The sequence below is a fragment of the Pleurodeles waltl genome, chromosome 3_1 (assembly GCF_031143425.1).
Source record: "Pleurodeles waltl isolate 20211129_DDA chromosome 3_1, aPleWal1.hap1.20221129, whole genome shotgun sequence".
NCBI classification, from domain to species: Eukaryota; Metazoa; Chordata; class Amphibia; order Caudata; family Salamandridae; genus Pleurodeles; species Pleurodeles waltl.
The window spans coordinates 1,175,884,031-1,175,956,119 of record NC_090440.1 but is presented as its reverse complement, the minus strand read 5'-3'; positions in this window follow the sequence as shown (position 1 = coordinate 1,175,956,119).

Genomic DNA, 72,089 nt, shown 5'->3' with positions numbered 1-72,089 from the left:
TTGGGTGGGGGGTGTGGAGAATTCTGGGCCCTCCGCGGCGGTGTGTTGACGGTCGGGTCCTGCAGGGGTATAGAGGTATGGTTATAGTTTCAATGTGTGGCATATGGGTGTATCTGTGGGTTCCCGTGTCCCCAAGTGCTGGCATTCGTGTGTGGGGTCTTTGGTGAGGGTGGCTTGTGGGGGGGATGTGTATATGCATTGGGCATGCTTTGGTGATGGGTGTCCATGCTTAGTGGACGCATGCAGGCCTAGGTTTTTGGATGTGTGGGTTGTGATGGTGAGACATTGGCAGGGAATAGGTGTGCTGGGGGTGGGGGTGAGGATGGTGGTGGGGGTGAGGATGGTGGTGGGGGTGAGGGTGGGGGTGAGGATGGTGGTGGGGGTGAGGGTGGGGTTCGAGGATGGGGGTGAGGGTTGGGGTATGATTTGGCATGCAGGTGGGGGGGAAGCAGTAGTGAAGCTTCAACTTACCAGTATCCATTCCTCCGCCGACTCCTGCGAGGCCGTCAGGATGCAGGATGTTCAAGACTTCCTCCTCCCATGTTGTAAATTGTGGGGGTTGAGGTGGGGGTCCTCCGCCAGTCTTCTGCACGGCGATGTTGTGCCTGGATACCATGGAACGCACCTTCCCCCGTAGGTCGTTCCATCGCTTCCTGATGTCTTCCCGATTTCTGGGGTGCTGTCCCACAGCGTTGACCCTGTCGACAATCCTCTGCCATAGCTCCGTCCTCCGGGCAATGCTGGTGTATTGGACCTGTGTGCCGAACAGCTGGGGCTCTACCCGAACGATTTCCTCCACCATGACCCTGAGTTCTTCGTCTGTGAAGCGGGGGTGTCTTTGGGGTGCCATGGGGTGGTGTGTATGATGTGTGGGGTGGAGTATGCGTAGTTAAGTGTGTTGAGTGTGGTGGTGTGTGTTGTTTTGTGTGTGGATAGTGTGTGGGTGATGGTGTTGAGTGGCTGTGACTGCTAGTTTGTGGATGGTGGTGTCTCGCTCTGGCCTTCTTTCAGAATTTTTGGTCGTAGGGGTTTGTGGGTGATGTGGGTGTGTGTTTTATATTGTATTGTGTGTGTGGGAGTGGTGTGTGTATGTGTATCAGGTGTGTGGTATTCAAATCGGCCAATGTGGCTGAGTTTTGTTCGTTTGTGTGTATTCTGACCGCGGCGGTGTGTCCCGCCAATGGAATACCGCGTTTGAAAGACCGCCGCGTGGATTCGTGGGTCGTAATGGCATGGGTGTATTTCTGTTGGCGTGACGGTGGAGGTTTTGTCACCTCCACTTTTCCGCCGACCGCTGGTCTAGCGGTCTGTTGTGGCTGTCGGATTTTCGGAGGTTTGCCTTCTGCGGGTCAGAATGACCGTGGCGGGTTTCCGCGACCGCGGCGGGATTATGGAGGATTTCTGACCGGCGGTAGGCGCCTTTTACCGCCGAGGTCAGAATGACCACCTATGTTTCTTTGGGAAATGGATATGCAGATCAAGTCGCAAGGTTTTGTGCATTGAACTGTATATTGCTCAGAGACGAATGGAACTTGATAAATGAGCCAGAACTTGAACCAAGTGAAGCTTTTGCTCTAAAGGTTGTAGATACGATCGATGAATTGAAATCCCTACAGAACGATGTTAGTGAAGACGAGAAACTTTCATGGAGCAAATTACAATGCGTAAAGAAACCAGATTATTTGTGGGTTTCAAGTGAAGGGAGATTGGTTCTACCAAATAGTCTTTTGACGCAGTTGGCCAGAATGTGTCATGGACAAACCCATCTTGGAAGGGATGCCATGGTTAGACTATTCAAAATCGATTGGTTTAATCCCAAATTCCGTCAAGTTGCTGAAGCAGTTTGCCATCGTTGCGTCATTTGCCAACAAATGAACGCAGGGAAGGGAACAGTAGTAAATTTGAGCCACATTGGAAGAGCAGGTGGTCCATTCAGCAGGATGCAAATGGATTTTATTGAGATGCCTGTGCATGGAGGCTTGAAGTACATGTTGGTGATTGTGTGTATTTTTAGTCACTGGATTGAAGCATACCCTACATGCAGAAATGACAGTCTCACAGTTGCAAAACTACTCTTGAGAGAACTAATACCACATTTCGGATTCCCGATCTCCTTAGAATCAGATAGAGGAAGTCACTTCAATGACGAATTAATAAAATTACTGGGTGCAGCGCTGAACATTGAGCAAAAATTGCATTGTAGCTACCGCCCTGAAGCATCAGGACTAGTTGCGCAAATGAATTGCACATTGAAATCGAGGATGGCGAAAATATGTGCATCAACAAATTTGAAATGGCCTGACGCATTGCCCTTGGTGTTAATGTCAATGAGAAACACCCCTGATAGAAAGACTGGACTGTCCCCGCATGAGATCCTCATGGGCAGAGCCATGAGGCTTCCAGCGGTTCCTGCAAATGCTCTTTTGAATATTGCAGATGATATGGTGTTGGACTACTGCAAAGGTCTAGCTGATGTGGTGCGCTCTTTTTCTCACCAGGTGGAGGCAACCACCTTGCCACCGATCCAAGGTCCAGGACACGCCCTGAAAGCAGGTGACTGGGTCGTGATAAAGAAGCACGTGAGGAAGTCGTGTCTGGAACCCCGTTGGAAAGGACCCTTCCAAGTGATTCTGACTACTACCACCGCTGTGAAGTGTGCGGGAGTTCCCAACTGGATTGACGCCAGCCACACGAAAAGGGTGACGTGTCCCACAGAAGAGGAAGTTGAAGCGCTGAAATCACCGGAGACTGACAAGAGAGTACCAGGCACCGAGACAGAACAAAGAGAACCTGGAGGCGAACAACCAGAAATAGAGGAAGGGGAGATATTTTCTGAGGAAGAAACAACTGATTTATTTGAAGAGGATCAAGGAGAAGCCTCAGGAAGTGATGAAGATCCCAAAGGTGACAAAGAGCCTGCGACAGGTGAAGGAGCAGGAGAGCCTGATCAGAGGAGGGCTTTCCCAGAAGAAGACGATACAGGAAAAGAAAAGGAAAACCTGATTGACCTCCTAGGGGAAGAAGATAAGACAGGACAGAGTGAAACGGTTCAAACTCTTCCAGAACCGGTTGCAGGTCCATCAGGTGAAAACAGTGCGAAACGAAGACAAAGCATATCGCCAGTGAAATTAAGAACTAGGGAAATATTAAACCAAAGTGAAGGGCCAAAGTTGAAAGAAAAAAGAAAAGAAGTGTCTGTCGCAATAGCAACACCAAGTGAAGAAAAAGACCCGGCCAAGGAATAAAGTACCAGCGAGAGAGAATCTAAAGGAGATACAAAATTGAAAAGAAAAAGAATACCGAACAGAAGATATTCTGGTCCGGAGTGGGCATACATAGCCACTAACGATTGGTCACATGAATTCCTATCTCTCAGTCTTGAGAACGAAGAAGCAGAACGTCACTTTGGCACTTGATAAGTGAAATTCCATGAACATTACCGAATAAGACATTGATAACCTGATTGACTTTTGAACCGGATAAGACTAACTTGATTGACTTTGAAACCGATTTTCGAGACAAAGCTGCTAACCGATAAGAGACTAAGGGCCTGATTCTAACTTTGGAGGACGGTGTTAAACTGTCCCAAAAGTGGCGGATATACCACCTACCGTATTACGAGTTCCATAGGATATAATGGACTCGTAATACGGTAGGTGGTATATCCGCCACTTTTGGGACGGTTTAACACCGTCCTCCAAAGTTAGAATCAGGCCCTAAGCTGCTAAAGAAAAACGTGTGAACATTGAACTCGTTCAGCTTTATATATACATATATCTGCAAATCTGATTTGATAAAGTGTCTTCAACTTTCTGATTCTATATAGATCATTACAGGCTACACTACACAGGGACATAAGATCAAGTATTGTAAATACATGTGTATAGGTCTAATAACTGCATGTGTACTAACAGTTATGGCAATAATTCTTGGAATGCATGGAGGGAATGAAAGAGATGCGAATGATGCTTCTACTTCTAAACCTATTACTGAACTAACTCCTTTGAAGAAACTCGAACAAGACGAAAGACATTTGCATGATAAAAAGGAACTTTCGTCCAATGTTTTCTATCGCTTGTTGAGTGAGTATGTTGAGACAGTGGATGCGAAAGATTGTTATATATGCACACAAATACCTACCTCAGTAATGGAAGGGGTGACATATCAAAGCATGCCTCTTATGTATGGAATTACATGTAGTTTAATGATGACCAGATTTTATGGTCAAGAGTATATTTGCTATTTTTATTCCAATCAAGATGTTGTATTCGCATATATCCCTATAATAGAGTACCTGAGTAAAGTAGCAAGAGATTATTATATAAAATTAATGAGGGGTTTCTTTGAGCCATTGTCACCTTTTCACACAGCTTACGCTCACAGAGAAAACCTTACATGCTTGCTTTCACCGTTGGAGAAAAGCTTTTTAGATCACACTGACGACAGGAGGAAAGCGGGGAAGGAGAAATTAGAAAGGGAATTACACAAAAGGACATCTGTAGATAATTATGCTTTTGCCGCGATAAAGACACAAGGGAAAATAGCTTTAGATGCATTACACGTAGGGAGGTTCTGTGTACATATACATAAATCATATTATGACACAGTCTTTGTGGGAACGAGTGAATGTAAACATACGTTTTTGTTTCAACCCAAATGGACTTTCATGCTGAATGGACAAGACCCAGTTATTCCAGGGGTATATTATATTTGTGGACTATTATTGTCTTCCTAAAGGATGGTATGGGAGATGTTATTTGGGAATAGTGTTCCCAAAGGTTTATCAATTGGACGACTTAAAGAAATTCCCAAAGCTGTCTGAATCACATCATGTTCAGAAAAGGGAGACAGCTTCTGGTGTGGTAGGAGATATATTTGGAGCAATGATTCCTTCAGTGGGAGTCATATTGAATTCGATTAAAATACGAAAGTTGTCTACTATTGTGGATAACATACTGACAAAATTCTCAGGAGCTATAATCCTGATGGACGCTGAACTTGCTGCAGAAAGAGCTGCGACTCTTCAAAATCGGCTTGCCTTAGACATTCTTTTAGCAAAGGATGGCGGCGTTTGCAAAATGCTTGGTACACGTCACTTTTGTACCTATATTCCGGAAAACAGCGGGCAAATTAGAAAAATGCTTACAAAGTTAACTAATGAAAGTACAGATTTGAAAGAATTGAAAGAACCAGGAGTATGGGAGAAGGTTGGAAAAGGATTTGCTTCTGTGGGAAATTGGCTCAGCAACATTTGGAATGGATTATTACTGAAAATAGTAAAAGGAATATTAATAATATTAATTTGTTTATTAGGTATTTGGGGAATATGGAAAGCTATTAAATATTGAAAACAAGAAACAGAAGAAGAATAGAAAATAGAAAACAAATTAGTAGAAATATACACAGAAAAATCAAAGGGAACCAAAAGAAAGAGGGAATTGACTGAAGTGCCAAATTACTAAAACAGAATTTTAATGGAATAAAATTTGTGGGAAGATTTGATGTGATGACATAATTTGTCATCAGAGGAGGGATTGATGACGCAGAAAAAGAAGGACCAACATATATTCATATATCATGTAACCAAAATCGTATAATGTAGTGTGATTTTAGTAAAGAAAATAATGTACGTGGGAAATTGTGCCCTAGGAGTAGTTCACCCTTATTATAAATGGGCTTAATTAATCATGAAGAATTGACAAATGTAGTAATCCATCATAATTGCAAATGTGTGCTATGATTTTCTTGTTGAAACTGTTTTATGCTTAGCTTAAATTTAGTAGAGGCTTTGGCCTAGTCGCCTGGCCTCAAATTTAACTGCGTGGTTTTCACTTTGATTAACAAAAATACATTATTCTGTGTTTTTCCAGTAGAGATGACTAATACACTTATCTCCAAGGTTTCGTGCTAGGCCGGTTTCATCCCCTTTGATACAAGGTCAGCTCCTGCAGGTGCGGACAATAAAGGCTTTAAGATAAAATTAATTGGCAAACTTTGTTGCAACTTGTGTTCCAAGGCTCCAAGGACAATGTATGCATAAATGAGTACTTAAAGACACTATTCATTGGTCAAATTGAAGCCACCCTATGAACCCTCCAATGCAAGACCCTGCCGAATTTGGAATGTTTCTTACTTAAACCCACTGGACAAAGAGAAGTCAGCCATTTTCCTTGATGCCATCTTTGAAGCCAAATGCCAGATGCCATCTTGGACGACATCTTGATGCCCTTTTCTCTATCCCAGAGAAAGAGACTTTGAGAATTCTCACCCTAGAGACTTTAACTTTAATTTGTCCCGTCTTGCCCATGCTGTAACTTTGCCCCATTTTTCCTTGCTACCGCAAGGAAACTTGCCATTAACTCTGCCCCTTTGAAATCTGCCCCATGCTGATCGAACCGGTACCTGAAGGACGAAGACTTTCCTTGTATGCTGATTGTATTTGGTAATTATGAAAGGATAATTGTATTATGCATTGTGTTTTCCTTCTTAGGTACCAACTGCTATTTTGATAGGGTCCGAGCTAGAAGTTTTCCAAATTTGTGTTGATTAAATTCGTTTTGCATGAAGCCCCACATGCCAATGCTAATTAGAGGTTAGTAAAGGTATTCACTTGACGCACCATGTTGAATTGAAATCTTGTTATGCTGACCGATGTATGCAATTAGTCAAATTCAATTACTCATATTAGTGATTTGCATTGCTATAACCGAGTGTATTATAATTCAGATTTTGCATAGATTGCGTTTCTTTCGCCGCTATGGAGAGCTAGTAATGTTCGTATACATATATCATTTGGTTTTGAGACTTATATACATTGTGCTAGCTTTGTTAATATAGGGAAATAAATTCACTAACTTTTAATAAACTGGTGTGGTTATTCATGACTGAAAGGTCATGTTGAGTCAAAATACCAACTGTTATTGATTCCTAATGTGTTATTTTGATCTATTAATGGAGTATAGGCTAACAATTACAATAGTCATTGATTATTGATTTAAGTGATCCGACTATTCTAGGATGAGGAGAGCCCAACTCGGCTAAAAGGTTTTCCGACCTCCAACGTGTCCAGGTACAGGGAAATTTATAAGGACTGGACGGTTTATCAGTCACAACAAGAGTCAATGAGTTCATTTGTTCCCAAAGGATTAACTACTATAGGATTCATGAATGATACTGTAGAATAGGCAAATTGACTAAACTTGTTTTGTTTAGAAAGATCACACTATGTTTGATCTAAGTTTCAAGATTCAATTGCCCAGAAATTACTGCACACCTTATTGTCAGACTGCGCATCAAGACTCAAGTAGCTAGAATGATCGCGTGCTCTGCCGATCTGAACTGCAAGGGTTAATTGCCAAGAATGAATCGCGCACACTGTTGCCGATTCAACCATCAAGATTCAAATACCTTGAAATGATCGCACACTCTGCCGATCCGAACTACAAGAGTTAACTGCCATAATGAATCGAGCACACTGTTGCTGATTCAACCCTCAAGATTCAAATGCCTCGAAATGATCGCGCACTCTGCCGATCTGAACTGCAAGGGGTAATTGCCAAGAATGAATTGCGCACACTGTTTATGATTCAACCATCAAGATTCAAATGCCTCGAAATGATCGCGCTCTCTGCCGATCTGAACTGCAAGGGTTATTTGCCAAGAATGAATCGTGCACACTGTTGCCGATTCGATCATCAAGATTCAAATGCCTCGAAATGATTGCGCACTCTGCCGATCCGAACTGCAAGGGTTAAGTGCCAAGAATGAATTGCGCACACTGTTGCTGATTCGACCATCAAGATTCAAATGCCTCGAAATGAACGCTCACTCTGCCGATCTGAACTGCAAGGGTTAAGTGCCAAGAAGAAATCGCGCACACTGTTAATCACAAAGCCAAAAACTCAAATGTTTCTAGAAACAGGGCCGGGGGGCCTACCCCGACCTCCGCCTTACCGCCCTGCTTGAAGATCAGCAAGATAATGAGGACAGGGCCAGGAAATGTCCAAGTAGGCCTCCGGAACAGGAGCCCAGGAAAATACTGCTTCTCTTCACCGGGACCTCTGAATAGTGAACCTGTGGAGCCGGGTTGGATTCCTTAAATAGACCCAAGCCCCGCCCACGTGCCACACCTAGCCAGGCTGCAGGAAAGGCTTGAAAATGAACAATACATTACCAACAGCATTAATGACATTTCAAGATAAATACCTGCAATGCAAAAAGTTAATATGCAATATCAACACATAATGCATGAATTATTACATTGCATACAGGTTGTCATTTTGCATTATGTTGCCCGTAGAGCGCGCGCTGTCCTGGTGTTGACGGTGTTTCAGTGTGCCAATTGAAATTGGTAAAAGTGGTCACTAGCCTATAGTGACAAATTCAAAGACAGAGAGAGCATAAGCACTGAGGTTCTGGTTAGTAGAGCCTCAGTGACACAGTTAGTCACTACACAGGTACAGACATTCAGGCCACAAACTATGAGCACTGGGGTCCTGGCTAACAGGATCCCAGTGAGACAGGCAAAAACAACTTACATACATGTGAAAATGGGGGTAACATGGCAGGCAAGACGGTACTTTCCCACACTAATTAAATTGAGCAATTAAAGTAACAAAGGCATAATGAGTGGTAGTTTTGCCAAAAGTGGGTCATTTGAGAGGTGTAAATTACAGCACAGTTTGAAGGTCACATTGTGCATTAAGCTGTGAAACCGACGTGATCACACAAGTCCCTTGCCTATGCAGGTTTGGACTCAGTATTCTTCCTGCACCTCTTCTATGTGACGGTCAGCATTCTTGTCCATTACTAGATGAAGATCCTGTTCACAAGGCTTGTAAGGGGCAATAAATTGGTAATGTTATGTTGTGGGCTAGCTTTTTCAGACTCTTGTGGACTGAGGGTAAAGTGGGCAAGTAGTCATAATTAACTTGAGTGCTTCATCCGAATAAACACACTCAACCACAGGAATACATCCACATGTAACAAGCACTTTCAGAAAAAGGAAAAAAACTTATTGGTTTAGTCCATGGACGTTCATTCAGCAGAGCCACTAGAGTCTGCATCCTTATGTACTGGTCAACATGTGTTATAGCAAATGGCATTGAGCAAACGACCCACGTGGTGCCCGTTCCAAGGGTAGTGGGTACGTTTTTAGACTAAATGAATGGTGGAAGTACTTGGTAAAATGATTGCTAAGCTCCTGAAGGTCGAAGGCTCAAGCTGTGAGGACTCGGCAGAAGAGTAGTACTATGCAATACATTCTGAATAAGGCATTTACCCATAAGGAGCGGAGCATGGTGTAGACGAAAAGGCACGGTGTAGTAGTGGCTGAATTATCAAACCGTGGATAGCAGTGCTAAACCTCACTGTTCAAGAGGAGATGTCTGCACGAAGGAGAGTCGGTATTCCCCCTTGAAAGTATCGCACCAGCACAGAGAAGTGTCGCAGTTTTACGTTTCAAATGTAAGAAGTACAGGTACTCACCGGACAATACCTTCTCATATCAATGTAGTTAATATTTTATACAGCAAATACAAAAAAGAAAAAATGGAATGTTGGTAACATAATTCTTTCGTTGGCTACCAAACACTTTTAACTTTGGGAGTCTCATATCATAATTCATATTGTCAGTTGGCCTAAGGAGCAAAGAGAAAGCCTGTGTCACAAGCTCTAAGGGGCGTGGTCGACCCAGGGATGACTGCACGCTCATGCCTACTTTGCTTCCGCGTCAAAGGGATGGGACATCCACCCTCAGCGCTGTGTGCTCTCTGTCTCATACAGAGCACACGCTCTCTCTTGGACTGGATGCCGGCCGGAACAGGGCCTACAGAAGGTCAGTGCTTAGTATTCATTTTTTACCCCATTTATCATTACACTCTTGTGTTGTTGTTTTTTTTAATCAAATCTGTCGAAAGTGCTCAGTTGCGTTTCATAAACTGTTTGATTTTAGGAGACGACAATGCCTTGTTGAATCTCAATACAGAGAATGCCCCAATTTAGTTTTAATCACTGAATTTCAAGAGGAAATTGTTACTATTGAGTACCTACACTTCTTTGAAAGGGAAAGTACCTGCACTTCTCAGTACTGCTGCTATACCGTTCAAGGGAAAGTACAGGCACTTCTCAGGAGCAAACAGGTACTCTAAATAACGAGTACCTGCACTTCCATATTTCAGTTTAATGCACTGATACAGTTCTTACTTACCCCTCCGTCTCAACCCCAGAAGAGGTTTGTGTTTACAGCTCTTTTAAAGAACAAACTGTTTTTTACTGTTTAATCTCATAAATAACGATGTGAAAATGTATTCAGGGAGATGATTTTCTCCTTTCATGAAAATAAAAGTTTGTGATGGAACTAAACCTTTTAGCCAAACCATTATCTCTTTAAATAATTGCAGCACATTTTATGTACTCCGATAAAAGGCAGTTTTTAAATGGATTTCCCCAGGTACTATAATGTTGATACTCTGAATCTTTTCTAAGCTAAAATTTGTATGTTAGTATCATACCGGTGATTTATTTAAGAAAATGAAGTCTGAATTTTTTTTTCACGTTTCCATGTTGTCTGTATTTCCTCTGGCACTTTTGTGCAAAGCTTTGAAGACAGATAGCAGAGGCCGGAGCGTGAAAGGTTGAGAAACGGCCTCATTGTACTGGAAACCAGCACGCCTAAACCATCCCGGAACACTACAAGGAAACGCTGCTGTGCCTCGAGTGTTCTCAGTACGTTTTGCTTTCACAGAAGCGTTCTGTGCCCTGAGGCCCTCTAAATACACGTACCTGCTTGAATGCGGTGATCTGTCTTCGGCTTGCTTCACTTTAGTTTTTCATCCTGCTCAACAGAAGTCTTTGAAGATGTCCTTCCTGCTCGGCCGCGAAGAGTGGCCCTGTTTTTGCGCTGTTTCTACTTTGTAAACGCAGCACAGACTTCCTCTCTCCCACATGATGCAGGCAGCGATGTGACGTTTCAAAAACGTGCGCGCTTGACAAAGGGGCCTGCGCAGTGGGGGAAGGAAGGGTGCACGCGCACCTTGCAGAAAACATTGGTGCTCGGTATCACACATAGATAATTGATGAGAGCACAGATATTTCAGTAACAAAAATGCTCGTCCTCTACTTCAAGTTCCGATCTGTAACATCAACAGACCACAAAAGAGTATTTGGGGGAATTGTAACTCTAAGTGCATGCAATGCGGAGGCTATCTCTATAGCTGTAAAAAACTTCTACACTGCCAATAAACTGGATCCTATGAAAATGGTCATGTTCACATCAGATGGTGCATCAGTGATGCTGGGAAAGAACAATAGTGTTGCTACCCGCCTCAAACAATCCGTTCCCCATCTAGTTGAGCAGCACTGTGTTGCGCACAGAGAAGATTTGGGAGTTGATGATGTCTCGAAAAAAGTGCAGATGACCAGGGAAATGGAAACATTACTGAAGACTGCCTACACTGTGTTCTCCCGCTCACCTTTAAGGAAGTCCAAGCTGGATTAAATTGCTTTGGTCACTGAATGTGAAGCAGTCTCCTTTCGGCCACTCAATGAGGTGCGGTGGCTTACAAGGCATTTTGATATTGGTCCACTCTTGCGTAATTATGAGGTTGCTCTTAAATACTTTGATCATGAAAGAGTTGACGGGAATGACCCAATTGCTAAATATTGCTACAAAAAACTATCTGACTCAAACTACCATATTTCCTTTACAGCACTAAATGACATTCTGGGTGAACTTGCATCTTTGTGCAAGTTGTTTCAGAAAAGCTCTTTTGCCACCGTTGAAGCTGTACAGTAAGCAAGAGCAAAAATTACCCAAATAAAGAAACAGTACTTGGGCGACACTGTCTTTTGGAGCAACAAAGTAAGAGATCTGATGGCTTTGTGCAGAGAGGACTGAGAGTATGATAGTGAGCCGATGTTATCTTTCATTAAAGTACTTTGTGAGCACATGGAAAGAAGCTTCCCAGAAGATGAATTGAAGGAATGGACAAAGTTTGATTTACATACAGTAACAACACAATCATAGTTTCATTTTGGGACTGAGAATGTACAAAGACTTGTTCAAAAGTATAAGAAGGTCTTGGTCCTTGGTGATTGAGGCACCCCTGATGATGTTGTTCAGCAGTACAGAGATTATAAATATGTGGTGGCACTGCATATAAAAAACAGATTGTTTAGGACCTTTCAAGATATGGTGAATTTCACTCTGCGGAATGCTGCACAGTATAGTGTTGTATCTCAGCTTGTTGATATCTGTGCAACTTTCCAGGCTTCAAGTGCAGACTGCAAATGAGGATTCAGCCTCATAACTCCAAATTAAGAAACAGACTAGAGGAGAGTCACCTAGATATGCTCCGACAAACCTGTAATAGAAGCAAAGGTGTGGGTCATGAACATGATTTATGGAGAGACCCTTAATCCCACCTGGAACGTCTACAGAATTACCTGGTCTTCCTTGGTACTCACGCCTGGCTGTTCAAATCCAAATGGTGACCGGCTGTAATTGGAAAGAAGATATTTAGCATAGGTTATAGGAGTTACAAAAACATTATGCATGACAGTTCCAGAGCAATTGAGCAGTTACGTGGGCTTTCAGTTTAGATGAACTCTGGTCCCATGTTATCATCAGTTTGGAAACCTACATCACGCGTTAGACCTTCGATGATGCAGCCTTTACAGACCTCAAGTTATATGCTCAGCCACTCGCTATGACTAATTGGATTTATAAGGGTGAGACATTTATAGGCCTACTGGCTTGTTCTAGCAAGCTCACAAAAAAAAGTGTTCTGTTCATTCAGACGGTGAATGAGCAATGAAGGTGACTTTAAGTCTTGTTGTTGTCTTGTCACATTTGCTGTGGTTCAATGACAGAAGTCCAGTGCCAGCTTATGTCTTCTTACATTTTGCTGCTTATTTTATCCTGGAGATTAATGGTTACTTTTCTGCTCTGACTGCAACATTAGAGGATTTAATCAAGTGTGCTGTGGAATTAAGTTTGTGAATTCTGAACAAATTGTCCCCCATGAAACCAGTGTAAAAAAGGTTACATTCACATTACTCTACTTCTGCAGTCCATCCTCCACAGAACAATTACATGAAGCGGTGGTACTAATTGTAGGCGGCTGGCCTGGCTTATAGTGGGTACCTGATGGTACTTACACCTTGTGCCAGGTCCAGTTATCCCTTATTAGTAGATTAGTAGCCTTCTAGAAGCTTAGGCTGATAGAGGTAGCTATAGCAGAACAGCTTAGGCTGAATTAGGAGACATGCAAAGCTCCTACTATACCACTTATATCATATAGGTACTATATCATAAGAAAGACAATACTCAGAGTTACTAAAAATAAAGGATAATTTATTTTAGTGACAATGTGCCAAAATATCTCAGAAGTTATACTCCCTTAGGAGGTAAGTAAAATACACAACATATACACACTAACCAAAATCAGGTAGGTAAAAACAGTCAGAAAGTAGTGCAAACACTGTAGAATACAATAGGATGCAATAGGCCTAAGGGCAACAGAAACCATATACTAAGAAAGTGGAATGCGAACCACGAATGGACCCCTAGGCCAGTGTAGAGTGTAAAGGATCACTGGGAGTGTAAGAAAACACTAAGGGTGTCCAAGATACCACACCCCAAGACCCTGGAAAGTAGGAGTAAAGTACTACTATTTCCCCAGAAACACTAAAGTCAGGATAGAGGATTTTGCAAAGACCACAACAGACTGCAACGCACTGAAGACGGATTCCTAGACCTGAAGACCCGCAAAGGAAGGGGACCAAGTCCAAGAGTCGCGAAAGTGTCCGGGGGGGGGGGGGGGCAGGAGCCCACTAAACCCCGGATGAAGGTGCAAAATGACTGCCTCCGGATGGAAGAAGCTAAAGATTCTGCAACAATGTAAGGTGCTAGGAACTTCTCCTTTGTGCCGAAGATGTCCCACGGAATGCTGGAGGATGCAGAGTTGTTTCTTTGGCAAAAGACTGCAAACAAGCCTTCCTAGCTGCAAGTCGCGGGTGGAGAAAGAGGGTGCTGCCCGGGCCCAGAAAGGACCAGGATGTCGCCACTTGGGAGAGGAGACAGAGGGGGCCCTCAGCAATGTAGAGAGCCCACGTACAAGAAGGTAGCACCCACAGAAGTCCTTGAAAACAGGTTCAAGAAGTCTAAACACGGCGTTCGTCTCGACACTGCAAAAGAGTGTCCCATGAAGCTGGAAATCAATTCAGGGAGTTGAGCAATGCAGGACAGAGTGCTGGGGGGACCTCGGCTTGACTGTGCACGAAGGATTTTGTAGAAATGTGCACAGAAGCCCTAGCAGCTGCAGTTCACGCGGTGCACAGGATTACTGTCTGGAGAGGGGAGGCAAGGACTTACCTCCTCTAAATTTGGACAGTTGTACCACTGGACAGTGTGGGTCACTTGGGTCCACCACCTGTGTTCCAGGGGCCACGCTCATCAGGATGAGAGGGGTCCCAGAGTACTGGTGACGCTGACGTTTGGTGCCTGCTGAAGCAGGAGGAAGATTCCATCAACCCACAGGAGATTTCTTTGTGGCTTCCAGTGCTGGATGAAGGCATGCACCACCAGGAAACAGTCGAGAAAGCCGGCAGGAGTACGTGCTACAATGTCGCTGGTAGTCTTTTTGCTACTTTGTTGCAGTTTTGCAGGCGTCCTGGAGCAGTCAGTGGTCGAGCCTTGGCAGAAGTCAAAAATAGAGGTGCAGAGGAATTCTGGTGAATTCTTGCAAATCGTTATCTAAGGAAAAGCCCACTGGAGAGACCCTAAATAGCCCTCAGAGGAGGATTGGCCACCTAATCAGGTAAGCACCTATCAGGAGGGGTCTCTGACATCACCTGCTAGCACTGGCTACTCAGAGGCCTCCAGAGTGCCCACACACCTCTGGATTCAAGATGGCAGAGGTCTGGGACACACTGGAGGAGCTCTGGGCACCTCCCCTGGGGTGGTGATGGACAAGGGAGTGGCCACTCCCCTTTCCTTTGTCCTGTTATGTGCCAGAGCAGGGACTGGGGGTTCCCTGAACCAGTGTAGACTGGCTTCTGCAAAGAAGGCACCATCTGTGCCCTTCAAAGCATTTCCAGAGGCTGGGAGAAGCTACCCCTCCCATCCCTTAACACCTATTTCCAAAGGGAGAGGGTGTATCACCCTCTCTCAGAGGAAATTCTTTGTTCTGCCTTCCTAGGACGGGGCTGCCCAGACCCCAGGAGGGCTGAAGCCTGTCTGTGGGGTGGCAGCAGCAGTAGCTGCAGAGAAAACCCCAAAGAGCTGGTTTGGCATTACCTGGGGTCCATGCTTGAGCCCCGGGGATGCATGGGATTGGAACCCCAATACCAGATTTGGCATGGGGGGGCAATTCCATGATCTTAGACATGTTACATGGCCATATTCGGAGCTACCCTTGTGAAGCTACATATAGGTATTGACCTATATGTAGTGCACTCGTGTAATGGCGTTTCCGCACTCACAAAGTCCGGGGAAATGGCCCTGAACTATGTGGGGGTACCCTTTTGAGTGCAAGGGTGCCCTCACACTTAGTAACTTTGCACCTAACCTTCAGCACGTGAAGATTAGACATATAGGTGACTTATAAGTTACTTAAGTGCAGTGAAAATGGCTGTGAAATAACATGTGTGTTATTTCACTCAGGCTGCAGTGGCAGTCCTGTGTAAAGGTTTGTCTGAGCTCCCTATCGGTGGCAAAAGAAATGCTGCAGCCCATAGGGATCTCCTGAAACCCCAATACCCTGGGTACCTAGGTACCATATGCTAGGGAACCATAAGGGTGTTCCAGTGTGCCAATTGAAATTGGTAAAAGTGGTCACTAGCCTATAGTGACAAATGTTAAGGCAGAGAGAGCAAATGCACGGAGGTTCTGGTTAGCAGTGACACAGTTAGTCACTACACAGGTACACACATTCAGGCTACAAACTATGAGCACTGGGGTCCTGGCTAGCAAGATCCCAGTGAGACAGGCAAAAACAAACTTACATACATGTAAGAATGGGGATAAAATGCCAGGCAAGATGGTACTTTCCTACACAACCCCCAAATGAGGGACAATAAGGCTAACCTTGCCCAGATGAGTCTTCATTGTCTAAGTGGAAATATCTGGGGAGTCCATCTGCATACTCCCAGGTCTATGTTCCACTGTATAGTCCATTCCCTATAGGGAGATGGACCACCTCAACAATTTAGGGTTTTCACCTTTCATTTGTTTAAGCCATAATAGAGGTTTGTGGTCTGTCTGAACAATAAAGTGAGTACCAAACAGGTATGGTCTCAACTTTTTCAGGGCCCAGACCACAGCAAAGGCATCCCTCTCTATGGCAGACCAACGCTTTTCTCTAGGGGTCAACCTCCTGCTGATAAAAGCAACTGGTTGATCCTGGCCCTCAGTGTTAAGCTGTGATAGAACTGCCCCCACCCCTAATTCAGCAGCATCAGCCTGGACTAAGAATTGTTTGGAGTAGCAAGGGCTTTTTAGGACAGGTGCAGAGCACATGGCCTGTTTGAGCTCATCAAAAGCCTTTTGACAGCTAGCTGTCCATAATACCTTTTTAGGCATCTTTTTGGATGTGAGGTCATTAAGAGGGGCAGCTATGGTGCCATAGTTCTTAATGAACCTCCTATAGTACCCTGTGAGGCCTAAGAAGGCTCTCACCTGAGTTTGAGTTGTATGGGGAGCCCATTGCATAATGGTTTGGATCTTCCCCTGCAGTGGTGCAATCTGTTCCCCACCTACCAGAGGGCCCAGGTAAACCACTTTCCCCGCACTATCTGGCACTTTGAGGCCTTGATAGTGAGGCCTGTCTTTTGCAGGGCCTCCAAAACTTTACACAGGTGGCCCAGGTGATCATCCCAGGTGGAGCTAAAGACAGCTATATCATCCAGATATGCCGCACTAAAGGCTTCCAATCCTTGGAGGACTGTATTCACCAACTTCTGAAAAGTGGCAGGTGCATTTTTCAATCCATACGGCATAACAGTGAACTGATAGTGCCCTCCAATGGTTAAAAATGCTGTTTTAGGTTTAGCATCTTCTGACAACTTAATCTGCCAATACCCTGCAGTTAAGTCAAAAGTGCTTAGATACTTGGCAGAAGCCAGTGTATCTGTCAGCTCATCTGCCCTGGGTATAGGGTGAGCATCGGTTTTGGTTACTTGATTGAGACCTCTATTGTCCACACAAAACCCCATTTACTTTTTACCATCTTTACTGTGAGGTTTGTAGACAAGCACCACTGGGCTAGCCCAGGGACTTTCAGAAGGTTCAATCACTCCCATGTCTAACATTTTCTGTACCTCTTGTTTAATGCAGTCTCTGACATGGTCAGGCTGCCTATAAATCTTACTTTTGACAGGTAAACTGTTTCCACTGTCGATTATGTGCTCATACCAGGTAGTTGTACCTGGGATCAATGAGAAGAGGTCAGAGAACTGATCCTGGAGATTTATTCAGTTGTCCTTCTGCTCAGCAGTAAGGCAATCTGCAAGCACAACTCCTTCCACTAAGCCATCAGCTTCAGTGGTGGAGAAAAGGTCAAGGAGAGGGTCACTCTCTTCTTTCTTCCCCTCATCAGTGGCCACGAGCAGGGTTAAGCCAGCCCTGTCATAATAAAATTTCAGGCGATTGACATGAAGCACAATACGGGGACTTCTGGCAGTGCCCAGGTCTACCAAATAGGTTACCTCTCCTTTTTTCTCCACAATGAGATGGGGTCCACTCCATTTGTCCTGGAGTGCTCTTGTGGCCACAGGCTCTAATACCCACACATTCTGTCCTGGGTGGTACTGAGTCAGGACAGCCTTCTGGTCATGCCATTGCTTTTGGAGCTCTTGGCTGGCCTGAAGGCTTTTACTGGCCTTCTTCATGTACTCAGCCATCCTTGATCTGAGGCCAAGTACATCATTCACAATGTCTTGCTTGGGAGCTTTTAAAGGTTGTCTCCAACCCTCCTTTACAAGAGCAAGGGAACCTCTTACAGGGTGTCCAAAGAGGAGTTCAAATAGACTGAATCCCACTCCTTTCTGGGGTACCCCCCTATAAGCAAAAAGGAGGCATGGCAACAGGACATCACATCTCCTGAGTTTTTCAGGGAGTCCCATGATCATGCCTTTGAGAGTTTTATGAAACCTTTCAACCAGTCCATTTGTCTGTGGATGATAAGGAGTAGTGAACTTGTAAGTTACACCACACTCCTTCCACATAGCTTTGAGGTATGCAGACATGAAGTTACTACCTCTGTCTGACACCACTCTTTAGGGAAACCCACTCTGGAAAATATTTCCAGGAGGGCTTTTGCCACTGCAGGAGCTGTAGTGGTCCTTAAGGGTATAGCTTCAGGATACCTAGTGGCATGGTCCACTACCAAAAGGATAAATCTAATGCCTGAAGCTGTTGGAGGGTCAAGGGGGCCAACAATGTCAACCCCTACCCTCTCAAAGGGCACCCCTACCACTGGAAGTGGAATTAAGGGGGCCTTAGGTGTGCCACCAGTCTTGCCACCAGCTTGGCAGGTCACACAGGAGCGACAAAACTCCTTGGTGTCTTCTGACATATGAGGCCAGTAAAACAATGGAACAAGTCTGTCCCAAGTTTTACTCTGGCCCAAATGCCCAGCCAAAGGAATATCATGAGCCAAAGTCAGAAGAAACTCCCTATACTGCAAAGAGGTCCCTTGACTCAGTGGAGAGGAGGTTATCTTCCCAATAGACTTTATGGCTATCAGTGATATTCCCATTCTTCTGTTCGACAGCTTGCTGTCTTAAACCCTCTAGTGTGGGACAGGTCTGCTGTGCCACACTCAGCTCTTCCCTAGCAGCCCCCGCACACCCAAAAGCTCAGCAGTGTCTGCTGCCAGCTCATCTGGTGTAGGTCCTGCACATGGAGGGGATTTCTCTTCCTCAAAAGGGGAATCTTCTGGAGAGGGAGGGATAGTGGGCAAGGATTTACCCTTTCTACCCCTATCTTTGGGAGCGCATGGTCCAATTTTCCAGGATCCAAGTTTCCCTGTCCTCCTTGCTTCTGGGCCTGAGCCCTTGTGAGAGAAAAGATATGCCCTGGAATGCCCAGCATTGTTGCATGAGCCTCCAACTCCACTTCATCCCAAGCTGATGACTCCAAATCATTGCTTAGTAAGCAGTCTACAGGTAAATCAGTGGCTACCACAACTTTCTTTGGACCAGTATCCCCCCAGTTGAGATTCACAACAGCCATGGGGCGGCTAAGAGTGTTGTTATGAGCATCAGTCACTTGGTACTGCTGACCAAGTAGGTGTTGTTCAGGGGCAACTAGTTTCTCAATCAGCATAGTGACACTGGCTCCTGCGTCCCTGTAGGCCTCAACCTCAACACCATTTATTAGGGGCAGTTGCTTGTACTTACCCATATTAAGGAGACAAGCAACCAAGGTGGCAAAGTCAATACCACCATCAGAGACTAAAACTGCCTCTGTGGTCTCCCCCACAAGACCAACCCCAACGACATTACCAATGGTAAGCCCAGTTACACCCTTTGATTGGCTATTTGTATTATTATTCCCACCACCACTGCTATTACTAGGGGCACTAGAGGACGCAGTTTGGGTTGTGGTTGTGGGAGCCTTGGTGTTTTTCTTTGGACAAGTGGAATCACTTGCCCAATGGCCTTTAATTTTACATAAATAACACCATGGCTTCTTTTGGTTGTTTGAAGAGGATTTGGAGCCACCTCCCCCAGAGGATTTTTGTGGGCCTGGTGAAGACTCAGAATTATTTTTATCTTTGTCTCCACCCTCGTCAGAATACTTACCATCCTTCTTCTTGCCATCCTTGTCACCACCTGTATGAGCTTTTCTGCTCACTCTTGTTCTGACACATTTGTCAGAATACTTACCATCCTTCTTCTTGCCATCCTTGTCACCACCTGTATGAGCTTTTCTGCTCACTCTTGTTCTGACCCATTTGTCTGCCTTCTTTCCCAGTTCTCGGGGAGAGGTCAGATCTGAGTCTACCAAGTACTGATGCAACAAGTCAGACACACAATTATTCAAAATATGCTCTCTCAAAATAAGATTATACAGGCTTTCATAGTCAGTCACCTTGCTTCCATGTAACCATCCCTCCAAGGCCTTCACTGAACAGTCTACAAAGTTTGCCCAGTCTTAAGAGGACTATTTTCTGGTATCTCTGAACATTATCCTGTAATGTTCAGTGGTTAAGCCAAATCCATCTAAGAGTGCATCTTTCAAAACTTTGTAGTTGTTGGCATCACTCTCCCTGACCATAAGGAGTCTGTCCCTACGTTTGCCAATAAAAGATAGCCACAAGATAGCAGCCCACTGCATTTGAGGGACAAACTGTACCATACAGGCACTCTCAAGTGCAGAAAACCACTTGTTTATGTCATCCCCCTCCTGGTAAGGGGGGAAATCTTATGCAGGTTTCTTGAATCTGTTTCTCTAACAGGATGACTATCAAGAATACTGCTGCTGCCACCATGGGGAACGAACCCCAACTTCTGTCTTTCCCTCTCTACATCTAGAGACTCCCTGTCTAAGGCCAGCCGCTGATGTCTCAGCTTCAGTCTGGCCTTTTCCAACCTCAGCTTTCTGAGTTCCCTGTCTAGGGTGTTATCCTCAGGGTGGGAGGCATGGGAATTCTCTGATACGGAGGCGATGTGGGAATGGGCAGAAGTGGACCTTTCTCTAACTCCCTGAACTCTAGTTACCTGGCCTTTTGGAGTGAAAAGTGCCCTACTAGTGTGTGACCCCCTCTCACTACCAGGTTCACTAGATGGCCAGTTAACTGAAAGGTCTTTGGAAGTGCCCTCCCCAGAGTCCTCAGGGACCTCCACTGGAACTATCTGGGTCCCTTCCTCCTCTACCTCCTGATCCTGGGTTTGACCAGTCTGGTTCTGGTCATTTTCAAGGAGAAGGCTAAGCAGGAGATCTTTGATAGGATTCTTACCAATTCCTAAACTCCTTTCTATACAGAGACCCCTCAAACTTTTAAACTTTAAATTGTCATAAGTTGTCTGCACAACTTTTGGAGTGGCCTCTACTACTGACATAGTTGATAGAAAGAGTTTTAGGAGAGAGAGAAAAAGTTTAGAAAACTTTTAATAAAGAAAGGAGAAAGACATTTTCAAACTTTTCTGAAACTTTTTAGAACGTTTTTAGAAAGAGAGTTAGACTGTTTAGGTTAATTGTGTATATGTCTAAGTATTTAGAATACGTTTTTCTTATGAAAAGCACCAATGGCAAAGTGGTAAAGCAGTTACAAGTACTTATCCCACTGCTGCACCACCAATGTAGGAGGCTGGCCTGGTTTATAGTGGGTATCTGATGGTACGTACACCTTGTGCCAGGTCCAGTTATCCCTTATTAGTAAATTAGTAGTGTTCTAGCAGCTTAGGATGATAGAGGTAGCTGTAGCAGAGCTGCTTAGGCTGAACTAGGAGACATGCATAGCTCCTACTATACCACTTATATAGGTACTATATCATAAGAAAGACAGTACTCAGAGTTACTAAAAATAAAGGTACTTTATTTTAGTGACAATGTGCCAAAAATATCTCAGAGGATATACTCCCTTAGGAGGTAAGTAAAATGCACACAATATACACACAAACCAAAATCAGGTAGGTAAAAGCAGTCGGAAAATAGTGCAAACATTGTAGAATACAATAGGATGCAATAGGCCTAGGGGCAACACAAACCATATACTAAGAAAGTGGAATGCGAACCACGATTGGAGCCCTAGGCCAGTGTAGTGTGTAGAGGGTCGCTTGGAGTGTAAGAAAACACTAAGGGTGTCCAAGATACTCCACCTCAAAACCCTGGAAAGTAGGAATAAAGTACTACTATTTCCCCGGAAACACACTAAAGTCGGGATAGAGGATTTTGCAAAGACCACAACAGACTGCAATGCACTGAAGGTGGATTCCTGGACCTGAGGACCTGCAAAGGAAGGGGACCAAGTCCAAGAGTCACGCAAGTGTCCGGGGGGCAGGAGCCCACTAAACCCCGGATGAATGTGCAAAATGTCTGCCTCCGAATGGAAGAAGCTGAAGATCCTGCAACAACGAAAGGTGCTAGGAACTTCTCCTTGATGCAAAAGATGTCCCACAGAGTGCTGAAGGATGCAGAGTTGTTTCTTTGGCAAACGACCACAAACAGGCCTTGCTATCTGCAAGAGTCACAGGTGGAGAAAAAGGGTGCTGCCCGGACCCAGGAAGGACCAGGATGTAGCCACTTGGGAGATGAGACAGAGGGGGCCCTCAGAAATGTAGGGAGCCCACACACAAGAAGATAGCACCCACAGACGCCCTTGAACACGCGTTATCTCAACACTGCAAAAGAGGGTCCCATGAAGCCAGAGATCAACTCAGGAAGTTGAGCAATGTAGGACAGAGTGCTGGGGACCTAGGCCTGGCTGTACACAAAGGATTTTGTGGAAATGTGCACAGAAGCCCTAGAAGCTGCAGTTCACGCGGTGCACAGAATTACTGTCTGGAGAGGGGAGGGAAGGACTTACTTCCTCCAAATTTGGACAGTTGGACCACAGGACAGTCTGGGTCAATTGGGTCCACCACCTGTGTTTCAGGGGCCACGCTCGTCAGGATGAGAGGGGTCCCAGAGTACCGGTGACGCTGAAGTTTGGTGCCTGCTGAAGCCGGGGGAAGATTCTGTCAACCCACAGGAGATTTCTTCATGGCTTCCAGTGCAGGATGAAGGCAGGCAGCCCCCAAAGCATGCACCACCAGGAAACTGTCGAGAAAGCCGGCAGTATTTACCTCTACAATATCGCTGGTAGTCTTCTTGCTACTTTGTTGCAGTTTTGCAGGCGTCCATAGGGACCTCTTGGAACCCCAGTACCCTGGGTACCTAGGTACCATATACTAGGGAATTATACAGGTGTTTGAGTGTGCCAATTGAAATTGGTAAAAGTGGTCAATAGCCTATAGTGACAAATTTAAAGGCATAGAGAGCATAAGCACTGAGGTTCTGGTTAGCAGAGCCTCAGTGACAGTTAGTCACTACAGAGGTGCACGCATTCAGGCCACAAACTATGAGCACTGGGGTCCTGGCTAGCAGGATCCCTCTGAGACAGGCAAAACCAAACTTCCATACATGTAAAAATGGGGGTAACATGCCAGGCAAGATGGTATTTTCCTACACTAATTAAATTGAGCAATTAAAGTAACAAAGGCGTAATGAGTGGTAGTTTTGCCAAAAGTGGGTCATTTGAGACGTGTAAGTTACAGCACAGTTTGAAGGTCACATTGTGCAATAATCTATGAAACCGATGGGATCACACAATTCCTTTGTCTACGCAGGTTTGGATTAAGTATTTTTCCTGCACCTCTTCAATGTGTCGGTCAGCATTCTTGTCCATTACTAGATGTAGATCCTGTTCATAAGGCTTGTAAGGGACAATAAATTGGTAATGTTAGGTGAGGGGCTAGCTTTTTCAGGCTCTTGTGGACTGGGGGTAAAGTGGGCAAGTAGTCATAATTAACTTGAGTGCTTCATCCAAACAAACACACACAACCACAGGAATACATCCACATGTAACAAGCACTTTCAGAAAAAGGAAAAAAACGTACAGGTTTAGTCTGTGGACGTTCATTCAGCAGAGCCACTTGAGTCTGCATCCTTATGTACTGGTCAACATGTGTTAGTGCAAATGGCATTGAGCAAACGACCCACGTGGTGCCCATTCCAAGGGGGGTGGGTCAGTTTTTAGACTAAATGAATGGTGGAGGTACTTGGTAAAATGATTGGTAACCTCCTGAAGGTTGAAGGCTCAAGCTGTGAGGACTCAGCAGAAGAGTAGTACTATGCAATACATTCTGAATTAGGCATTTACCCATAAGGAGCGGAGCCTGGTGTAGATGAAAAGGCACGGTGTAGTAGTGGCTGAATTATCAAACCGCGGATAGCAGTGCTAAATCTCGCTGTCTGGGAGGAGATGTTTGCACGGAGGGGAGTCGGTATTACCCCTTGAAAGTATCGCACCTGCACAGAGAAGTGTTGCAGTTTTATGTTTCAAATGTAAGAAGTACAGGTACTCACTGGACAGAACCTTCTCATATCATGAAGTTAATATTTTATACAGCAAAACAAAAAAGAAAAATGGAATGTTGGTAACATAATTCTTTCATTAGCTACCAAGCACTTATAACTTTGGGAGTCTCATATCATAAGTCCTAACGTCAGATGGCTTAAGGAGCAAAGAGAAAGCATGTGTCACAAGCTCTAAGGGGCGTGGTCGACCCAGGGATGACTGCACGCTTCTGCCTGCTTTGTTTCCATGTCGAAGGGACAGAACATCCCCTCTCAGTGCTACGCGCTCTGTCTCATACAGAGCTCGCTCTCTCTCTTGGACTGGATGCCGGCCGGAACAGGGCCCACCGGAGGTCAGTGCTTGATATTTGCTTTTTACCCCATTTATCACTACACTTGTGTTTATTTTTTTTTATCGAATCTGTTGAAAGTGCACAGTTGCGTTTTATAAACTGCTTGATTTTAGGAGAGGACAATGCCTTGTTAAATCTCAATACAGAGAATGCCCCAATTTAGTTTTAATCACTGGATTTCAAGAGGAAATTGGTACTATTAAGTACCTACACTTCTTTAATTTGAAAGGGAGAGTACCTGCGCTTCTCAGTACTGCTGCTATACCGTTCAAGGGAAAGTACAGGCACTTCTCAGGAGCAAACAGGTACTCTAAATAACGAGTACCTGCACTTCCATATTTCAGTTTAAAGCACTAATACAGTGCTTACTACCCCCTCCGCCTCAACCCCAGAAGTGGTTTGTGTTTACAGCTCTTTTAAAGAGCGAACTGTTTTTTACTGTTTCATCTCATAAATAACGATGTGAAAATGTGTTCAGGGAGATGATTTTTTCCTTTGATGAAAATAAAAGTAGATGATGGGACTAAACCTTTTAGCCAAACCCTTATCTCTTTAAATAATTGCAGCACATTTTATATATTCTGATAAAAGGCAGTTTTTAAATGGATTTCGCCCAGGTACAATAATGTAGATACTCAGAATCTTTTCTGAGTTAAAATATGTATGTTAGTATCATACCAGTGATTTATTAAAAAAAGGAAGTTTGGAATGTTCTTTTAACGTTTCCATGTTGTCTGTATTTCCTTTGGCACTTTTGTGCAAAGCTTTAAAGAAAGAAAGCAGAGGCAGGAGCCTGAAAGGTTGAGAAACGGCCTCATTAAACTGGAAACCAGTACGCCTAAACCAACCTGGAACACTACAATGAAACGCTGCTGTGCCTCGCGTGTTCTCAGCACGTTTTTCTTTCACAGATGCCTTCTGTGCCCCAAGGCCCTCTAAATACACTTACCTGCTTGAATGTAGTAATCTGTCCTCGGGTGGCTTCACTTATGTTTTTCGCCCGGCTCAACAGAAGTCTTTGAAGATGTCCTTCCTGCTCGGCCGCGAAGAGTGACCCTGTTTTCGCGCTGTTTCTATTTTGTAAACGCAGCGCTGACATCCTCTCTCCCGCATGATGCAGGCAGCGACGTGACGTTGCAAAAATGTGCACGCTTGACAAAGGGGCCTGCACGGTGGGGGAAAGAGGGGTGCGCACGCACCTTACAGGGAATATTGGTCCTGACTCATCTTGCCTTTGCCCTTAACGGGGCACCTATCACTTAAACTGACCCTACATGCCACATTTTGTTCAGCAAGTAATCAATCTGTCATTACAAAGCCAAGACAAAACAGAATAAGTGCTCTGTTTGGTGGTCACTGTATTAGCTTCTTGTATCTGTCTGTATCCCTATTATACTTACCATAGATGTAGCTAGAGTTTCTACCCACTTGCTTGACTCAAGGGTACAATCAATACCGTTTTCGACACAGTTTTTGGATTTGCACTCTCACTACGTGACTCTCACAGTACATTCAGGGTAATTGGACTAAGCATGCCAATCACTAGTGTCAACTTTCTAGGATAAGGATGCTGCTGTGCACCTAGACTAAGTTTCTGGCCTAGTTACACATGAACATGTGAGCACACACAAGTGTGGGCTGCACGTATGAGACTACTGAATTGCGCAGCCCAGATTCCGTGCATAGGTAGCATGTCACAGAAGTGAGCCTTTAGATTTTGGTACTGACATGGGGTAGGGCCTACATTGTGAGTGGGTATTCTTTACAGAAGATCTGTAGAGCTTACACAATATCACACACTATTGTAGGAAAAATCTGCCCTAAAGCACTCCACTTAGGCCTACAGGGTCTAGCGTGGTACCAATCTGTGGATAAACATGCACCCTGAGTATGGATTTACAGTACCTAACATCCAATATAAACACCTAATGCACTTTTAGATGTGTCATGTTTCCCTGGCTTGGTTCATAATCTGATTTCAGGCCTTTGTTCCCCCTGCTGGGCCTAGTTAATTATTGTGCTCCTCAGAAGGGGAATCAAATGCCTCAGACACACAATAGGACCATTAACAGAGCTTGAGGAGTTCCTGGAAAAAGAATGGGTGGTAAGGAAATCTGCATCTGTTCACTCGCTTGTCACACTGCAACTGGGCTAGGACAGCCCAGGTCCACTGTCACTAAGGAGGTGGGCCAGACCTATGAAGCCAACAATAGAGGGTCTCCCCTTTGAAGCTGTGTTAGCTAGGTGCCGAGCTGAGGCTCTCATGGAGCGCTTTCCACAGATAAGGATTGGGCCAGGGGTGGAGTGATGAGATTGCACCCTAAGATTGGTCATAGGTGTCTGGATTCTTAAAATGTTTACCTCCACTTAAAAGCCCCTGCACAAGGGAGAAACATTTGAGAAGACACTGATTCTGGGAGCTCCAATGGTAAAAGAATGCTCAGTTGGAAGGAGAAGCCACTTGGTGCCATACAAGGATGGATTGAAAGACTTTGCAGCTGACCCCCAGGATGAGGATGGGACTCTTTAGGGGCAGCAGTGCTGCTGCCCTTATTCCTCTTGAGAAACAGGGTGCGAATTGACTTGCTGAGGGACCCTCAGATGTTCGTCTGAACCTTTTGTGAACTGGCCTTGGACTCTGCTGACAGGCAGATGCCCTTTAAGGAAGCAGGAGGCTCTGGGACCTTGGTCATGTGGCAGGGAGGATGTTTTGCAGATTGGCTGTAGATGGGCTGAGCAAGGCACCCCCACAAGCAGGATAAAAACACCAGGAACCAAGCAGAGGACACAAATGATGCAGAGAGCCAGAAAACCAAGCTCTACACAAAAATAACCTTTCCAAGCCAGGAGGTCTGCATGGAATGCTCCTAGTGGTTAAGACTGGCCACCAGGAGCAAAACAAGTCTAACATTGTGCCAATTGACCCTATGGCCCCTGAAATACAGATAGGTCCCCAGGGATATCAATCAAAGCAAAGGAACATGGCACTTCACCTGGTTTTGAGAACTTTCCCTTATGGAGGACCAAGCCCTTGGGAGTCAATGCCCACCCCATATTTATTTTTATACAAATATTTCCTTGATGGGGGTGTGCATGGGACCCCATTCCGGACTCAGTGCACCCCTGGAGCTTTTCTCCCCCTGAGGACTTGGCAAACAGTAGGTCTCGGTTACCGTATTGCCCAAAATTGCAAGAATCACAATGTAGCCAGGTGCATTGCCCACCCACATGATTGTGTTTCCCATAACCCAGCCTGCAATACAGACAAGGGAAACTGTTCTGCTCTTGCCGTGGGTGGGTGCTGAGAAGAAATGTTGCTCCTCTTCCACTGCAGCACAGAGGAGTATTGCCGGCACTGACATGGCACCAGAGGAGGAGCCTGCTCCACCCCTTAATTCCAAACAACTCCTACAATTTGTTGGTGTTCTGTATTTGACTGGGACACCTAGAACAAGTCGAAAAGAAAAAAGATTTCAGCTTAGGCAAACGGAAAGCCTCTCATTAAACATTCACTTTCTAGACCATAATGCACTGCACGGGGGTTAAATATGTATTTTTCTCTTTTGTTGTGCCCCAAGGAAGTGCAGGGGAAGCACCAACTTTCAGCATATATAATGTGGTGGGAGGAAGCTGCAGAAGTTACAACAGCCCCCTATAATGTTTTAGAAATACCAATTATACTTTGCACAGGGAAATGAATCCCTGACACTGAGAGAGGTTTGTAGCTAGAGCCTTTGCTTTTGTGAACCTTGTGGTTGGGTCTATTACTTTAATGGCAGCCTAAAGTAAAGAAAGACTCTGTGACATATGTTTGAATTCTGATGCTTTATTTAAATTATTGATGTTGACACTGCAATGTTTAACATTATCACAAATGCATATTGATACTGTTTCCTTCGGTTTTAACAATGATGTGGTGTTGAATCATTACATGTGGTTACTTTCGTTAATGGGTTAACACATTGACAGAGCCAGTAGGCCTGCTTTAGTTATAATGGCACTCCTTTGTATTGTTCGTTGCAACTAGTATAGGTGGGTCGTATTGTGATTATGGGTCCAGGACCCATAGGTGTGTGAAGTAATGTGGGGTGCCACAAAAGGCATTTCCGTCTACCTGATGGATGGATTTGTAGTTTAATGCATAGTATTTAATAAGATGACTGTAATAGAAGCACTTTTCTCTTTTTTAAAGGAACATCACTGACTGGAAACTGATTTACGGCTTATCGCTTAGCAGTGGACCTGGGGCTTACAAGCCAACACCAGCTCCCCGGAGTAGGACTTGGACTACTCTGCTTTGTTACCCTGGAAGAGTCAAGTGCTACACCTGGGTACCAGTAAAAAGACAAATGCGTACTTATTACCTGTGAAGGGGTCAGATAACTCAATTTCTTATGATAGATGTCGTCCACTTCAGAACCAGTAAATGCAGTCTCTATCCTCAACTGGAGAAAGTGGTTTACTAGTTGGGTTAGACTGGTGTCCACCACAAGTAGTAAAGTCACTGTCTTGTTAAGTTCAGTAAAACCTTTCAGAGATTTCAAATTGTGCTCAATCTCTTGTAGATGTGGCAAAGCGCAGACAGGTTACACTTAGAGAAAAAGTGTAAAGCATTTACAAGTGCCAAAACAGTAAAAAGTGAAAAACACAACACAAGAAAAATCCTGATCCAATCTATAAAACTACAGTGAAATGTAATGAACAGAGTGACACCAGAATGACAAAACTCCAATAAAGGGAACTGGAGATATGAAGATTTTAAAGATTTAAGTGAAAATAGCGCCAAAAAGCACAAGACTCCAATTGTAGTGAATGATTGTAGTAGACCAGGACCTAGGTATGGTTTGAGTCCGACAACGATGGAGCAGGGCTTGGGACAACAAGTAAATTAGCCCAGCTAGTGCCTGTAAGTGAGGAAGTTCATAAAAGTTTGTGAGCCCCAATCCGAAAAGGACCTCTATTTTTCTCTAAAAATTGTTGTGCATGCAGAACAATCTGAAATCCAGTCTGACACGGTGAAATTGCTGGTCAAATACGTTTTGCTGTCAGTCCTCCTGAAGCTCTGGAGCAAAAGTTCCAAAAAGGGTTCCCAAACTTTTTTTGGTGCCAAAACAACCACAAGAGTGCACTTCTAATCCCTCCAGAACCTCAGGAGAGTATATAGAGGCAGTCAGAGGCCAACCACAAGGTCCAGCTCAGGTCCAAATGCCACTGGTCAGTTGAGATTCTTCAGAGAATGTCCTTGTCATCTTTTTATGTTTCTGGATCCACCCAGGGAATACACAAGAATCGTCTTGGTATCCTGTTCTCTCCCTTTCAAGGGCACCCTAAATGTAAGATGAATCTCAACAGAGCGATAAAGTTCGACGTGACAGTGTGGTGCCTACAGTATGCCTGAATATTCTGTGGAGTTCAGAGAATTCATCTCTGCCAATTCAGATCAGCCTATTGTTTGTTCCTGGGAGCTGGCAGAGGCTTATGCTTACTAGCCTCTCAGTTGAGGGTTGTAAAGAGCACATTTTTATAAGTTACTTTTGCCTTCGTATTTAATAAAACTTTGACTTCACTATTGAATTGGATTCTTAATAACTATTAAAAATAGTGCTTTAACTATTTTTTATAGCTTTTCTATTCCCAAAGTAAAAGTATTAGACTTTTAATCTGCACTCTGGTTTTCTAAGTAGAACAGTGGGGCCTTGCACAGTGAAACTGTTTTATAGGGTCTTGAAAGGGACATTGGTAGGATTAATTTTCTCCATGCCCCACTTTCAAATACTATGCACACTACATCGCATGCTGCAAGCCTTACATATGGCTGACTTACTAATATTTAAAAGGGAGGTTTGGGCCTGTTTAAAAGGGCAGTTTTATCAGGTCACAATGCAGGTTCTACACTTAAGCAGTTAGGCCACAATAGTAAGCTGGAATCAATGTTTTCCTTTGTCACTCTCTAGGATGGCACAATAAACGCTGCGACCCACCAGTAACATTTAACTTTTTATGCCCATAGTGTATTTCCTCACATTATTGTGTGGAATTATAGAAATGTTAAATATGCTAATCAGGGATTAGCCAAGATCTACAGGTTTTGGGGGCATAGCACATATACTAAGTACTTGACAGCAGTGTCCCAGTGCATAGAGTCTAAAAACTAGCAATAAAAGTCAACAAAAAGGGAGTGACCATGCAAAAATATGCAGTTCTCACACCAGCCCACTTACCCCACCAGACATATTGGATCTTGATACTCAGTTTTGGGGGTTTGGCTCGTTAGAGATACTGTGGTGAGATTTATATCATTCCATGAAGGGTGCAGGTATAAAGATTAGAGTAGAGCGTTTGCACATTCTGACAGTACCCTGCTCATTGCAGGATGAAATAAAGATTACAAATATAAATAAATTAAACAAACAAGCTGAGAAATTACTGGCTGAGGCAAAGTATCCTGTGAGAGAAAAGGTTATTTAAGTTCAACTCAAGAACTTTGAGTTAATTTTTGCATCTGCATTCTTTGGTTGAGGATAAGTGGTAGACAGATTTTTTTACATATACACATTCTTTTGCTATCTTCCACAAGGTTCTTAACTAGGGATTATCTTTCCTCTGAGGCTTTTGTTTTTTGTCGTTTTTTTTCTGATACACTGTTTATGGAAAACAATAAAAGGACAGGGCTGGAAGAACACAGTTTGGTTCAGGGAAATGTTCTGCATTTGCCCTTGTCTGAAGATATGTCGCTATGGTCCTCATTATGTGTTAGTTGTAGGGATAGTGGGGGAGGATGGGAAGAATACCTGATTTCAGCTGATAGGCCCATACTTAAGACTGGAGATTTCAAGTTATTTTCATCAGAATGGGGATCAAAGTTATATTCCTCAGAATGGGGCATAATCTATGAAAAGGTGCTTAAATTTTTTTTTTTTTTTTTAAATAACATTTAACTGGTTAGACAGCATATTATAGGTTAGCCATTTGAGGGAAAACCTATCATCTGTTTTGTATGCTAATATTTCAAAGCAACATACAACACATTCTGAAGAATCCCCCCAGCATGACCTTGAATCCGTCACCATCCCCTCCTAATCTGACAAGGCAGCTTTACTTACCATATCTGGTTGAGTCACCCACCATCCAAGAAATGCCCATCAAAGCACCTTCTAACAGGTGACTAAGTAAAGGACGAAAATGGGCTTCAAATTGAAGGTGAGTACCCTCTAGGTTGTTAATGAATTTCTCCATAGCAGGAGTGTTCTATAGTTGTTGATACTATTGTTTGATAGTAGTGGGATCCACTTTTTTCAGTGTATTGCAATAGCTGGCTGAACCACCCCTAAACATTGTAATGCAGTGTTCCAATCTACTGTAGTCATGTGTGTATTTACCTGGCCAAATGCCTAACAGTAGTGTCTTTGGGTCAAATGGGAGTGGGAAACCCATAATATTCTTTAAGGTATCCACCACTGCTCCCCAAAAAGGTGCAAACATAGGGCACTCCTATCGCGTATGGAGAGTAGTTCCCACCATTACACAAACTCACCAGTAGGGTGCATCCTATGTATCTTCACTGGGGTATAGTGGCAGTCTTATATCAGTTAATTTTGCAGGCTGATAGAGTTCACATGTATATCCCATAGAAGAAGCTCTCACTATTTATGCCTGATTTAACTATTTAGGTATCTATTTCATTGCCCCTTAAATGCCCATTGCCCTGGATTGTGTTTTTTTGTAACTCATTAGAGATCATGCCTTTTATAGTGAGTAGCTTGCCAACAATTCTCTGAAACACAGTTTTATCTCTGTTCTCTGTTTCGGTACCTCAGTCTTCATAGACTATGGGGGTCATTACAACCTCTGCGGTCTTTTTTTAAGACCGCCAAGGTACCGCCGTGCGGGAGACCGCCAGTGGTGGCGGTTTTCCGCTCGGCCTATTATGACCGTTAGCAGCTCTCCGTCCTTTTACCGACGGTGAGCCGCCAACAGCCATAGTGGAGGGAGGCGGGGAAGTGGAGGTTGCTCCACCTCCACTGCCACGCCAACAGAACACCGCCCAGCGAATCACATCCTGTGATTCGCCGTGGCAGTGTTCTGTTGGCGGTGTGGTGTCGGCGGAGCTGCCCCCATGGCTCCCGTCCCCTCCCGGAGGATCGACGGAACAGGTAAGTCGATCGTCCGTTAGGGGAGGGGGGTGTTGTGTGGGTGCATGGGGGTGTGCGTGTGTGTATGTAGAGGGGGTGTGTGAGTGCGTGTATGCTCGCGGGGGTGTTGTGTGTATGGGAATGAGTGCGTGTATGTCTGTGGGTATGGCTGCATGGATGTGTGCGTGTATGTCTGAATGTGGGTGTGCGTGTCTGACTGTGTGTGTGGATGTTGGCATATATGTCGGTGTGTGTGCGTGTAAGGGTGTAGGTGGTGCCTGCGTGCGTGTCGTGTGGGTATGGGTGATGTGATGTTGGGGGATGGGGTGGGGAGGGGGGTCCTGCCACCTTTGGGGGGTGGCAGGGGTGGTGGGCGATGTAGGGGAGGGAGTCGGGGTGGGGTTGGCGGGTGGGGGAGACCCCTATCAGTGCCAGGGAAGGAATTCCCTGGCACTGATAGTGCTTACTGTCGTGGATTTCATGGCGGTTCAAACCGCTGGAAATCCACGGCAGTAAGCCGAGTCCAAATACCGCCGGCGGTATAGTGACGGCCGCCGGGCTGGAGACCCAGGTCTCCAGCCCAGCGGGCGGAACGGAAAACCGGCGGATGACCATGGCGGTAACCGCCATGGTCATAATTCCCCAAAGTAAGACCGCCAGCCTGTTGGCGGTCTTACCGCCGGTTTAACACCGACTGCCAGGGTTGTAATGACCCCCTATGTCAGTGTTGTGCACATCATAACTTCTCTGTTTCTTTCAGGCCAAACATAGTTTTACACTGGTTTAAATATCCTATTATCTCCCATGGAACAAGTCAGAGACTGCCCGACAGCCATCCTCCTTCCTGTCTATAAAAGGGTCTGCCTTTGACACTAGGGTGAAACTTGGGTTATGTTGAATGGGCATTTTTGGAGAGGACAAGGTGATTAGGTAGCTCAGCCACTCTTACCCACATGGAAAGGATTGTACCCACTTGTGTGGATAGGGAGGAATTTGGTTTTCAGGCATTTGGTGGTCTATCCCATTTTTGTAGCCAAATCAGATCCCATGGGGTTGCCTCACTATTGCATGGTCCATAAAGCCACATATGTAGTGTGTTACAGATGTTGACCATTGTGTTTTTGCTGATATCCAATAGTAATCCTTAAAGTCCCTAAGTGATATTCTCCCACCCTCCTTTAATTGCTGCAGCACTTTCATTGGCAACCGAGGCCTTGCTCCCTTCCAGATGAAACCTTTGGTCACTAGCTGTATGTGTTTGAAGAAAGCATGTTCTAATTTTATAGGGAGGGCTTGAAACATGTATTGCACAAGTGGAAGAATAATCATTTTTACAGTGCCTAGCCTACCCAGCTGGGAGAATATTTAACTCTTCCATTAACGATGATGTCACTTAACCTCAAGAAGCAGTCATGGATAATTCGATTCGTATAGTTGGTCAACTCAAGATGTAATCTGTACATTTAAGTATTGTACTTTTTTAGGGACCCACTTCAAGGGAAATGCATCTTTCAGGTCACATGCCTCCTGATCTAGGAGTGTTAAATCTAACACTTCTGATTGTTAGAAATGGGGTCTCTAGTTGGCAGTCGTTTTGCACCCTGTCCAAGCAGGGACTCTCACTCTAGTCAGGATAAGGGAGATACCCAGCTCAGATAAACCCTGCTAACTCCCTTGGTAGCTTGGCATGAGCAGTCAGGCTTATCTCAGAAGCAATGTGTAAAACATTTGCACATAAGACACAGTAATACTGTGAAAACACTACAAAAGGACACTACACCGTTTTAAAAATAATAGCCAATATTTATATGTGTAAAACAAGCCCAAAACAAGAAAAAGCCAATAAAGATATGATTTTTGTAAGAATTAACTTACAAATGCTGTTCCTTGAAGTTGATATCTCCATCTGGGGCTATCACAGCATAGTGAACAACAAATCCAACAGTTGAGTTCGGCCGGGACATAGCGGGCCAGATATGGTGCTGGGGAGACCCGCAAACAGTACCTTGGAAATGTAGGGCATTGTGATCCTCGCTATGGCATCTGGAGTGTGACATCGCAGGCCACAGTTCCCGAGTTCGGTGCGGGGGTTGCTGGGCCCTTGAAGTCACACACGTGTAGGTCGAGCTCAGGCTAATGATGAGATCCGAGTGCTGGTGTGGATGGAGTCGGGGCTACGGTGTTAAGTGGGACGATGCGACGTGCGGTGCCCACAGGTTACGGTGCAGACAGCGCTCGGGGAATGCATCCTGTGGCATTGGTGAGACCACGGCTACAGTGTGAAACGTGGCAGTGTGACATGCAGTGTCTTCAGGTCACGGTGCAGGCAGCGTTGTCTTCGTTGCTGAAGCGCTGACATCTGTAGGCCCAAGGCAACGGTATGACGTGGGGCCGGCTCTTTGGGGTGCCCATGCAGACAGGGGCATCTGTTGACAATACTGGAGTCGATGGTGCTGGCGTCAGTGGACCAGTGCTACGTTGCAGAACGGGATGGTGCTTCGTGTACCTCACAAGCAGTGTCCACAGGGCACGTCCAGGTAGCGGCTTCTTTGTCAGCATAAAGCGTTGTTGTTGGGGATGCAAAGGCTGCGGAGTGAGCAAGGATATGCAGAGTGCGGGGCCCACAGGTCACGGTTCAAGCAGCGGTTCGGTGATGGCATCAGGTGGCGGTGGCAGCGGCGGCAGTGAGACCAGGGTTGCAGTGCGATTTGGGGCACGGCTCCATGTGGCATCGTCAGGTCTGGCTGTAGGCAGATGAAGCTGAAGTCTTTGATATCCCTGAGACTTCCAACAGGAAGCAAGCTCTACTCCAAGCCCTTGGAGAAACTTTACAAGCAGTATACACAGCAAAGTTTAGTCTTTGTCCTCTTTAAGGCAGAAGAAACAACTGTAGGTAAGCTCAGCAAAGCAGACGCAGCAAAGGGACAGTACTCCTCCTCCAGCTCTTCAGTTCTTCGCCTTGGAAGTGGTTCCTCTTGATCCAGAAGTCAAAAGTCAGAAAGCCTGGGGTTTTGGGTCCACTACTTATATCCCTTTCAGCCTTTGAAGTAGGCAAACTTCAAAGGAAGTTCTCTGTTGTTCACAAGATCCTCACCTGCCCAGACCTGGCCCCAGATACAATCCAGGGGGTCAGAGAATGCATTGTGTGAGGACAGTTACAGCCCTTTCTGGTGTATGTGTCAGCTCTTCCCTCCCCACTCTAGCCCAGGAGACTCATGATGATATGCGGACTATACCCCAGCTCCCCTTGTGTCACTGTCCAGAGGGAATTCACAACAGCCCAACTGTCAGTCTGACCCAGATGTGAAATACACAAGCAGGCAGAGGCACAGAATGGTTAAGCAGGAAAGTGCCCACTTTCTAAAAGTGGCTTTTTCAAACTGACAATCTAAAAAACAACTTTACAAAAAGGTCTGTTTTTAAATTGTGAGTTTGGAGACCCAAAACTCTATTCCTCTATCTGCTCACGTATGGAAACTGCACTTAAAAGTTATTTAAAGGCAGTCCCTGTGTAAACCTGTGAGAAAGATAGGCCTTGCAAAGGTGAAAAACAAATAATTTGGCAGCATTTCAGTGTCAGGACATGTAAAACACATCATTACATGTCCTACCTTTAACATATACTGCGGGGGCATGGCCAAGATGGCAGCATGAGCGGATGTGTTTGTCCGAGCTCCGCCGCCCGGGCCCCAGAAAGCAGCCTTTCGACCCCGGTGATTGCGGTTCCGGAGGGCCTCAAGGTAGCATGGCTGGTGGGCTGGTGTGCCCGAGTGGAGATAGCGAGCCCATCACAAATGTGTTGGACAGAGGGGGAAACCGCAGACTTAACCCAGGCCCTATCAATGACGCATTTAGGGATTATTATATGTACCTGTATAGAAGACCTAGCAACCTGGAGACAGGGACTCTGGATAATTTCTTAATGCAGATCCCCTTAATGATGCTAGACCCAAGTCTAGAGACAGCCTTGGGGGGCCGGTGACTACAGAAGAAATAAATGAGGCAATAGCACAGCTGGCCCCTGGGAAGACCCTGGTACGGACGGTCTTCCTATGGATTTTTACAAAAAATATAAATCCCTGCTGGTTCCCAGGTTGGCGGATATGTATGCAGAGGCATGGAATAGTGGAGAACTGCCTAACACGCTGCGTGAGGCGCTGGTAGTGCCACTCCCCAAGACCAACAATAGGGAAGCGTCGGTGGCTGACTACCGTCCGTTATCGATGCTAAACAGTGACTTTAAGATCCTTAGCAAGATTATGGCCGACCGGCTGCTCCCCCTCATGACCACATTGATACATGCTGGCCAGAATGGTTTTATCCCTGGACGCAGCACCTCCCTGAACCTTAGGAGGCTTTTCTCTATCCTGTACATGCCCGACAAGTTGAAACCACCTGCGGGGGTCTTGCTGGCGGTGGATTTTGAGAAGGCTTTTGACTCGATTAGGTGGGATTATCTGAGGGCAGCCATGTTAAGAATGGGCCTTGGGGAGAAATGGGTTAAATGGGTGGACCTGCTGTATTCGTCTCCAATGGCTAGAGTGAGGACGGGCAGAACAATCTCCGATGCATACCTGTGTTTCGTGGAACCTGACAGGGGTGCCCTCTGTCCCCGCTGCTGTTTGCCTTAGCGATTAAACCTTTGGCAGCCCAGCTGCGGGGGGAGGGAGTGGGCAAGGGGATTGAATGGGGCCCAGCCGAGTATGTTGTCTCCCTGTATGCGGATGATATCCTGATCTACCTTAGGGACGGAGCTAGCGGTCTCCACTGGGCCCTGGGGGTTTTGGAGGACTTCGGGGAGGTGTCGGGCTATGCCTTAACCGCTGCAAGACATATGTGTTCCCCATGACGCAGGGTTCCGCGCACCCGGGGGAGTGTCCATTGGACGTGAGCTGGGCTCCGCGGACCTTCAAGTACCTGGGCATTCAAATATTCCATGAGATGGGCGACCTCAGAGACGGTAATCTTGGGAAAGTACTTAGATCCTTGCGGTCCTTGGTTGGGTTTTGGCGCTCACTAAAACTTTCAATAATGGCCAGAGTGGCACTGGCCAAAATGATTATGCTTCCCTGACTCCTCTATTACTTCGCCAACTTGCCATTGCTGATCCCCCCGGCATGGTTTCGCGACTTGAATACATTGCTCAGGGAGCTAGTGTGGGACGACGGACGCAGACGAACGGCTTTGACGACCATCTGTAGACCATCCCATATGGGCGGTCTGGGCGCTCCTGACTTCGAGGCATACTACCTGGCAGCCCAGCTACAGTGGGTGTCCGGCTGGCAGGTGAGCAAAGGACACCTAGACCTATGTACTGCCCAGGGAGTAATAGATACGGCATGGATTGCGGCACATATGGCAGGCAGGAAGATAGCCCTTCCTGAGAACAGCATAATGGTAAAGGTCGCGTTGGCATGCTGGAAAAGGTGTACGAAAAGGGTAGGAGTAGGCCCGCCATATTCTCCAGCTCTGCCGTTGGCGGTGCTGGCGTTGGGGCCCGGGGGGAAGGACTCAGAAGAACTGGGGCTGGGTCCTTGGACTGGTGCGGGGATTGAGACAGTGGGAGGACTCTTCGAGGAGGGGGTGCTGAAGGTATTCGCTGGTTAGAGGGGGTTCCCCGGGGTCAGTTTTTACTCTTCGGTAGGCTAATACACACTCTGAAAGACCACTGGGACACGATAAACGCGGAGCCCACTACACACGGGGTGCTGCACCTACTGCTGACATCGGGGCGGAGCCTCATATGGTCGCCAGGATATACGGGGCCCAGGTGGAAGCCATGCTGGATCCTTTACATTCCTTGAGAGAAAGGTGGGGGAACACAATAGGGAGGGAATTGTCTGACTCAGAATGGAACAAAGCATTGGCTTACCCCCGGGTGATTTCACGTAACACACGGTTAAGGTACATTCAGTACAACTACCTCCATAGGACATACGTGACGCCGCATCGACTGTTCCGTATATATGGGGGGACTCCGGGGACATGCCCGAGGTGTCGGGGGGGAGATGCTGACTTCAATCATATGGTGTGGGGGTGCCCAGAGCTTCAATCTGGTTGGAGAGAGACGACGACTATCTTAGCTCAGTTACTAGGGATAGAACTGTTGCCCACACCAGATCTGTGCTTACTGGGTCTTAGGGCGGCTGCGCTACAAGGGAGGGTGAGAGGGAGATTCCTGGACTTGGCCCTGGCCCTTTATAAAAGATTAATCGCGAGGGGCTGGAAGGCCCCAGGCCGCCCCTCACAGACTGACTGGAGAGGTGATGTTTTGAGATGGTCTAGGGCTGAGCTGCAGGTTCTGGGGGCGGAGGAGGCCAGGGGAATTCGACAGGTCCCTATTGCCCCAGAATGGGAAGACCTGGTGTCGAGCTGGGATGGTCCATGTAAGAGTGCAGCAGGCCCCGAAGTTGTAATAGGGGATGAGTAGCACACTCTAGGAAGCTGACCCAGTGGGGAAGGTTTCCAAATAGGGGCCCGAAGACGACCAAATCTACAAACAGAACGCACTAACTGAGGTAGTATAGAAACACACGACTAGCAATTTCATAACCACCAATAGAGGGGAGAGATGAAAGAGGTAGATGACCGCCTCTCTACGCACTAGTGCGCCCGGGGCTTGGCCCTCCTTCCCATGTTCCTATGTTTCCGTGCCCTTTTATACCATCAGATACAAGTCCCACCCACGCAAAGCCACTATGTTGACCACTTGTTCCTTGGTCTATTCACTTTAACTTTTTTTTCTACTCCTTTTTTTTCTCCTTCCTGTTGGTTTCTTACTCAAGCTATGGATCAGAACGGAACTAAATTGGTTACTGACTCACGTGATCCAAAATGATAATGCAGAACAGCGAGTAGCATAGCGCAGAATGTAAATGTGGTAAGCTCACTAGAGTCAGGGACCAATGAAAGTATGAAGGAAGCCTACAATACCTAGGATTTGAGCAACGAATTATGAGTAGTATGTATCATAAATGCAAATTGTTTGAGAGACATGTATAATGAATACAAAATGTTGCAACGAGAGAGTAAACAGATGTAAGATAACAAAATGTCAATAAAATATATTTTTAAAAAAAGAAGAATCCTGGGACGCTTTTTCCTATTTCTATGTGTCCTGCAGAATGCAGAATGCAGGCCACATAGAAAGAGGAAAAATAAAGATATTTCTCATTGTTGTGCCTCCACTGGGGAGGCATAAGGTTTTGGTGCATCCCCAGGTTTACAAGGTGTTGTAAATCTGGGGATGCGTCAAATTCCATGGGTGTTGGATGGGAACACCCACTGCAACGCCCATGGAATGCCTCCCTAGCGCACAGTAAGGCAACACAGTGATTTGTTCTACCTTGCCTTATTCCATAATTATGAGGTCATCCAAAGCCATGCAAAGTGGCTTTGTGTGGCTTCTTAAATATGATTTAGTGGTTTGCGGTGGCACAAGGGCCCCTTAAATATGGACCTTAGCATGTTTACATGGATGGCATTACCGCCTCCTGTTTGCATACAACCTTTTTTTATTTCCAGACCTCCTGGACTACGTGCTAGGTAGCCTTTCTTCATGCATGGTTTTACCGTTAATTTCGAATAAAGATTTTTACATTGACTTTTCCCTAAAATCCCACTACTGCAACTTGTATTTTTCAATTCTTGGTTCAGTTGGAGGTTGTTGAGCACCCACTCAAGTCTTTTTATTGGCAGATGATGTAATACTATCAGTTGAGTTCAGTGCAGCACACAGAGCATTATTCCAGCTGGGTCCTGGACCCATCCCAGGACCTTGCCATCAGGTAAGCAGTTCTGGTCTCTTTGCTTGGATTTCCTTGGCATGAATTTATGATCAGGGCCAAAGGAATTATGTGATTGTGGAGCAGTGGATTTTTTCCGCAAAATTATGGATTTTCTGCATTTGCCACAAAATCCATCATCGTGCAGCATATCCTGAAGATTTTAACAAAAAAAAAAGTTTCTAGCTGAATGGAATCAATAGTTTCTAAACGATTTGCAATATGGTTGTTAAACTAGTACTAATAATGTGAAATATTTGCCCAGTCAGAATTAATTTGTGTAAAAATTATAAAATAATGAGGTAATCCTATCAAAAAATGTGCCACATTATGCTGCATAGTTTGCCTTTTCTTGCTGCATAATTTAATCAACCCAACATTCCTGTGGTCCTGCTTATGAAGCTTTGAAATTATTACAGGCATCTTTGGTGATTCACTCACCCAACCCTTAATTATCACCCATCAACTCGTGATTTCATATGCAATTTGTTTCACAACTGCACAATAGTACGTTTTTTTCTCTTATTGATTAGCATAACCCAGGATTCTTTCTACCTACCATATTATGGTGGTCATTACAACGCTGGCGGACGGTGTTAAAGCGGCGGTAAGACCGCCAACAGGCCGGCAGTAAAGATTTTTGAATTATGACAATGGCGGAAACCGCCAACAAAGACAGCCACTTTAACACTCCGACCGCCACGGTGGTACAAACAAACAGCGCGGCGGTCACCGCCAACAGACAGGCGGAGGACAAAGTACCGCCCACACTATTATGACAGGCCAATCCGCCACCTTTTCTGGGGCGGATTCACAGTGGATAAAAACACGGCGGAAACAGGAATTTCGAAGAAAAAACGCTCACCTCTACACACTCCACGAGGAACGAGGACACCATGGAGCCGGAACTCCATATTCTTCCTGCGACAGTCTTCCTGCTCCTGTACCAGGAGCACCAACGCCGGCGGCCAAGACCACGGTGAGTACTGCACCTACGACACAGGGGAGGGGGGAGGCAAAAAACAGACACCCCCACCCTCACCCACTACAACACACACACCAATGCATATCTAAACATTACAGTTACACCCCCCAACTCCCCCGGAAGAATGCAAAGACAAAAGGAAATGAGTGTAACCATTGTAATATATCAAAATCCAGTAAGCAAATATATACATATATACACTATTAACAAAATATAAACCAAGATTAGTAGTCCAGGTATTGCACCATTCATAGTCCGTGGATCACTGGGCCCAAAATGCATGGGCGAGGCCCACACACAATACCAGATCAAAACAGAGAGAACACTGCAGGGGCATCAGATAGAAATACAACAGGCACCTCAGGGGGGAGGAAAGGGGGGGCACCTCAGCCGGATGAGTGCATGACGCCAGATCCACGAGGGGGCTCCATGCCCATTGATGTATCCTGGGGAGTGCAAAGCCACAGTCTCTCAAGTCTCTCCAGTGGGTGGGTTGCCCACTGCCATATCCTGGGGAGTGCAAAGCCACAGTCTCTCAAGTCTCTCCAGTGGGTGGTTTGCCCACTGCCGCATCCTGGGGAGTGCAAAACCTCAGTCTCTCAAGTCTCTCCAGTGGGTGGTTTGCCCATTGCCGCATCCTGGGGAGTGCAAAGCCACAGTCTCTCAAGTCTCTCCAGTGGGTGGTTTGCCCACTACCGCGTCCTGGGGAATGCAAAGCCACAGTCTCTCAAGTCTCTCCAGTGGGTAGTTTGCCCCCTGCCGCATCCTGGGGAGTACAAAGCCACAGTCTCTCAAGTCTCTCCAGTGGGTGGTTTGCCCCCTGCCGCATCCTGGGGAGTGCAAAGCCACAGTCTCTCAAGTCTCTCCAGTGGGTGGTTTGCCCACTGCTGCATCCTGGGGAGTGCAAAGCCACAGTCTCTCAAGTCTCTCCTGTGGGTGGTTTGCCCACTGCTGCATCCTGGGGAGCGCAAAGCCACAGTCTCTCAAGTGGATAACAGTCTCCACTGGTTCTGGAGGGGGACTGGTGCCCAGAGTGCTTCATCCTGCCAAGGACAGACGGAGTGGATGTGATACTCCACTGGTTCTGGAGAGGGACTGGTGCCCAGAGTGCTTCATCCTGCCAAGGACAGACAGAGTGGATGCATGTCTCTACTGGTTCTGGAGGGGGACTGGTGCCCAGAGTGCATCACTCACCCCGTGACGGTCCCTGTTGCGTCAGTGCCCTTGCCGTTCATGGGCTAGCGGTGCTTGAGTAGGCGTCCTTGCCCTGTTCAGCGGTGCTTGACTTGGCGGTCCTTGTCCTGTTCAGCGGTGCTTGCCCTGTTCAGCGGTGCTTGACTTGGCGGTCCTTGCCCTGTTCAGCAGTGCTTTCCCTGTTCAGCGGTGCTTGACTTGGCGGTCCTTGCCCTGTTCAGCGGTGCTTGACTTGGCGGTCCTTGCCCTGTTTAGCGGTGCTTGACTTGGCGGTCCTTGCCCTGTTCAGCGGTGCTTGACTTGGCGGTCCTTCATTGCCCAGCTGGGCTGGGGCTGGTGGTCCTTCATTGCCCAGCTGGGCTGGGGCTGGCGGTCCTTCATTGGGCAGCTGGGCTGTGGCTGGCGGGGCCCTCCTGGGCAGCTGGGCTGTGGCTGGCGGGCCCTCCTGGGCAGCTGGGCTGTGGCTGGCGGGGCCCTCCTGGGCAGCTGGGCTGTGGCTGGTGGGGCCCTCCTGGGCAGCTGGGCTGTGGCTGGCGGGCCCTCCTGGGCAGCGACGATGGGGCTGGTGGTGGCCTCCTGGGCAGCGACGATGGGGCTGGCGGGGCCCTCCTGGCCAGCGGGGATGATGGCGGTCTTCTCCACCGTGCTGCTCCTCTCAGACTTGCCGGCTTTCTTCTGGCCCTTCCCCACCTTGGGAGGAGTCACAGCTGAGTCCACACTCCCCCCGGGACCCCTGGGTGTGGCTTGGGTGGCTGGAGTCTTCCCCTGCTCACGTCGGGCACTGGCCAACTTCTGGTGCTTCACAGGGGTGGGGGGGACTGGCTGTGCTGTGGCTTCATGCCACACTGGCTATCCTGGTGGCCGGCGCACTCCACATACCTGTGACAACAGGCACCACTGGTCCCATAGATTTAGGGGCATATTTATACTCCGTTTGCGCCGATTGTGCGTCAAAAAATTTGACGCACAATCAGCGCAAACATTGCCCCATATTTAAACCCTGACACCCGAGCCCGCGGACGACAAAAATCCGCAGTGTGCGTCATTTTCTGGATGCGGCAACCCGCCCTGCGTTAATGATATGCAGGGTAGGCGTTCCCGTCCAAAAAACTACGCACATGGCCGTGCGTCGTATTTATGCTTCCGGGCAAAAATGACTCTCGGCCGGGAGGCGGAGCGAAAAAATGACGCAAAGCCCGATGTGCGTCAAAATTTAACGCCTGGGTCAGGGCAGGCGTTAAAATGGGGCAAACACACCTGAATTTAATCAGAACACACAGAACAAACAACAGAGCAGCAGAGCAGCAACAGGGAGACATGGAGGTGATTTTTATCCAGCGTGCACGTAGACGCAGAGCCCTGCAGCAACAACAGCAGCTACAACAAGACCAGCAGGGACCCCAAAGGCAGCGCAGAAGGCAGGAGAGGATATTCCGCCCAAGAACAACCCTGCATGGCCTCAGGGAACATGAGGTACCGGTTGAACTGGCAGGCCATTCAGCAGCTGCTGCGAAACTTTGAACCGCAGTTGGCCCCACTTTGGTGACACCCTGCACTATCCCAACAGAAACAAAGCTGCTTGCCGTACTTCACCTGCTGGCAAGTGGCTCGTTTCAAACAACTGGTGCCCTGGTTGGCGGAATATCACACCCATAATTCTATGCATTTTTGCCAAAAGTACTGGATGCCATCATTCGCCTGACACCCCTCCACATCTGCTTCCCTAACACACTGCAGAAGCAGCAGGAAACAAAACAGGGGTTCTACGCCATCAGTGGCTTCCCACACGTCCTTGGTGCAATCGACTGCACACGTACGCCTTGTGCCACCTGCTGCAACAGAACACCTCTACCGCAACAGGAAGCACACACATTCAATCAACGTGCAGACCATAGTCGATCACCAGGGATTGATCAGCAACATCGTGGCTAAATATCCTGGGAATGTACATGACTCATTCATCTTCCGTCACAGCACCATCAACCAACACTTCCAGGATGGACGGTATGGCAATGGACTACTTGTTGGTAAGTACAGAAACCTACTTATATACACACTGCACAGCAACCCTCTAGGACACACAACACATACACCACAACAGCAACACCTAGACAGGAACACACTGAGGTCCTCACATCACTAGCCATGTTTCTTAACTCACCATTGAACCTGTCACTCATTGGAATTTACTGTACAGCTTAATGTGAAGACATTAATGAGTGTGGTTGCCTAAATGTCACCTTGCAAATTGTAAGTGTCACAATGACCTTTACATTAATACATTGCATAAGTTTCAAGGGATGGGATGTCCAGGGTACTTTGATATGAACGTGTTAACAACACTTTCAATTTTAACTCTGCATGGAACTATCATCTCACCCCCAGTGAAGACACACGGACACCTGTATCACAAGTCACAATGCTAGGGAGGACACACTCTATTGCAATTCCCAAAACAAACGGTTAGCTGACAAACACTTGCTCAGCCAAGGAAACAACACAATGCAGATGGTTTAGCTTACAAGTATAGTTTGTCACATTAGTACACAAAAGAGTCACAGACAACACAAGACAACTACTGCCATTAAAGGTCTTTACAAGAGTGCCAGCTACATCTACATGATCCCATTCTGTGTTTTTCTTTCAGCTGATCAGGGGTATGGCATCCAGCCGTGGCTAATGACACCATTTGGGAACCCGACTACTGCTGCAAAGCGGGCATACAATGACGCCCATAAGAGGACATGCAGCATTGTCGAGCGGACCTTTGGGATCCTAAAGTCAAGGTTCTGCTGCCTTGACATCACTGGCGGTAGCCTACTATATTCCCCAGAGATGGTCTGTAGGATCATACTCACTTGTGCCATATTGTACAACATTTGTGTAAAAAGGAACATTCCCCTCCTGGAACCAGACCCATACATGCCTGAAGACGACGAAGAGGATGATGCTGGCCTGCAACAGGAGGGGGAACAACCAAACACGGCTGCTGGAGTGCATAGGCGGCAACAGATTGTAAATAATTTATTTTCATAATTTTTACTATCACCACTTAATGCACAATTGTAAATAAACACAGATAACAAACAACACATCATGGTTTGGCCTATTCATTTCTGCCCACCTTTAGTTTGAAATAGCTGAAGAAGAATGTCGTCTCATTGAGCAATAATGACATAACAATCATCACACAAAAAATATACACCACAAATGTAATGGCCACCATACAATGGGCAAATACACACACCATGTAAATTACAGACATCCTGTACAGTTCACCTTTGAAGGGCAATAGCTGAGGACCACACATATGACTCACATACATGTAGGAAACATGGATCATCGCAGCAGATGGCACACAACTAAAACACCATCACTCAACTAGGGGAAAACAGGCCTCATACATCAGCCAGTTCACATGCTAATGCTTCAGGAACAGGAATGTAGTACTAGACTCTTGCCAACAGTAATTCCAACTACTTACTATCATTGCAATGACTATCTGTCACTAGAGTTACACACAAGCAGAACATACACAGCACAAGTGCTACACCTATGACAAGCATCCAGCACATCACATCCCATCTACATGTCAGCCCTTTTCTAAAAACAATACACACGCTTGCAGCTGCTCACACCCCACCTGTCTGAAGAGTTCCCTGGAATGCCGATTTGTGTACACTCAGATTCCCTCATCAACACACACACACTCACAAGAGTCATCCAGTGTGCCACACCCTTTACTATGCCGACCATTGTCATACTACCATCTCACTGCATGGAACACAGCTCATATAATACACTGCCTTGGAGTTTATAAGGCCTGGTATCACCTGTAGATTGATTTTTCTGTGAAAGATACTGTAGGCTATTTATCAGCTAATCCCATCTGACAGGACTAGTGAGACACAGATGGAGGTCACACCTGTGATCCCCTCCATGCACACCACCCAAATGTACATGCACTGACCCTTCAGATGCCTCCTACTGCATACATGTTTGAATGTGAGCCATTACATCATTAAGCTTTGACACTAATGTTGCAGTGTAACACTTTATCAGGGTTCATGTGTCACCTTCAAAGCAACACAGGGCATACACAGTGTGACATCTCAATTGTCTAATGCTCCCTCTGACCAGTCCTAGTCAGAACACGTGATCATGTGATTACTGAAAGAGCTTGAACTACCTGTTTGGCCTATAGATAATTTGGATTACCGTGATAAATTTGGACACATTGTTGCTAAGGAATACATCCTGGTATCCCATTCATCATTTGAAATTAGCCATCAGCAATTACCCAAAATATGTGTACAATTATGGGTAATAACCATTTGGAGCAATCATTACTATTACACTGTGAATGCCTTCTATACATCCTATAAGGGACATGTGCCATAGCTAAGCCCAAATGTGTATCACTTAGCACTGTTTGGTCATGACAAAATTCTTTTCACAATTTGACAAAATAAAGACATATTTGTTAAAATGCGTCATATTTCCACGCATACAGCTTGTGTGTCATAAATTTTGACGCATAGGAGTGCACATAATGCTGAGTCAAAAAATATCATTTTAAAATTAATATATTAATAACCAGCATTACATGGCCACCATATTTTCTATAATGCGTCATATTTCCACGCATACAACTTGGGCGTCATAAATTTTTGACTTACAGGAGTGCACATAATGCTGAGTCAAAAAATATAATTTTAAAACTAATATATTAATAACCAGCATTACATGGCCACCATATTTTCTATAATGCGTCATATTTCCACACATACAGCTTGGGCGTCATAAATTTTTGAATTACAGGAGTGCACATAATGCTGAGTAAAAAAATATCATTTTAAAATTAATATATTAATAACCAGCATTACATGGCCACCATATTTTCTATAATGCGTCATATTTCCACGCATACAGCTTGGGCGTCATACATTTTTGACGCACAGGAGTGCATATAATGCAGAGTCAAAATTAATTTTCATATCTGGTCATCATATTTGCCAGCAGCTTAAATTTCAACTCTAGAACTGTAAAATAAGCCTCACACAAATATAAGGGAACAATGCCGAATTTTTTTTAGACTCTGCATTATGTGCACTCTTATGCGTCAAAAAATATGACGCACAATCTGTATGCGTGAAAAAATTACGCATAACGGAAAAATAAAAACGGCGGCCATTTTATGCAGGATGTGATGTAATAGGATATCCTGTTTACAGATTCTGTACTGTGGGTGTACTTTCACTTTCACTTTGCAGTCTCAGATTATTCTAGACTGTGTGGCTGTGTGGAAAGTGTTGTCCTGTGTTTTAGTGCTTTTGTGTCCAGTGTACCTTCTCTATTGTGCTTTTGTCATCATTGTCTTGTTGTTGAATAGTGTCTGAGTCTGTATTGTATACTTTTGTCAAGTCCAGTGTTTCTTTTATTGTCTGTGGGAGTCTGTTCTGGGAACTGTAATTTTGGGGTTAGTTGGGCTCTTATACTTAAGTTTTCTTTTTTTTCACTACTCTGCCTTTCCCCATTTCCCCCTTTTCCTTTTTGTCCAACTTTTTCACCTTTGTAAGTGCAGAGATGTCAGGTAGGCCACGGCTTGCCAGGATGGGTGAGGAGGAATTGTGGGGGTTTATATGGCTTGTTTGCCATTTCCTCCCACTCATGCTGGAGGCTGGGGGCCGTGTGATACAGGGGTATCACACGGAGGCACGTAAAGTCCGGTGGGGGAAGGTGCGCCATCACTTGGTACGTGTCTACGGTAGCCTGAGGAATGACCATCAACTCAAGCACCGCTGGGCTGATCTGGTATCCAGGGAGCAGGATCTGCTGGACCACCTGGGAATCAGGATTGGTGGCCATGTTGGTGAGTACAAATCAATTACATGTGAACAATTGAAAGCTGTGTGGGGACATGTGATGATTGTTACCCAATCTGCTAGATAAGTAGCTGACTGTGTGTAATGCTAGGGAAACCTACTGGGTAATTGTTGCACAATGTGTAGGAAGACAAATGCTAGCAGTCAGGTAGCTCATGTTTTCTACACATACCGGTTGCCTGTAGCTGTATGTAATGTAGTGTTGCCTTTGTGTCAGACAAGCGACACATTAATGCCTCTATTTGAACTCTACAGGTCACAATAGCCAGTGAAAAATGGATGTTGAAACATCATACCTACATATGTAGACGCCATAGCTAGACAGAAATTTGTAAACCCAATATGATGCTATAAATGAGTGGTGCCTTCACGTCAATTGAAGTTAGCTATGTTGTCCACACATATGTCACATGTGTGTCTGGTTGGTGTGTGTTGAAAATGACCACATAGGCTGTTTGAGTTTGAGGGGTCATGCAGTCCTCAAGTAACCAGCTTTTGGATGTCTCTCTGGGATGCACATGATGAGATGAATGCACCCCGATATTGTTGGGGCATACTAATGGAGGTGTATCTTTGACACCACATGACTGTCCTGGCCACTGCATGTGTGTAGTAGGGTGTGTAACTGTAGCAGGAGACTCATCCAATGTAAATGTTGATTAAGAATTCTTCCATGCAGTATGAGCATGTGTCAAAGTGTGTCATTACGCATGTCATATTCTCACATTGTCTTTGTAACTGTAATTGTTTGTCAGTGCACGGAGTCTGAGTATATTCTTCCTTCCATGCTTTACAGGTGGACCTGCACCGTACACCGTGGGAGAGGTGGCTCATTTTGAGGACCCCGACACCTACAGTGAGTGTGGCATGAGTGCTATTTTTATTGTTTGCTAGTGATGCATGATGGACTACTGTGTGTTCAACAGAATTCAAGGTTTGATGCGCTGCCCATTCATTGGTATTGTTGCATTAGTGGGATTTCAAATATCACTTCAGTTTCAGTAGACCTATGCTTATCCATCTCTCAGATTTAGGGTCTGTAGGCCATTCCAGTCGGGCCCTCTATGGGGAATGGGATGAGTCATGTGGAATACACTGGTTAATGTAAGAGTTGCTCTGGGACTTGGCTTGGACTGAGTCTGCATTTCAGACTGACATTCTCCCAGATAGCTTCTGCAAAAGGCTTGTCTTAAATATTCAGCTTCCCTAGTTGAGGATGGACAGAGTACACTGTAGGTTGGATCTTCCGGGGGCATGTACTACCACAAGTTGAACTAGAAGTGTGTCGGACTAGAGTGCAATGGCCTAGGTGTTAGTTCTACTCATGATCATGGGTGTTCTTGCTCCTCTGTGTGTGTGGTAAAATATGCCTCACTGGTAGTATGTGATGTTGGCCTAAGTCAGTACATTTTGACATGTGTGGACCTTGGATAGGACAAGGTTTGGCTGACTCCAATTTGTTGCTAGCCCTTCATTGGTGTTGTGTGTGGAGGCAAATACTTGTTGAGCTTTCTATACACTCCTGGGTGTGCATTGAATATGGGATTGTTGGTTGGTCTTCCCACCCCACCCTCAAAGACTGGCATGTGATTGGGAATAGGGTACGTAGGACTGTAGCAACCAGTATGTTACACATACTTGTGACCTTTTGCAACTTTGTTTTGAACCTAGTGTACACATTCGGTTATGGCACATGAGTTCAATATTAGCAAAAAACATTTACAAATGGCATATATTGAGGGTTGTGATTGTTATCACATAGAGTGACATATGTAGTGAAGTCAGTAGGTGGAAGAGGTTCAGCCATAATGTCAGCTGCATTACCCATTATTTGGATGAGAAGTTTAGGCTGATGTCACCCATCATGTAGAGACATGGATATGCTAGGTGTGAGATGCCCTTTTGTATGCAGGCTTCCCATGTACTTCCTCTGAGACTTTCAATGATCTATGTTGTGAAAATTCGCTGTTTCAAATACAGTACAAGTAATGTGTAATTGACCCATTGTGTTATTCCACCCAATTCATTTCCTATGGTAAATAGTTGCCCTTTCTCTTCACAGCTGCAAACATGAGTGCCGCACAGAGACATCAGTTCGAAAGGCGTGCAATGAGATACCGGCACATCCTGCAGGTGCAGTCGGGGTTCAGAAGGATGGCACGAAAATACCAAGCAGATTGGGCCTCCGGAGCATGGTGGGCCTCACCACAGGGTGGCCCTACATTGCCCACAACAGCCACCACCACCACATCCACCAGTTCTCCCCAAGTGGCCCCAGCAACGGCGGGGACAGTTGACCCTGCCTCTGCAGCACGACCTGGACCCAGCAATTTCCGAGCTGCAGGACAGTCCAGTGGGAAAACAACAACTCCCAAACCGTGCACCTCTGCCAGCACACAGACTGCAGCAGCCCCTCCTATTGACCCTGCGGCATTCCTGGCATTAAACCGGAAAATGGACAAGTTCATTACCAAGGTGGACAAGCTAAGCCAGGATGTGGCCTACATTAAGAAAAGGGTTCGGTCCATCAAGCGGACCCTACGGAGGGCCAACCTCTAGGACTTTATTGCTTGTTTTAAATTTATCCCTCCCCTCTCTCCTCTTTCCTTTTTGTAATGATAGTTGGGTTTTGGGGATTAGTGTTAGGTTAGTGTAGGTTGTTAGCTTAGTTAGTGTTAGGGAGGAGGGTGGGGGGTCCTTATTCTTTCTATTTTTCATTTTTGTGTGGGTGGGGGTCAATGTTGGGATTCCTGTTTGTTTATAAAAAAAAGAAAAAGAAAAAAAAATTATTACAAAAAAATATATGATTGTTTAGGATAGTATAGTATGTGTGTAGGTTAGTATGTGTTGTCCTGCATGTGTCCTGTCTCATAATGGTGGGTGGGGGGTTGATGTTTAGATCGATTCATTATATGTGTAGAGTAAGTTTAGCTTAGGTTAGTTAGTGACAGTTGTGGGTTAGGAGTAGTCAGGTTAGATTAGTGTAGGTATGACTTTTCCCTTAGTTGCCTCTGGTGTGAATACATAGGAATAAACATATAGTTAACCCTTTGCATTATGCGTTAACTGCTACTTGATCATGGGCTTTACATCAGTGTAGGTGAATGTTTTTCTATGACATTTGTGTCCTATGCTACACACCACAGAACATGGAGATTTAACATGGCAGCTACCCGTGTGCTAACTTGGTAAGTATCCACCATTTGGTAGACCCACCATTAGTAGTTTACATCGATCACCAAGGTTTTGTGTTGATGAGTAGGTATTCTACATCACAAAGTGTGCTTCCAGACTTGGTATTGTGGTAAATTTATTAGGTCAGACTGCAGTGTGATGTTCAGGGACATCTTTGTAGATGAGGTGTTGTTAACACTCTTGTCTTGTTGTCTTCATTGCTGACATAGATCATGTGTGTAAAAATTCAGCATGACTTCCCTTCATGGAAGTATACTCAGAAAGGGTGATTGATGCAGTGTTTAGTTGTGTTTGCTTAGATTATGCTGCATAAATTCATTTTTTAGTATTGCATGGTGCCTACATTTCTCAGCCACCATTAGTTGACTTGGATTGCAATAGATGGAGCATTATACTGTCCAACACAGCATGATTGTGTGTGGTTTGTCCCTTCATCATTTATTCTCCTCAGGATGGTCAGGCTATGATGCAATCCTGGCCACTGCACAGATGTATCAGACTACATGATGTCAGGACAGTTGTATTGACAAGCTACATTGTTCTCACACAGGTACTTTAGAGTTATCTACTGCACAGTTGATGTGTCAAATAACACAGAGACATATTAGGTGTGCAAGTGCTATTTATTGATAGGTGCTGTTGTGCAAAATGTACATTGTCCATGTTTGCTGAGTCCGTTCTGGTGCATTCTTACATGGTGATCCTACAGAAGGGGTGTGGATGATGCTCCTGACATGCTGGGGTGATGTAACAGACAGTGCAGAAGGACAGGATTTGCAGAATAGTAGGAGAGAGACATTCACTGGCAATGGTGACAAGTCATACAGTGGTTAGCAGAACAGTCATTGAGTATAGTTGTAGTGAGACTGGCATTTGACAAAACGTAGGACCTTGGTCAAAGTAGGCCATGGTGCAGGGACTAGTGCTTCCGGGTACTCTTCCGTGAGAATGTGATCTGTTCCATGTCTTCTTCTTCTGATGTGTGTGTTGCCTGGTTTGTCCTTGTTGTTGTTGGTTGTGAAGGGGCAACACACACCTCAGTGTTAGAAGACGTGGAGTCAGACATCCCGGGGGCTGCTCCCTGTGAAGTTCTTAAGGGCAGTACTGCTGCAAGGAGGGCCTGCTGGTTTTTGAGAATAGCAGCCACATCACGATGGTAGGCATCCAGGTCGGTCCTGAGGGGTTCAATGTTGCATTCGTGCACACGTTGACAGGATTGCTGTTGTAGGTGTTGGGTCAACTGTATTACAGCTGTGCTGATTTCCTTCTGGGTTTTCTGCAGTTCCTGCAAGATAGATGTTAGGGCTTGCATAGCAGCTGCCTGATCTGCAAATGACGTCATGCACGAACGCACCCCCTCAAGGCTGGCTGCCATAGTTTGCATCCCCACCCGCACCTCCTTGGCCAGCTCCCGCTGTACACCAACTACAGTTCTTTCAAAGCTAGTGCCAGTGTCGTCAGAGTCCTCAGCTGTATTGGAGCTAGCAGATCTTACAATTGGGGTGGTGGGTGGTTCTTCTGTGATGGCTGCTTGTTCTGTGCTCCTCCTTGTGACTGAAGGTGGGGTCTGGAGGGTTTCAAGGACCTTTTGGATGGTCTCCTGGGGAATGTTTATGGGCTCGTCATCCATGTCATCAGGGAAATCAGGGACAGGCATATCGGCAGGAGATCCATGTTCCTCTGCAATGAAACAGGGTACAATTAGTGTGTCTGTGTTGTGACAATTTTGACGTAACATGCAAGCCTTTTGATGACTTTACTTCGTGATCTTGTTTATTGGTATCTGCTGTCCTTCATATGGGCATTGTTATAGGCCTATGGCCCACCTGTGTGTCACATGTATGATATAGAGTTATCAGACTTGTCTGCCTAATCGCCTCTAGGTGTTGCTTTGTACCAATTAGGGAATTGCCATCTTTTTGTCCTACTCGACCCTCTGTGTATATCTATTCTTATGGTGAGACCTTTCACTGGCTGTGGGTGTTGTGATTGCCCTGGCAGCACACTTGCCTCTCAGGACCTGCCACAAAATCTGTTTGTTCACATTGACCTAATTGTAATTGTTATGTGGCATATCCTATGCATGGCAATGTTACGATGTGATATGGATGTAGACATTGTTGATGTTTCCAGCTGATGTTGGGTAATGTGTGTTTAATTGGATTGCCCTGTTTAGTGTATCAATGTCCTATTTGGTCCTCTGACTGTGCAGGTGTGTTTCAGTGACCAGTTGCATGTGTCCCCTCCTCAATGTTGTTGTCTGAGCAGTATGACATTAGTGATGTTGCCTTGTTAGCCAGGCATGAGAGGGACCCTGACGTATGCAGCATGTGTGTGTCCTTAGTGCTGTGTGGCTCCTATTGCTGTTTACTTTGGCTGATGTATGTGTCAACTATGGGCATTGACATTTGAGTGTACTGGTGGCTTTGTCTTATTTCTGGAGATAGTTGCAGATGTCACCCTCACCCCCTAATTTAGGTATGTATGTTCCATGGGGAGGTTACTGCCATTGGCTACTATAGCTGCACAGAGATCAGAGGTGTTAGTGTCAACTGTTGTTGCAGTTACATTGCAGTTGTTGTTTTGGCTACTGGATTACTGATAGGGACCTAGTTGATGTAGGATATAGTTTGACTGACGAGTGCCAGGATGTAAGTTTGACGTAGTGGCCTTCCCACCTGTCGCGGCTTTCCCTTAGCTCCATTGTTGTCATGACAGGCTGCCCCCATGGGACTGTTGTTGGTGCTGTGTTATGTCGTGCCCCAGCTTCTGTTTGTGTAGGCCATGCCCCCCTGCAGTACCCCTTTACCCATGCCACTCCATGTATATGATGACTTACATGCAATGTGTAGTACGTATTTCCCACCCCTGCTCACAGTTGACATTAGTGCATTTTAATTCCCCATGCGACTTACCCTGCATGTGTGTTGTCTCGTGGTTGTCTGCGCTGTCCTGTCCTTGAATCTCTGTGACGATCTCCTCAGGGATGACGGCTGCGACCATCTCCTCCATGTGGTCCAGGGCCTCCTGGTGTGCTGGACTCCCACCTCCAGTCTGCAGTGCTGCCTTCCTGTTCCTGGCCATTTTTTCCTTTGTCCTACGTTTGCAGTCATGCCAGCGTTTCTAACACTCAGTGACTGTCCTGCGTACTTCAGCCACACTGTTGATCTTGTCAACAATTTGTTGCCATATGGCCTCTCTCCTACTGATTGGCAACTTAGAGGTGATGAACAGTTGGTGCTGGTGTTCCGTCACCTCTTTAACCAGGATTTCCTGCTCCTCTGCACTGAAGCGACACTTTCTTTTTTTTCTATATATGTCCTGGTTCCTGTATGGATCATCCTGGCTGGTTCCTGGTCTGTTGTCATCTTCCTGGGGTCTGTAGTGGCATCTGGGATCCATTTTTGCTCTCCTCTGCTGCAAGGGCAGTGTTCGCGGGTAATTTTGACGCTATTGCGTCAAAAAAAACGGCGCTTTCCGGGTTGCGGTGTCGTAAATCGACCCACAGTCATTTACGTCACGTTAACGTTGTTTTCCTTTACGACTTGATGCTGCTGTGTGCGTAAAAAAAAAATGACTCCCACCTGTTGGTAGCGCCGCCATGCATCAAAGTATAAATTTGACGCCCGTACGGCGCATCGAAATGGCGTTAGCCGGCGGTAACATTTTTGACGCAAAACTGCGCCGGCGCAGCTTTGCGTCAAAAAGTATAAATATGGCCCTTAGTGACTGAGGTGCTAGTTCGGGACCTATGAGTTGGACGGGGCGGTGGTGGGAAATAGGTTAAGGGTGGACAGGAAAAGTTGTTTGGAGACACTGGGACGGGTAGCTGGAGGGGGTTTGGGAGTGGAGGAAGAGGTGGTGGTTGTAGGATGTGTGAGTTTTGTGGTTTTGGGTGCAGGTGCATGCGCTGGAGGCTGTTGTGATGTGGATGTATGTTGGGTGGGTGTGTGCCTGCGTTTGTGTATCTTCGCAGGGGGCGTCACAGACACACTGGGAGAGGACACAGGGGACGTGTAAATGGTAGTGGGGGTGGTGACTGCACGTGGGCGGGGTGTGCTGGTGGGTGTGCTGGTGCGGGACGTAGTGGCTGTAGAGGTAGTTGATGCAGGTGTGAGTGTAGACGAGACTGGGAGGGAGGAGGGAGACGACGAGTAGAGGGACACAGTGGAGGCAGTGGATGTTGGTGTGTCTGTATGTGTGTGATGCTTGCGTGAGTGCCTGTGGGATGTGTGGTGCTTATGTTTGCCTGAGCTTCCCTTGTGTGGTGAGGTGTGTGCAGGCTGGTCTGATGGTGTGCTTGGGATAGGCAGAGGTACAGGGGACTGGGTCTGGGTGGAGGAAGTTGGAGGGGGGAGGCTAGACACAGGGACAATGGCTGCCATCAGTGCTGAGGCCAGAGTTTGAAAGGTTCGGTGAAGGGCCGCCTGACCAGAATGAATGCCCTCCAGGAATGCATTGGTTTGTTGCAACTCCCTTTCTACACCCTGGATGGCATTCAAAATGGTAGACTGCCCAACAGTGAGTGACCTGAGGAGGTCAATGGCCTCCTCACTGAGGGCAGCAGAGGTGACTGGGGCAGGGGCTGAGGTGCCTGAGGCGAAGGTGATGCCCACCCTCCTGGGTGAGCGGGCACGGGCGAAGGCTGAGGGGCTGCTGGGAGTGCGGTGCTGGTAGGGGGGTGGCGGCTGTACCTGTAGAAGTGGGGGGCACAGATTTTGCCGCCACCACAAGGGAGCTCCCATCGGAGGACGAGTCCGTGTCGCTGGTTTCAGCTCCTGTCACCGCCGTGGTGCTCCCCTCGCCCTCCGTCCCACTGGTGTATTCAGAGTCCGTAGTGTGGCCCTCCATGGCCATGTGGGATGCAGCTCCCTCGTGCTCCGGTGCCACTGCTTCTCCGCCTTATGATGCTAATGCACACAAGAACAGGGAGACCGCAAAAAAGTGGGGGGGAACAGAAGAAAGACATGTTGAGTGCATGGCTTACCGCTACCGTTGGCGGACAAGACAGACACAGAAGCCCCCTGCACGACGTCGCGCTGTTGGGCTCTACAGTGCAATTCCTGGGAAATGGCCTACAAGGCTATGGACGACATCTGCACACATAGATGACACAGGTGCATGAATAGCTGTAGTTGGCACTCTACAGAGGTAGGGTGGGGGCCACAGGGCCTTGCCTTACGAAGGGGCCTAGCCTACGGAACTCGCCCTGGCCTTGGGAAACCCACAGCCTCCTCCCCCACCCAGACCCCTCCACTGCGCGCAAAGTCAGCTGAATGAGAGTGTACTCATCTCCTTGTGTCGGCTGTGATGCCCTCAAGCGCCCATCCAACTCCGGGTAGGCCACCGCCAGGATCCGGAACATCAGGGGGGTCATGGATCGACGGGCACCCCTCCCACGTTTGGAGGCCATCCCCAGCTGAGCCTCCACCGTCTTCTTGCTCCAGCGGCGAATGTCCTCCCATCTTTTCCGGCAGTGGGTGCTCAGTCTGTGGTGGACCCCCAAGGTCCGGACGTCCTTAGCGATGGCACGCCAAATATCCTTCTTCTGGTGGGCGCTGACCTACATGAAATGTACAGGGGAAGAAGAGAAGTCATTACCAACTGTGCCGTCAAAGTGAGTGGCCCCCACCACTACCCTTCCCATGTGGCACATGCACCCACCGTCTTTCATTCACTCAGAACTCTGCCCCCTTCCTTCTTACAACCAGCCCTCTCCACACAGGCATAGCCCATACAACATGCTCCCTGTGTACTTACCTGTTGGTCTGGAGGACCGTAGAGTAGCGTCTACTGGGGAAGGACCCCATCCACGAGCTTCTCCAATTCCTCCGATGTGAAGGCAGGGGCCCTTTCCCCAGACGCACAAGCCATTGTCTCTTCCAGACCGAGGTCACAGCAGCACTTGCAGTATAGGTCCTCTCCTGTTGAAGATCAGGTATCGAGTGATTCAACAGATAGAAAATGGCGGTCACGTCCGCGGCGGTGCGTACCATCACCGCCGGCGTACATCGTCATTGGCTCCTGGGACCCATAGAGTCCAATGTTCACAATGCAGCATTGTGCCGCGGTCTTCGACCGCCTACCGCGACGGTGTACAACGCCAGCGCAGTTACCTCACATCCCATTGTCCCAGTTTAGAGGTCAGGCAGCCGCCATTTCAGGGGCCCACATGGCCTAATTACCATCTGCGTCACACATACCTAGGCCTACTCTCAACACACATACAGGCCACATTTTGTGATTGAATGGTGCTCTGTGTAGACTGTGGGTACGTACCTCTGAGTTGTTTGACTCTGTGGTTACTGTTGTCCTTCTTAGGCACCGTCCGCTGGGACATGTGAGGAGATGGCGGAATCCTCCGGTGTACCGACCGCTGGTGGATCTGTCGACAATGGAGGAAAGAAATTTGATAATCACCTACAGGTTTGACCGTGCCACAATCCAGGAACTGTGTACACAGTTGGAGCCTGACCTGATGTCAGCAATCCGCCATCCCACAGGAATCCCCCCTCAAGTACAGGTGCTGTCAGTGCTCCATTTCCTTGCTAGTGGGTCTTTTCAAACAACTGTGGCCATGGCATCAGGGATGTCCCAGCCTATGTTTTCAAACATATTATCCAGAGTGTTGTCTGCCCTGCTGAAACACATGCGGAGCTACATCGTTTTCCCTCAGGTGGAGGATTTGCCTACAGTGAAAGGTGACTTCTATGCCCTTGGACATATCCCCAACATCATAGGTGCCATTGATGGGACCCATGTGGCTTTGGTCCCCCCCCCCACAGGAGTTAACAGGTGTACAGTAACCAGAAGAGTTATCATTCAATGAATGTACAGATGGTATGTTTGGCAGACCAGTACATCTCCCATGTGAATGCCATGTTCCCTGGCTCAGTGCATGACGCCTACATCATGCGGAATAGCAGCATCCCTTATGTGATGGGTCAACTCCAGAGGCACCGTGTGTGGCTATTAGGTGACTCTGGTTACCACAACCTGTCATGGCTACTGACCCCGGTGAGGAATCCCAGGACAAGGGCAGGAGAACGCTACAATGATGGCCATGGGCGAACAAGGAGGGTGATCGAGCGGACCTTTGGCCTCCTGAAGGCCAGGTTCAGGTGCCTCCATATGACAGGTGGATCGCTATTCTACTCACCAAAGAAGGTGTGCCAGATCATCGTGGCCTGCTGTATGCTTCATAACTTGGCTTTGCGGCGACAGGTGCCTTTTCTGCAGGAGGATGGTCCAGATGGTGGTGTTGTGGCAGCTGTGGAGCCTGTGGACAGTGATGAGGAGGAAGCAGAGGAAGAAGACATTCAGAACAGGGACTCAGTCATTCAGCAATATTTCCAGTGAAACACAGGTGAGAATACATTCCTGCCTACTACAAGTACTTTTACACTTCTACATCTATCCTGTCTGTCGATTTCACCCAGTGTATGGTCACTGAGTTGTCACTTTCCCTTACGGTTTCACAGGTGTGGGTCCCAACGTGTGTCATCTGCTTAGATTCCTCAGGGACTAGAGCTGTGCAACATAGGTATGTTGACATTACTATTTCCTGAACATTTTGTCACTGTAATTGCAACTACACTATTTTGAAATCACAGACAGACTCCTGATCTTTTGGTGCTTTAGGTGTGTTTATTTGAATACAAAATATTGGAGGGGGAAGTTAAATGGTGAGGGGTGATGGTGGAGGAATGTCCATGGCAGTGTCCAGCCTATTAGTCTCACAGGTGCATTGCCCATATGGGCATAGGAAGTGGAGCTGGGGCAGTTTCAATATGGACAGGGTGACAAAGTGGGACAGTGGGATGACAATCAGGGTGGTCTCATTTCTTGGCGGGGGTCTTGGCATCGTGCTCTGTCTTGTTCCTGGATCTCAGGGACCGTTTGCGGGGTGATTCTCCGTCTGCAGGGGGTGGGGTGCTGGTGTGGTGGTCCTGTGGCGGGGCGCCCTGTCCACTAGCGCCGGCGGAGGTGGTGGGCAGTTCATCGTCCATGCTAGTGTCAGGGGCCCCTTGTAGTGCCACAGTGTCCCTCCTGGTGTTGAGTAGTTCCTTCAGCACCCCTACGATGGTGCCCAGGGCGGAGCTGATGGTTCTGAGTTCCTCCCTGAACCCCAAATATTGTTCCTCCTGCATGCGCTGGGTCTCCTGAAACTTGGCCAGTACCGTTGTCGTCTCCTGGGAGTGGTGGCATGCTCCCATGATGGAGGAGAGGGCCTCGTGGAGAGTGGGTTCCCTTGGCCTGTCCGCCCCCTATCGTATAGCAGCCCTCCCAGTTCCCCTGTGTTCCTGGGCCTCCGTCCCCTGGACCGTGTGCCCACTGCCCCAAGGTCCCTGTTGTTGTTGGGGTGGTGGGTTATCCTGGGTTCCCTGTAGTGGTGGACACACAGCTGATTGACGTGTCCTGGGATGGAGGTATAGGACCGCAGGGTGGGTGCTGTGCTGGTGTTTCCAGAGGGGGGAAGGTCTGTGGTGGCCTGTGCCTGTGTGAGGGAAACCGACTGTCCCGAGGCCCACGATGGTCCGGGCTGGTCATCTAGATCCAGGTGGACAGAGGTGCTGTCATTTCTGTGGGCCTCTTCTGTGGGTGGAGTGGAGATGTCTGGACCCTCCTGTCTGGTGACATTGGGTAGTGGTCCTGCAGGGGTGGAAAGGCATGATTATTGCATCTGTGTGTGACATGGTGTGCAATGGGTGGGTGAGCGTGTACCCCAGTGCTGGCATTCCTGTGTGGGGGCTTGTGTGATGATGGTTTAGGGGGGTGTATGGGTATGTGCAATGGGCTTGCTTTAGTGATGGGTGTCCATGCGTTGGTGTTGCATGCAGGGCTTGGTGTTGGGATGGGTGGTTTGTGATATTGGTACATTTGTGAGGAGTTGGAGTGATAGGGGTGGGGCGAAGGTGTGGGTGGGGGTATGTGATAGCATGCAGGTAGGGTGGGGGATATGGTAGTTAAAGGTTTGACTTACCAGAGTCCATTCCTCCACCTACTCCTGCGAGGCCCTCAGGATGCAGAACCGCCAAGACCTGCTCCTCCCATGTTGTTAGTTGTGGGTGAGGAGGTGGGGGTCCGCCGCAAGTCCGCTGAACTGCCTGGTGGTGTCTTGAGACCACAGAACGCACCTTCCCCCGTAGGTCATTCCACCTCTTCCTGATGTCCTACCGATTTCTTGGGTGTTGTCCCACTGCGTTGACCCTGTCGACTATTCGTCGTCATAGCTCCATCTTCCTTGCAATTGAGGTGTGCTGCACCTGGGATCCAAATAGCTGTGGCTCTACCTGGACGATTTCCTCCACCATGACCCTGAGCTCCTCCTCCGAGAACCTAGGGTGTCTTTGCCGTGCCATGGGGTGGTGTAGGTGATGTGTGGGGTGGTGTGTGTGGTGATAAGTGTGGTGATCTGTAGTGGTGTGTGGTGTTTTGTGCGTGGAAGTTGTGTGGGTGAGGGTGTTGTGTGCCTGTGGATGCTAGTTTGTGGATGGTGGTGTCTCTCTCTGGCCTTCTCTCTGTAATAGTGATCGTAGGGGTTTGTGGGTGATGTGGGTGTGTGTTTTATATTGTATTGGGTGTGTGGGAGTGGTGTGTGTATGTGTATCAGGTGTGTGTATTTCGAATTGTCCAATGTGGCTGTGTTTTGTAAGAGTGTGTGTATTTTGAACGCGGCGGTGTGTACAGCCAACGGAATACTGCGGTTGAAAGACCGCCACGTGGATTCGTGTGTTGTGATAGTGTGGGTGTATTTCTGTTGGCGTGACGGTGGCGGTTTTGTTTTTGTCAGTTTATCACTGACCTTTGGTGTGGCGGACTTGTGTGGGTGTCTGAATTTTGACGGATTCCGAGATGTGGGTCATAATAGCTGTGGAGGAATTCCGCGGCCACGGCGGTGTGTTGACGGTCTTCTGCACGGCCCCACCTCTGTACAGTGGCAAGTACACCTAGTCAGGCTCCTGTGTCATCCATGTGTGCAGATGTCGGCCATAGCCTTGTAGGCCATGTCCCAGGGATTGAACAGTGGAGCCCAAGTGCGCGGGGTAGTGCAGGGGGCTTCTGTGTCTGTCGTGTCTGCAAACGGTAGCGGTAATGCATGCACTCAACATGTCTTTCTTCTGTCGTCCCCCGCCTTTTTGTGGTCTCCCTGTTCTTGTGTGCATTAGCATCACCAGGCGGAGGAGCAGTGGCACCGGAGCAGGAGGGAGCTGCATCCCACATGGCCTTGGAGGGCGACACAACGGACTCGGAGTTCACCAGTAGGATGGAGGGCGAGGGGAGCTCCACAGCGGGGACAGGAGCTGACACCAGTGACACGGACTCGTTCTCTGATGGGAGCTCCCTTGTGGTGGCGGCAACATCTGTGCCCCCTGCATCTACAGGTACAGCTGCCACCCCCCTACCAGCACCACCCTCCCAGCAGCCCCTCAGCCTTTGCCCCGTGCCCGCTCACCCAGGAGGGTGGGCATCACCTTTGCCCCAGGCACCTCAGCCCCTGCCCTAGTCATCCCCGCTGCCCTCAGGGAGGAGGCCATTGACCTCCTCAGGTCCCTCACTGTTGGGCATAATTGAACGGGGTGCAAAGTGAGGAGATATGACGCTCAGGATGCCAATCTACCCTATGTGTTATGACGGGGAAACCCCACAAGGGAAACACCCTACCCTTAGAGGTATAAAAAAAACTGAAAACTAAGAAAATGCACAATGAGGGTCCCCTCTTGTAGAAATATAAAAAATAAATATACAATTCCCATAGAAAATAATTTCATATATCAGTCCATGTCACACCAAACAGGTTCTATAGTCATCCGATGAATCCAAAGTTTATTCAGAATGTGTTTTCACATTAGATAGTCTGAAATCCAAAGAAAATTGCACTTCCAGCCAACACATGTTTCGTCTTGGGAAATGTTTACATCCCCTACGACTTCTTCAGGGCTTATTTGTCCACAACAATTCAGAATCAAGCGGTAATAAAAGTTATCCGCATCAATATGTACTCCAAACGTATCTAATATCAAAGTGGAAATTCCGATCCAGATATTCAGGATCACCAAGTAAGTATTAGAGAAAGCGGCGTCTCCGAGTTCGGACGCCTAGCGAATGCACTGATGGCAGCCATTGTCCCTGTCTCTAGCCTCCCCCCTCCAACTTCCTCCACCCAGACCCAATCCCCTCTACCTCAGCCTATCCCAAGCACACCTTCAGACCAGCATGCACACACGGCAACACACAAGGGAAGCTCTGGCAAACATAAGCACCACACATCCCACAGGCACTCACGCAAGCATCACACATATGATGACACACCAACATCCACTGCCTCCTCTGTGTCCCCCTCCTCCTCGTCTCCCTCCTCCCTCCCTGTCTCGTCTCCACTCACACCTGCATGCACTACATCTACAGCCACTACTTCCATCACCAGCACACACACCACCACACCCCGCACACATGCAGTCACCACCCCCACTGCCATTCACACGTCCCCTGTGTCCTCTCCCAGTGTGTCTGTGACGCCACCTCCCAAGATACACAAATCCAGGCACACACCCACCCAACAGCCATCCACCTCACGACAGCCTCCAGCGCATGCACCTTCACCCAAAGTCACCAAACGAACACCTCCTACAACCACAAACTCTTCCTCCACTCCCAAACCCCCTCCAGCTACCCGTCCCAGTGTTCCCAAGAAACTTTTCCTGTCCAACCTTGACCTCTTTCCCTCACCTCCCCCACCCCGTCCATCTCCTAGGGCCCGACTCTCCAGGTCCCAACCTAGCACCTCAGCCACAACATCTCCGGGACCAGTGGTGCCTGTAGTCACCGGAATCTGAAGTGCACCGGCCACCAGGGCCGGTGCCTGGCGGAAGAGGGGGAAGACTCCAGCCACCAAAGCCACTCCTAGGGGTACAGGTGGGAGTGTGGAGTCTGCTGTGACACCTTCCAAGGTGGGGAAGGGCCACAAGAAAGTCAGCAAGTCTGGGAAGAGCAGCACAGCAGAGAAGACCGCCATCATCCCCGCTGCCCAGGAGGCCACTGCCATCATCCCCGCTGCCCAGGAGGCCAACGCAACCAGCCCTGCTGCCCAGGAGGCCACCGCCAGCACCAGCCCTGCTGCCCAGGAGGCCACCGCCACCAGCCCTGTTGCCCAGGAGATCACCGCCAGCACCAGCCCTGCTGCCCAGGAGGCCACCGCCATCATCCCCGCTGCCCAGGAGGCCACCGCCATCATGCCTGCTGCCCAGGAGGCCACCACCACCACCACCAGCCCTGCTGCCCAGGAGGCCATCGCCAGCACCAGCCCTGCTGCCCAGGAGGCCACCGCCACCTACCCTGCTGCCCAGGAGGCCACCGCCATCATCCCTGCTGCCCAGGAGACCACCTGCCCTGCTGCCCAGGAGGCCACCGCCATCATCCCCGCTGCCCAGGAGGCCACCTCCACCAGTCCTGCTGCCCAGGAGGCCACCGCCAGCACCAGCCCTGCTGCCCCGGGAGGCCACAGCCAGCACCAGCCCTGCTTCCCAGGAGGCCACCGCCATCATCCCCGCTGACCAGGAGGCCACCGCCACCAGCCCTGCTGCCCAGGAGGCCACCACCAGCACCAGCTCACTGGGCCAGACAGGACTGCCAGCACCAGCCCCGCTGGGCCATGAAGGACTGCCAGCACCAGCCCCGCTGGGCCAGACAGGACCGCCAGCCCCGCTGGGCCATGAAGGACCGCCAGCCCCGCTGAGCCAATAAGGACCGCCAGCACCAGTCCCGCTGGGCCATGAAGGACTGCCAGCACCAGCCCCACTGGGCCAGACAGGACCACCAGCACTAGCCCTGCTGGGCCTTGAAGGACCGCCAGCACCAGCCCCCCTGGGCCAGACAGGACCGCCAGCACTAGCCCGCTGGGCCATGAAGGACCGCCAGCACCAGCCCCACTGGGCCATGAAGGACCGCCAGCAGCTGAGTCACTGCAAAGGACCCAGCCTCCACAAGCCTTGCTGCCCAGGAGGCCACCGCCAGCACCAGCCCTGCTGCCCAGGAGGCCACTGCCACCTGCCCTGCTGCCCAGGAGGCCAACGCCATCATCCCCGCTGCCCAGGATGCCACCGCCACCAGCCCTGCTGCCCAGGAGGCCACCGCCATCATCCCTGCTGCCCAGGAGGCCACCTGCCCTGCTGCCCAGGAGGCCACCGCCATCATCCCCGCTGCCCAGGAGGCCACCGCCACCAGTCCTGCTGCCCAGGAGGCCACCGCCAGCACCAGCCCTGCTGCCCAGGAGGCCACCGCCACCTGCCCTGCTGCCCCGGGAGGCCACAGCCAGCACCAGCCCTGCTTCCCAGGAGGCCACCGCCATCATCCCCGCTGACCAGGAGGCCACCGCCACCAGCCCTGCTGCCCAGGAGGCCACCACCAGCACCAGCTCACTGGGCCAGACAGGACTGCCAGCACCAGCCCCGCTGGGCCATGAAGGACTGCCAGCACCAGCCCCGCTGGGCCAGACAGGACCGCCAGCCCCGCTGGGCCATGAAGGACCGCCAGCCCCGCTGAGCCAATAAGGACCGCCAGCACCAGTCCCGCTGGGCCATGAAGGACTGCCAGCACCAGCCCCACTGGGCCAGACAGGACCACCAGCACTAGCCCTGCTGGGCCTTGAAGGACCGCCAGCACCAGCCCCCCTGGGCCAGACAGGACCGCCAGCACTAGCCCGCTGGGCCATGAAGGACCGCCAGCACCAGCCCCACTGGGCCATGAAGGACCGCCAGCAGCTGAGTCACTGCAAAGGACCCAGCCTCCACAAGCCTTGCTGCCCAGGAGGCCACCGCCAGCACCAGCCCTGCTGCCCAGGAGGCCACTGCCACCTGCCCTGCTGCCCAGGAGGCCAACGCCATCATCCCCGCTGCCCAGGATGCCACCGCCACCAGCCCTGCTGCCCAGGAGGCCACCGCCATCAACCCCGCTGCCCAGGAGGCCACCGCCACCAGCCCTGCTGCCCAGGAGGCCACCGCCAGCACCAGCCCGCTGGGCCAGACAGGCCCACCAGCACCAGCCCCACTGGGCCATGAAGGACCGCCAGCACCTGCCCCGCTGTTCCATGAAGGACCGCCAGCACCAGCCCCGCTGGGCCAGACAGGACCGCCAGCACCAGCCACGCTGGGCCAGACAGGACCGCCAGCACCAGCCACGCTGGGCCAGACAGGACCGCCAGCACTAGTCCCGCTGGGCCATGAAGGACCGCCAGCACCAGCCCCGCTGGGCCAGACAGGACCGCCAGCACCAGCCGTGCTGGGCCATAAAGGACTGCCAGCAGCTGAGTCACTGCAAAGGACCCCGCCGCCACAAGCACCGCTGAACAGGGCACCGCCGCCACAAGCACAGCTGAACAGGGCACCGCTGCCACAAGCACCGCTGAACAGGGCACCGCTGCCACAAGCACCGCGGAACAGGGCACCACCGCCACAGGCACCGCTGAACAGGGCACCGCCCCAACAAGCACCGCTGCCAATGACACCGCCGCAAAACAAGCACCGCTGGCCCATGAGCACCAAGGGCACTGACGCTACTGAGTCCGTCACGAGCAGGATGAAGCATTCTGGGCACCAACCCCCCTCCAGAACCAGTGGAGAAAGGCATCCACTACCTCAGTCCTTGGCAGGATGAAGCACTCTGGGCACAAAGCCCCCTCCAGAACCAGTGAAGAAAGGCATCCACTACCTCAGTCCTTGGCAGGATGAAGCACTCTGGGCACAAAGCCCCCTCCAGAACCATTGGAGAAAGGCATCCACTACCTCAGTCCTTGGCAGGATGAAGCACTCTGGGCACAAAGCCCCCTCCAGAACCAGTGGAGTATCACATCCACTACCTCAGTCCTTGGCAGGATGAAGCACTCTGGGCACAAAGCCCCCTCCAGAACCAGTGGAGAAAGGCATCCACTACCTCAGTCCTTGGCAGGATGAAGCACTCTGGGCACAAAGCCCCCTCCAGAACCAGTGGAGAAAGGCATCCACTACCTCAGTCCTTGGCAGGATGAAGCACTCTGGGCACTAAGCCCCCTCCAGAACCAGTGTAGTATCACATCCACTACCTTAGTCCTTGGCAGGATGAAGCAGTCTGGGCACTAAGCCCCCTCCAGAACAGACTGACATTCACTTGAGAGACTGTGGCTTTGCACTTTCCAGGATGGAACAGTGGGCAAACCACCCACTGTAGAGACTTGGGAGACTGTGGCTTTGCACTCCACAGGATGGAACAGTGGGCAAACCACCCACTGTAGAGACTTGGGAGACTGTGGCTTTGCACTCCCCAGGATGGAACAGTGGGCAAACCACCCACTGTAGAGACTTGAGAGACTGTGGCTTTGCACTCCCCAGGATGGAACAGTGGGCATGTGGCCCCCTTGTGGATTTGGCGCTATGCACTCAACCAGCTGAGGTGGCCCCCTTTCCCTTCCCCCTGAGGTGCCTGTTTTATTGCTATCTGATGCCCCTGCAGTGTTCTCTCCGTCATGTTCGGGGACTGAGTGTGGGCATCGCCCATACCGTGTGGGCCCAGTGTTCCACAGACTTCAATGGAGCACTACCTGGACTACTATTCTTGGTGTATATTTTGTTTATAGTGTATATATATATTTTTGTGTACTGGATGTTAATATATTACAATGGTTACACTCATTTCCTTTTGTCCTTGCATTCTCCAAGGGGGGGTTGGGGGGTGTAACTGTAATGTATCATGCTGTATTAGTGTGTGTGTTGTCGTGGGTGAGGGTGGGGGTAGGGGTGTTGCGTATTGCATGTGTGTCCCTGTTTTTTCCCTCCCCCCTCCCTTGTGTTGTAGGTGCAGTACTCACTGTGGTCTTCGCCACCTGCGTTCGTGCTCCTGGTAGAGGAACAAGAAGAGGAGGGCTGGCAGGATGTGGAGCTCGGGTTCCATGGCGTCTGGATTCCTCATGGGGTGTGTAGAGGTGAGCGGTTTCCCTTCGGAGTCCTGTTTCTGCCGTGTTTTTGTCCGCAGTGAATCCGCCCTGGAAAACGTGGCGGATTGGTAGGTTGTGATCCTGTGGGCGGTACATTGTCCTTCGCCTGTCTGTTGGTGGTGACCGCTGCACTGTTTGTTTGTACCGCTATGGTGGTCGGAGTGTTAAAGTGGCTGTCTTTGTTGGCGGTTTCCGCCACGATCGTAATTCAATTTTTTTTTACCGCCGGCCTGTTGGCGGTCTTACCGCCGCTTTAACACCGTCCGCCAGCGTTGTAATGACCACCTTAGAGTGAAAGAAAGTAAGGATGTATTCAAAGATGCTTTGGAAGATTTAGATACTTACTATCAACCTACAGTGTGTGTAGCTATTGATAGATATAATTTCTTTCAAAGGAAGCAGACTAAGACAGAATCATTAGAGGACGGTGGCCCTCATTATGACATTGGCAGTAAACCCGCCTACCGCCGCGGTGACGCCCGCCATAAGACTATCGCCGTGACTACCACCTGTCCCCCATGATATGACCACAGCCGGATTTCTGCCAGAAGGATTGCGGAAATCTGGCTGTGGCCATGCCGGCGGTAAGGTGGCGCTGCTGCCAGCAGCAGCGCCACACCAGTAGTCCACCGCCAGCCATAGTATGAGAATTAATACGGTATGGCGGTGCTCTGTTGCCGGATGCTGCTGCTGGCAGCAGCGCCCGACCCGTCCCGTCAACTGCTGGAGGACCCTCTATATAAAGGTAAGTGGGTGCTCCAACAGGGGAGGGGGGTGTTGTGTGTGTGTGGGGGTGTGTGTATGTCTGTGCATGCGTGTATGCGTGTTTGCAGGTGTGTGTTGCATGTTGTATGTGTGTGCATGTCTGGGGTGTGAGTTGTGTGAATGCGTGTCTGCGTGTATGTATGTAAGTGTGTGCGGATGTGTGTGTGAGTGGATGTATGCGTACGTGGATGAATGTGGGAATTGGTGTGTGTATGCGTGTGTGCGTGTGTGAAGGGAGGGGCATGTATGAAGGGGGTGTCTGGAGAGGAAGGGAGAGTCATGGGGAACCTGTGGAGGGGGAGGGATGTGGGGAAGACCCCTATCAGTGACAGGGAAGGGATTCCCTGTCACTGATAGTGCCTACCACCGTGGTTTTCACTGTGGCGGTAAGTAAGCCACGAAAACCATGGTGGTAGGCGGGGTCATAATCCCGCAGGCGGTACAGTGACGGCCGCCCAGCTGGAGATTGATGTCTCCAACGCGGTGGCCATTACCGCCGTGACAGTCGGTGTGGTACAGTGGCGGTTTGGCTTCAGCCGAACCGCAAATTTCATAATATGGAGGAAAGTACCGCCAGCCTGTTGGCAGTACTGTCCACCATATTACCACCAACCGTCGGGGTCTTAATGACCCCCTATGTGTCTGCTTTGAAGAAATTAGCTATAAACTGTAAATTTGGGACATTACAAGAAGACTTAATTAGAGATCAAATTGTCATGCATTCGAACAATGACAATATACCAGAAAAACTGTGGGTATGTGGGGAAACACCACTTAATGAGATAATAGCCACAGTAAAGAAAGCGGAGATGTCAAAGAGATGTGCAAAGGCGGCAAAGAAGGCAGAAATGGAAGTGGAGTCTGTCTGTAAAGTGAATAAGAGTAGTAGTGCTTTAAAAAATAAGACAAATGAGAATTCGGTTGACAGGATATTAAAGAGGAAAACTAATGACAATGATAGACTACTTGGGAGCCATAAGGACCACAAATGTTTCCGAAGTGGAAATAAAGGACATTATGCAAGACAAAAGAACTGCCCTACTTTGAGAAGCAAGTGTTCGTATTGTGGAAAAATTGGCCATTTTGCAAGAGTTTGCAGAAAAAGGAAAAAAAAGAGAAGGTGTACATTGCATTTTGGATGATGAGAAAAAAGTATTGGAAGGAGGAAATTAATCGGATGAGGAGGATGCCATTTTGAGCATTGAAGATAATGCAATTTTAGATGTGGTTGACAAAAGTAAAAAGATACCAATGTGCAACATGACTATTGCTGGTGTTGACATTAAAATAATAGCGGATTCTGGTTCTTCATATAATATAATACAATGATCTGTATGGAATGATAAATTTGCAAAGGTTTTAGGGGGTGAGTTAGGTGATACAGATGTGCACCTTTACTGGTGAAAAAATTCCTATGGTACGTTTTAAATTGGTCACATTTGAGTTTCAAGGAAGGAAATCTCAAGGAAAATTATATGTAGCTGATGAAGGGCCTTTGGTGTTAGGATGGATGGACCAAGGGAATTTAGGTATATCTTTGGATCCTAACATCAGTGAACAAGTTCTGATGTTGAATGAACTTTTGAAATCTGTACATGCGGAGGTGGTGGAAAAGTTCCCACAAGTGTTTTCAGGCAAAATAGGACAATTAAAAAGATAAATGGACAAGATTGTACTGAAGGAAGTAGCAGTACCAGTTTTTCACAAAGCAAGGAATATAGCTTTGGGACTACAAAAGAATGTAATGGAAGAATTGGATAAATTAGAGAAGAAAGGGCAGTTGAGGTTATGCATTGACCTGAGAGATATAAACAAGAACAGTGTTGTGGACAAACATCCTCTTCCAAAAATAAATGAACTTTTGGCACAGACAACTGGTGTAAAATGGTTTTCTACCATATATTTAACTTCAGTTTACCATCAGGTAGAAATCCTCCCTGATAGCAGAAGTTTGACTTCATTTATCACACTTTTTGGTTGTTACAGGTGTGTACGCATGCCCTTTGGTCTTGCATCTGCAGAAGCAGTGTTCCAATGATTGATGCACAATTTGTTCAAGAAAGTGGAAGGTTCCGACATATTTCCAGGATGACATTCTAATTATGGGAAGAGGCAAACTAGAACATGACAATAGATTGGAAGAGGTATTGAGCGATACTGAACATCAATGAGCTAACAGCAGAGATAAAAAAAAAAAATTTAACTTGGATTAAAATCTGTAACGTATTTAGGACATGAAGTGAGGATGAATGGTATTCAAGAAAAAGCAGTGAGAGATGCTCCTGCTCCAATATCTAAAGATGAAGTTAGATCGTTTTTGGGTCTGCTAGAATTTTAATTTTAATTTGTAAAAAACTTTGCAATGAAGACATAGGGGTATATTTATACTCCGTTTGCGCCGAATTTGCGTTGTTTTTTTTGACGCAAAACTAACTCCATATTTATACTTTGGCGTTAGACGCGTCTAGCGCCAAAGTTCATGGAGTTAGCGTCATTTTTTTGCGTGAACACCTTCCTTGCGTTAATGATATGCAAGGTAGGCGTTCCCGTCTTAAAAAATGACTCCGATGCATATGCGTCGTATTTATACTCCCGGGCAAAAATGACGCCCGGGAGTGGGCGGGTCTAAGAAACCCGCATTAGCGCCGGATTTTAACGCCTGGGTCAGGGCAGGCGTTAAGGGACCTGTGGGCTCAGAATGAGCCCAGAGGTGCCCTCCCCTGCCCCCAGGGACACCCCCTGCCACCCTTGCCCACCCCAGGAGGACACCCAAGGATGGAGGGACCCACCCCAGGGACATTAAGGTAAGTTCAGGTAAGTATTTTTTTAAAAAAAAATTGTGGCATAGGGGGCCTGATTTGTGCCCCCCTACATGCCACTATGCCCAATGACCATGCCCAGGGGACAGAAGTCCCCTGGGCATGGCCATTGGGCAAGGGGGCATGACTCCTGTCTTTGCTAAGACAGGAGTCATTTCAATGGGGGTTGGGAGTGAAAAAAAAATGGGGCAAATCGGGTTGAGGCGATTTTTTTGCCTCAGCCTGACTTGCACCATTTTTGGACGCCCATACTCCATTTTCCCCCTACGCCGGCGCTGCCTGGTGTACGCCGTTTTTTTTAACGCACACCAGACGGCGCCGGCGGCTAACGCCGGCTAACGTCATTCAATAAATACGGCGCCCGCATGGCGCTTCAGAATGGCGTTAGCCGGTGCTAATTTTTTTGACGCAAAACTGCGTTAGCGCAGTTTTGCGTCAAAAAGTATAAATATGGGCCATAGGGTTTAAGACAATTGTTAAAAATAAGGGAAGAATTTGTTTGGAACGAGGATCTTCAAAAGGATTTTGAGAACATCAAATCAAACATATGTACTGCTGTACCTATACATGGTTTTGATACAAATGCCCACAGCATTGTGACTACAGATGCTAGTGGCAAAGGGTTAGGTGCTGTTTTGAGCCAAACTAAAGAGTTAGGGGAGGAGTATACTATAGCATATGATTCTCGTTCGTTAAACTTAAGTGAACAGAAATTTTCAGTGATCAAAAAACAAATGTTGGCAACAGTTTGGGGTATGGAGAAATTTAGGCAATATATATGGGGTTCTAGATTTAGGTTACAAACAGATCATAAACCGTTGGTGAAAGTTTTGACAGCTAGTGATATAGTTAGAGCAACACCACGCATTGCAAGAATGATACTACAACTGTTAGACTTTGTATATGATGTGGAATACTTACCTGGCATAAAAAATAAGGTTGCAGATTA